Source organism: Ranitomeya variabilis, chromosome 3 (assembly GCF_051348905.1).
Source record: "Ranitomeya variabilis isolate aRanVar5 chromosome 3, aRanVar5.hap1, whole genome shotgun sequence".
Classification (NCBI taxonomy): domain Eukaryota; kingdom Metazoa; phylum Chordata; class Amphibia; order Anura; family Dendrobatidae; genus Ranitomeya; species Ranitomeya variabilis.
Window position 1 is genome coordinate 81325401 of NC_135234.1, and position 72089 is coordinate 81397489.

Here is a 72089-nt window from a genome sequence, read left to right on the forward strand (position 1 = left end):
TATGAATATCTCATTCACTTCAATGTCATCTGAGCTGAAGGACCAAAGAACGACCATTACACTGTTTATGGAGCTGTGAAGTTCTTGCTCCCTACACTATGGATTTCTTCTGGTTGTGGCACCAAGTATCAGCTGAGCAGTGGGACAGCTGGGTGTGGGACTCCCAATTGTGTAGTCATACAGGTCATCAATTCATCAATATCTAAATCCCAGACTACTTAAGTGATATTTTTCTACTTCTTCATTTAGAAAACCAATACAGGGTATGATGTAGTATCTTAAAAAAATGTTGGACTTTTAAATTTAGATTTCAAGAAAGAATTGTTTGCCCAATATGACATATTTCAAAACAAAGTAGACCATTTTCTAGTTTGTCAAGCTTTTGTAAATTTACAGGGGTGAATGGCATGGAAATTATTCTAGATGCCAGAAATCTTAGCATTTCTCAGTGACTTAAAAGCCTCGCCCAAAGCCATTAAATGAAGAAGCAACAGGTTTGTCCTTACTCAACAATGCTGAAGCTTTCTCTTGAGAGGTGTTTTATATTTACTCAGGGCCCATAAAACAGTGTAGACCTTGACCTGTAACTTCTCAGTCATTGACCCTGACTTCAATAAAGAACTTAAAAAGAACAAGATCAGAACCAAGAACAGAAACATTCTCACTTCTCAGCCATACGGAGGTTCTCCAGGATCATCACCCACAACGTAAGAGATTTTTGGAGCTTAGACAAAAAATCAGGTAGAAGTTGGCATCCAATTTTTAGGAAAGATAGTTTAGGGTGTATATTTACTTGGGATTTGTGGATTCTAGTTGGAGATGTATTTAGTAAAATGAAAACCACTCTGACCCTGTGGAGTAGTTTATGTAGGTTGTTCTGGTTAGGCTGACCTTACAATAGATGTCTAGAGTCAAGTCAAGTCTGAAGGACACTCTTGACCATCTCAAATGAGTAGTCTATAGATGTAATATTTGGCAAAGATTTGACCAGCCTTTTTCCATCTGAAATCTTGTTAAATGGGAAACAAACAGAAAAATTGTATAGTTTTTGCTCTGATAAAAGGAGCAGTTTTTCTATTATAGCATGATAAACCTCAAAATGATCCTTCACAATTACCGTATATTCTGAAACTACAACTAGAGTATAGAATTGTATAGATCAAAAGAAAGACTATATGGTAGGTTTTCAAGATCTCCAGTAATTATTACTCTCAGGTTTTATACAAAAAATACTAACAGCATTTTTTCTACTCAGTGATATTTTTTTCAGATCATTAATTTATATTCTTCCTTTAGCTTGTTTCCCATTAAAACTTTTTACCTTTTTGTCAGACTTTTTTTAAGCTTGTAAAAGATCTAAAAATTCGGACAGCAATGTTCGTTTTGATGTTTACACAACCAGGACAATGAACCTAGATGAAGGCAAATGGCTAATTTATTATTTTTTTAAGTTCTTGTTTTAAATGTCAATGATTCTTTTTGCTTAGAGTTTTAGCCCATCTTTTTAAAGGGAATATGTCAGCAGGTTTTTGCTATGTAATCTGAGAGCAGCATGATGTAGGAATTGAGACCATGATTCCAGAGATGAGTCACTTGGTGGTCTGTGTGCTGTCATTTTGATACAATCACTATTTTCAATGCTGTTGACTAGGAGGCACAAGGCAGCTAGTCCTGTAATGATTATATCATGCTGATACAACATTGTTTTTTATTAAAACAACAACACACAGCTCAGTAAGTGACACATCATTGGAATTAGACTCTCTGCCTCTGTATCATGCTGCTCTCAGGTCACATGACAAAAAACGGCTGACAGATTCCCTTTAAAAGTTTGTATGCTGTGGAGATAGTTTTCTATTGTTTTAAACCTGTTCATAGTAACCTACAATATTCCTGGAAGCTTCAGCAGCAGTCACAATCACCCTTCTCTCCATATCTTATCAGATTATGAGGATTGAGATAGTCGGATAGCGATGCTTTTGACTTTTTTTTTATTTACATAACAGTAGCAAGAATAATGTAGATTCCATATAGATTTCTTGATATATGATGAAAATTGCTTACATGTTCTAATTTACATACATATCCACTTATACCAGTCCCCCACGCTGCTCACAATCTCTTCTCTCCTGCAGACATATACACACAAAGGTAATTTCATTCAAATGCAATAAAGAATTGCTGACTTTTCTTTTTGTCGCTCCTAGCTCTGAGTAAGAATGAAGAAACCCCTAATCATATTAGCTGTACTTATGTCTCTTTTACATAAAATTACAGGTGAGTAGCAGCCCAAAAATTATGCAATATAATGAACATATAAATGTATAGTATATAATGTCCTAGGCAAAACCATATAATAATATTTGTGTACCTCACCATGGAATTTAATGGTGTTATGAAATAAATAATACACGCAAAGCTGGCACCAGAACTTGGCAAGATGAGGTCTTCTGGAAGGGGGGCCGTTTGCTGCTCTCTCCTCTCTTTCCTATGTAGTGTCTCTACAAAATATACTGCTGTTTTCCTATATTTTGTGTAGCTTCTCTTATACAGAACACGGTCTCAAATATACAGCACCCAAATTTCCATTAGTAAAATAATTAAATTGCAAAGTTTCTGTCATACAACTATGTCCATTTTTTTTCCCCCAGATTTCATTGTGAGGTGTTTTTTTTTATTTTTTAGGTAGGAATGAAAAAAAAAAAAAATGTATGTAATAAAAAAAATTATAAAAAAAAAATCAGAAAAAAATATGACAGCGGTAACTCGCATGCCCCTCCAGCGCCCCTCTACTCACCTTTTGGTTTCTCCTCGTGTAAGGCCATTCCGTTAATCTGCTCTCCGGTCAAATGCTGCAGTGTCAGGGATTGGCCTGGCGCATTACCTGGCGACTACCTACAACCAAGCCTAACCTCACCACCAGAGGCTCTAGTGAAGACCCGGTACTTACCTGACTCCATGGTAAGCCCGGCCCGTGGCGTAGTAGGTCCACACTCACCGGTGTTAGGGTATGTGTCCACGTTCAGGATTGCGTCAGGATTTGGTCAGGATTTTTCATCAGTTTTTGTAAGCCAAAACCAGGAGTGGAACAGTTAGAGGAAAAGTATAACAGAAACATATGCTCCACTTCTGTATTTATCACCCACTCCTGGTTTTGGCTTACAAATACTGATGAAAAATCCTGACCAAATCCTGATGCAATCCTGAACGTGGACACATACCCTAACGGTAACAAATACATCCTTGGTAACATTATTGGTTTGTAGTATATTTGAGGGATGAAAGTCCTTTCGACAAATGGAAACATAATCCTGAAGCCAGCCCCCAATATAAGTCAGGTGTGACTGGGATCCATCATAATAAAAATTAGGGGTTTACATTAAATATTATGTTGCCCATTAAAGTGTTATTATAGTCTCTTTAAGAGACCAGCTAGGGCTGCACATAAGCCCCATAAGAAATTATCAGAAGAAGTCACTGTTAATATTGTTGGCTTGGCTGCTAAGCTAATGTGGCCATTGTTTTTGGCTGAAGACTGTGTATCGTTAATATATCAAAAAGAAGTAGTGAAGAGATGGCACTTTGCGATCTGGTAAAAAATGTTATTTATTTCATAAAGATTAAAAGCATGGATGCGGGGGAGCCGGTTCTGTAGGGGATGACGACTGCCGTTTTGCGCACTTCTTACGTTTCAGCTGTTCCAGGTGTAATAATAATAAGCAATAATGGCTTTTAATGTTCTCAGTTTGTACACAATTTACTTGGCTGTGGATTGGTGAAGTCCAAACTCTTTATGGATGATTTTGTAAAATTTCTAGCCAGATGAGCATCAGCCTCTCTTCTTCTGAGGTCCTCAGAAATCTCCTTTGTTCATGGCATTATACACTTCCATGATCAGACTTTGTTCTTTCAATAAAACAGGTCCCTCACACTTGATTGTCATCCCGTTGTATGAAAACACCAGACTTTAATTTAAAATGAAAATGATTTGCTATTTCTAAAGGTTCACATACTTTTACCACTCACAGAAATGTGATCTTGGAACATTTTAAAAAATGGCAAAGTCCAATATTTTTTACTCATTTATTTGATTTTATTATCTTTATCTGCTTTTAGGATTTGCATGAAAATCTTATGTACTTTTAGGTCAAATTTATGCAGAAATATGGAAAATTCTCAAACTTTCAAGCATTGCTCTTTTCCGGTGCATGTTAGACACTGGGTGGCATGTAGTGACTAATCTCTGGTGCCCAAAGTGGTTTTATGTAAAGTGCCTACTCATCAGTGGTCAGTAATGTGTCCAGCACCTGATGAGCAGTGGTAATCTTAGTTTCTCGTTTCCAAATGAGGTTATTACACAGGTCAGAGAGTGCAGTTTTCACAAGGATATCTCAGATAGGACCAGAAACAGAGATGACAATGAAAAAAAATAAAAAAAATGTAATGTCTTTCTGTATGCACCTTTTCTGTAGTTAAAAATCTCGTCTATCTGATCCATGATTCCCCAGACATTCACCCTCTATAGATGTTCCATTATAGCGAAGAGCTACCAAAAAATCTCTGCGGTCTATGGCCATGTTCACATGTCCAGTATTTGGTCGGTATTTTACCTCAGTATTTATAAGCCAAAACCAGGAGTGGAACAATCAGAGGAAAAGTATAACAGAAACATATGCACCACTTCTGTATTTTTCACCCACTCCTGGTTTTGGCTTACAAATACTGAGGTAAAATACTGACCAAATACTGAGTGTGTGAACGTGGCTATGGGTAACATTAGTGTCTGGAGCACTGCTGAGCTGTTTTAGTGGCGTCACCCTAGTTAATGTGTAATCTGAATATTTTATGATAAATGTTCTGTTACCGTGGAGACATTACTTTCACCATTAGAAATATGTAGAATTCATGCCTTATAATGACTGTCATGCTAAAAATAATCTAGGGAATTTTCACTGTTGTGTAAATGTAAAAATTCTTTAATACTATAGTCTTCAACCGCTAAACACTCCTCTTCCTCTGTAATGTCGCTATATTCCCACTATATCTGGACCTACTCTTATTCGTAGTAGGAATGAAGAAAGAAATCTGAACCGGGATATAGTTTGTGTTTTAGACTGCAGCTCCATAAAGATATGGCAAGTGACGGAAATAAAAGAGGAGAGTCCCATATCAAGGATTACAATGGTCCTCCATTCTGACGGCTGCTTCCACCCTGCAGAACAAATTCCATTTATTTCCATCTTGATTCCTATTTCTGTGATCCATGGGGTCATTTCTCATTTGCTAACCATTCAATTGTACAGATTCCCGACGCTCAGTATTAAAGGTTGTTCTCTGCCCGAGGGCTTTGGTCTATCTTTATGGTGTGTACATGATGTTGCTACTTAGTCAAAGTAAAACTGTGGCATAATCAGAATGTTCGTTAAGGCGGCCTTAAAGTTTGACCACGGTGAAGTTTTTTTTAAATTGTCAAGAGTTTGCCTTTAACGTTTTCCCTATGGGGAACATTGATGTCCCATAGCAGGAGCAGCTATCTTGCAATTTTAGAATGACTTATCAGCTTCATTCATATAAGTAAATTTTGGGCAGTCTGTCTCTGCCACTCAGTAAGGGCTAATCCAGGTGTCCATGAAAATTGGTCTGAGGGTGAACCGCTAAAGCCCGAACTGACAGCGGCTCTCCCGACCAGAGCATATATATTTCTATGAGGCTGTTACGCTGAGGTTAGGAAACCCGCGTCCAGTCCGTGCATTGCGGTCCGGTCTTTGACTGATCTGAAGTGATACTTGAATGAGCCCTAATGGTGGATTCATACATGGTGTACTTTTACGCTATAGATTTATTCACAGTGAATTTTTACAAAATTCTCATGTGTTGTGGGAGGATTTTGCAGATCTGCACTGGCTCATTATGAAAATATGAAGCATAAACTCACTAGATAGTTTGGTAGCTTCAGATTCTAGTTTTATTAATGATATTATTTTGGTTCCCTGCAGCCTTGAAACTCTTGCTGAACAATGCCACCTATGACAATCGACACAATGCCAATCTCAGTGAGCCAGCAATTCTCCGCTGTGAAGTTGTTAACAACATTGACGACGAGAGCTTGATCTGGTACCGAGGGACCGATCAAGTGGATATTAAGTCTGAGAACAGTGTGAACGTCAGTAGTATATGCATCCCGGAGCTGACCATCGAAGACAATGGAGTGAGCTTCACCTGCCTATTGAAGCAGAACACCTCCATGAAGCTGTCCCTACAGATGAATGTCCTGTGTGAGTCCCACAATTATTCTGATCTAGCAGAATCTTCTGCAGCATTTTATTATTTTACACTGTGATACCTAATAGGAAAAAAATGTGTGAATGCAATGAATATCGGAAACACAGATATATGGATGTTCTTTTGGATTTTACATTTTTGTACTTCTGTTAAATAGTAACCACAGTTTTATTTCATAAATCAATAGCACACATGAAAATAAGAAACTTGGGAATATATCTTATTAATGAAATCCAACTTTTGCTCCTCCTGGACTGATCATTGATTCTTAATATTTTTCAGGGAACAGATTTTCCCATTAGTTAGATAGGAAATAGCATTGGTGCTCAAAATTCTATGTAGTACTGTATCTGTTGCTTTAGTAGAACTTACAATGGAACATCTGTCTGTTTCTGCTTCTAGCTCCTCCTCCTCTATAGAATTTTAAAACCACCAATTGCGATCTCTTATTGCAGTAATGGGAAATCTGTCACCAGTGAATACAGATTTCTATGGTTTGAAGGATGAGTCCAGGAGGAGAAAAAAAGCAGATTTCTCTTATAAGATACAGCGGGTAAAAAAAAAAAAGTATTGAACACATCACCAATTTTATATGTAAATATATTTCTAAAGGTTCTAATGACATGAAATTCTCACCATATGTCCGTGACAACACATCCAATCCACACATGCAAAGAATTCAAACCATAGATGGCCATAAATTAAGTTGTGTGTAATAATGAGAAATGACAGAGGTAAAAAGTAGTAAACACGTGAAGAAAGAGGTGCAAAAAGCCATGGAAAGTCATGACACCAGCTCAAACTCTATCAATAATTAGAAAGCAATCATGCCATGTAGTGAAAAGTAATATCAGCTGGTTGAACTGATAGCCTCTAAAAAGGTGTCTCATTACCAAGGTGCCACGCAATGATGGGTAAAACCAGTGAGCTGTCTCAAGACCTTCATAACCTTATTGTTGCAAAACATACTGATGGCGTTGGTTGTAGAACATTGTCTAACCTACTGAAGACTGCACATAGCACCTCTCTCAGCAGAGACTGTAATCACCCCCTGCTCTGCCCCTTTCTCTGAAAGCTCTTGGAGGGAATAAGTTCATTTTCTCCCAGTAAAGGTACCTTCACACTAAACAACTTTCCAACGAGAATGACAACGATCCGTGACGTTGCAGCGTCCTGCATAGCGATCTCGTTGAGTTTGACACGCTGCAGCGATCTGGATCCCGCTGTTATATCGCTGGTCGGAGCTAGAAGTCTGGAACTTTATTTGGTCGCTAGATCAGCGTGTATCGTCATGTTTGACAGCCAAAGCAACGATGTCAGCAATGTTTTTACATGGAGAGTGAACGATAAGTGAGTCGCCGTTACGTCACTGGATCGCTCCTGCATCGTTCTGGAGCTGCTGTGTTTGACGTCTCTACAGCGACCTCACAGCGACGCTCCAGCGATCTAGTTTTAGGTCGGATCGTTGTCTATATCGCTGGAGCGTCGCTTAGTGTAACGGTACCTTAACTGCACTTTCAGTAAGGTGGCCCGGTGGAATGCTATTTCCCTGCAGATTAACCCTATATCCACATAGTGTTTTACAGGGATCCCTTTGAGACTGATAAAGGACAATATAAGCTTGGTTTACCTATACAGGTTTATTATGAGATGCTGCACTTAATAGAAGAGGCTCTCGAACTTGGCATTAACTAAAGCAGAGAGCCACTAAGGTAGAACATCTCTCACATGTAAGGAAATTCAATACTGACAATTATACACTGCTCAAAAAAATAATGGGTACATTTAAACAACAGAATATAACTCCAAGTAAATCAAATTTCTGTGAAATCAAACTGTCCACTTAGGAAACAACACTGATTGACAATCAATTTCACATGCTGTTGTGCAAATGCAATAGACAAAAGATGGAAATTATTGGCAATTATCAAGACACCCTCAATAAAGGAGTGGTTCTGCAGGTGGGGACCACAGACCACATCTCAGTAGCAATGCTTTCTGGCTAATGTTTTGGTCACTTTTGAATGTTGGTTATGCTTTCACACTTGTGGTAGCATGAGACGGATTCTACAACCCACACAGGTGGCTCAGGTAGTGCAGCTCATCCAGGATGGCACATTATTGCGAGCTGTGGCAAGAAGGTTTGCTGTGTCTGTCAGTGTAGTGTCCAGAGGCTGGAGGCCCTACCAGGAGACCGGCCACTACACCAGGAGATGTGGAGGGGGCCGTAGGAGGGCAACAACCCAGCAGCAGGACCGCTACATCAGCCTCTGTGCCAGAAGGAACAGGAGGAGCACTGTCAGAGCCCTGTAAAATGACCTCCAGCAGGCCACAAATGTGCATGTGTCTGCACAAACAGTTAGAAACTGACTCCATGAGGATGGTCTGAGTGTCCGAAGTCCACAGATGGGGGTTGTGCTCACAGCCCAACACCATGCAGGACGCTTGGCATTTGCCACAGAACACTAGGATTGGCAAATTCGCCACTTGCGCCCTGTGCTCTTCACAGATGAAAGCAGGTTCACACTGAGCCCATGTGACAGACATGACAGAGTCTGGAGACGCCATGGAGAGCGATCTGCTGCCTGCAACATCCTTCAGCATGACCGGTTTGGCAGTGGGTCAGTAATGGTGTGGGGTGGCATTTCTTTGGAGGGTCGCACAGCACTCCATGTGCTCGCCAGAGGTAGCCTGACTGCCTTTAGGTACCGAGATGATATGATATCATATGCTGGTGTGGTTGGCCCTGGTGTAATAATTATAGGGGATAACTCAGGAGACTCTTTGCGTAGAACAAGACAACTACAGGACACAGTTTTATAAGTGGTAAAATCTATATTATCACACGATGATTCAAACAGGTGCAGAGAGAAACTCAAGTCCACAACACTTGGAGTAAATATTAAATGCAGCTTAGCAGTCTATAGTAAACTTCAGAGGAAAATGCAATCACACAGAACGTCTATGAAGCACAATTATTCTTGAGGATACTTGACACGAATAAGTCCTTGCTTAGTCCAAAACACAGATAGATATGCTTATAAGGCAGTTCAAATAATATCTTAGCTCAACCAGGGAGGCCTGGGTAATAGTCTCAGGTTCTTGCAGAGCAGCAACAGCTTACATGTCCAGCAAATGCAGATGGAAGTAAACACGAGCAGCAGATGAAGGAGGATTACTGGAACTGGTGTATGCAGCAGGAACTCAGAGCAGAGTAGCAGGATAACCCCGCAGGTTCACAGGAGCAGGTATATAGCTAGGGAGTCACCAGAGGTCAGGAGCTGGATGCAAGGAAGAATACTCTAGCACAGACAGAAGGCTGGGGTGGAGTTTTATAGCAGGAAGACACAGTGCACATGAGACCAAAGACACCATCTTGGAAAAGGGCAGTAATGCACAAAAGGTAATAAAAAATGTTCAGAGTCCTGACATTACTCCTTCCTTAGAAGTGGCCTCAGGACGATCCTGGACCTAGTTTCTCAGGGAATCTATGATGAAAATGAGAAATCTTCTGTTGGGCATTGATGTTTTCCACAGGTTCCCAAGAGTCTTCCTCAGGGGGACATCCCTGCCATCTTATCAGATATTGGAGCCGATTCCTGCGAATCCTGGAATCAACAATTTCCTCCACCACAAATTGTTCTTGCCCATCAATCACCACAGGCTGCGGAGGTGGCACAACACGTCCCTGGAAGGTATTAGGAGATACAGGCTTTAGTAAAGTTACATGAAAAACTGGGTGTACCTTCATAGTCCTAGGCAGCTTCAGCCGGTAGGCCACAGAGCTCACAATACCGTTGATCTTGAAAGGGCCAATGAATTTCTGTCCCAAGTTTTTGTGAAGGAACGTTTAACTTCAGATTCTTAGTTGCTAACCACACGGAATCTCCTACCTTGTACATGGGTGCAGGTTTACGGAATCAATCAGCCGATCTCTTATAACGTTCTTGCGCTGTGGTCAGGGATTCCTTCAGAACCTCCAGATTTTGCCTCATCGCAGTCAGCCTTTCCTCCACTGCCGGAACCGGAGAATTAATTGGAGACCTAGGTAAGATACACGGATGATAACCCAGATTGGCAAAGAGAGGTGTAAATTTAGTGGAGGCGCTCTGAGAATTGTTATATGAAAATTCGGCCAACGGCAGCAACTCCAACCAATCATCCTGGAGATGGCTGACATAGCATCTTAGATATTGTTCCAGCGTCTGGTTGTTACGCTCAGTCTGACCATTTGTCTGAGGATGGTAAGCGGAAGAGAGACAAACATTAATATTGAGTGCAGAGCAAAACCCCTTCCAGAATCTTGAAGTGAACTGCACTCCACGGTCAGAGATGATCTCATCCGGAACCCCATGCAACCGAAAGACATTCTGTATAACCAAGTTCACTGTATCTTTAGCTGAGGGGAGGCCGGTGCACGGAAGAAAATGAGCAGCTTTAGTCAGGCGATCAACTACCACCATGATTGTATTCATGCCCCCTGATGTAGGCAGCTCCACAATAAAGTCCATTGATATAGACCCCCAAGGGCGGGACGGAACAGGTAATGGTTGTAGAAGACCCGTAGGTGCCACATGAGGAGTCTTGTAATGAGCACATACCTCGCAAGAGAGAACTTAGTCCTTGGTATCCTTCAGGCAAGTTGGCCACCAGAAGAATCGGCTCAGGAACTCTTGTGTCTTCTGTACCCCCCCTGTGACCAGCCAACTTGGAGTCATGTACCAACTTGAGGATCTGCAGACAGACGACCTCAGGGACGTAGATACATCGATCTCTGAACAACATGCCACCCTTAAAGACAAGATTAATATCCACAGGTGGGTTGGCTAGAAATACATCACCGTCATAGGCCTCCCTGCACTCCTTCCACAATTCCTGATCGTGGATAACCGATGAAATTGGCATCAGATAGAATGGTCTTGGATGGGGCTCCAGGTACGGAATCCGCAGCATGGATTCAGGATAAAGCATCAGCCTTCCCATTACGAGAACCTGGACGGTACGAGATAACAAAGTTAAATTGATTTAAAAATAAGTTCCAACGAGCCTGACGAGGAGAAAGACATCTAGCGGATCTAAGGAACTCTAAATTGCGATGTCAGTTAGCACTCTGATCTGTTGTGCAGCTCCTTGCAGATGATGCAGGGGTGGACCTACCGCCGGTTCAACCGGTGCAGCCGCACCGGGGCCCGGAGGTGGAGGGGGGCCCTTGCAGGCAGGGGCATACAGGGGCCCGGCTTTCTGCTGCTGCAGTAGATCGGTGCAGGCCCCGCACTGTATTAGCAGTGTACAAGTGCCGGCCGGCATCCTCCTATTGCAGACACAGCAGGAGCCTGTGTGTCTGCTGATCTGACGTCACCTGCGCGCCGGAGAGGACTCGGAGAGATGAAGTTAGTAGAAAGCCATGGGGTCCCGGGCAGGAGGTATGTGATGGGCTTCATCTCACTCCTGCTTTCTTATCTGCTTTCTGTAGAGGATCTCTCTGTACTGTGAGATTTATTGCACCACCTTAAGTTTACATACAGATAAGGTCCCGGCTCCAGCGTCACCCGATCTGCATGTAAGCTGAAGCTGCAGCAATAAAGGTACCTTCACACTAAACGATATCGCTAGCGATCCGTGACGTTGCAGCGTCCTGGCTAGCGATATCGTTTAGTTTGACACGCAGCAGCGATCAGGATCCTGCTGTGATATCGCTGGTCGTTGAATAAAGTTCAGAACTTTATTTGGTCGTCAGACCGGCGTTTATCGTCAGGTTTGACACCAAAAGCAACGATACCAGCGATGTTTTACGCTGGTAACCAGGGTAAATATCGGGTTACTAAGCGCAGGGCCGCGCTTAGTAACCCGATGTTTACCCTGGTTACCAGCGTAAAAGTAAAAAAAACAAACAGTACATACTCACCTGCGCATCCCCCGCCGTCCGCTTCCTGCTCTGACTGAGCGCCGGCCCTAAAGTGAAAGTAAAAGCACAGCGGTGACGTCACCGCTCTGCTGTTAGGGCCGGCGCTCACACAGTGCAGGGAAGCGGACGCCGGGGGACGCGCAGGTGAGTATGTACTGTTTGTTTTTGTTACTTTTACGATGGTAACCAGGGTAAACATCGGGTTACTAAGCGCGGCCCTGCGCTTAGCAACCCGATGTTTACCCTGGTTACCCGGGGACCTTGGCATCGTTGGTCGCTGGAGAGCGGTCTGTGTGACAGCTCTCCAGCGATCAAACAGCGACGCTGCAGCGATCGGCATCGTTGTCGCTATCGCTGCAGCGTCGCTTAATGTGAAGGTACCTTAAGTCACAGTGATCCTCACCCTGCACTGTGTGACCCTGAGCCCGGCTCCAGGACATCCCACATTATATATCAGATATATATTTGTACTATGTGCACATATATAGTGTTATATGCACTGAGCACTGACCAGGCTGCAGGAACTCACATTATAATATAGTATATTATAATGTGAGTTCCTGCAGCCTGGTCAGTGCTGAGTGCACATAACACTATATATGTGCACATAGTACAGTGCACAGTATATACAGTATGGAGCATCATGTGCGGTCATTATACAGTATGGAGCATCATGTGCGGTCATTATACAGTATGGAGCATCATGTGCGGTCAATATACAGTATGGAGCATCATGTGCGGTCAATATACAGTATGGAGCATCATGTGCGGTCATTATACAGTATGGAGCGTCATGTGCGGTCATTATACAGCATGGAGCATCATGTGCGGTCATTATACAGTATGGAGCATCATGTGCGGTCAATATACAGTATGGAGCATCATGTGCGGTCAATATACAGTATGGAGCATCATGTGCGGTCATTATACAGTATGGAGCGTCATGTGCGGTCATTATACAGCATGGAGCGTCATGTGCGGTCATTATACAGTATGGAGCGTCATGTGCGGTCATTATACAGCATGGAGCATCATGTGCGGTCATTATACAGTATGGAGCATCATGTGCGGTCATTATACAGTATGGAGCGTCATGTGCGGTCAATATACAGTATGGAGCGTCATGTGCGGTCATTATACAGTATGGAGCATTATCTGCGGTCATTATACAGTATGGAGCATCATGTGCGGTCATTATACAGTATGGAGCATCATGTGTGGCCATTATACAGTATTGACCATCATATGGGGCCATTATACAGTATGGAGCACTGTGTGGCCATATTTTTTTGTTTATAATTATTCTTTATGAAAGTGTGATCAGCAGTGCTAAATGGGTGTGGTTGGGACGTGCATATGGGTGTGACTAGTTATGAATGGGTGTGGCCAGAGGCGTGGCCTAAAATTTGCCGCGCGCGCAAGCTTTACCCCTTTTTCCCATCTTCAAAATTTGGGAGGTATGATGCTGGGCAGGGAGGGGGGCCCAGACACATTTCTTGCACAGGGACCCAAAGCTGTCAGTGTCCGCCACTGAGATGATGCCTCCATTCTTTGAAAGCCGCAATAATAGCCAGCAACTCCTTGTCTCCCACATCATAATTCTTCTCTGCTGAGGTTAGTCTACGGGAAAAGAAAGCACAAGGATGTAGCAGACCCTTCTCTCCAGTTCTTTGGGAGAGAATAGCCCCCAAAGCATTATCAGAAGCGTCCACCTCCACAATGAAAGAAAGTGTTGGATCTGGGTGTATCAACAGCGGTGCTGATGTGAAAAAGATCTTATGCCGATCAAAAGCTTCTTGAGCCTGTGATGACCACTTAAAGGGCTTTTCCTTCTTTGTCAAGGAAGTAATGGGACGGACAATATCAGAAAAATTTTGAATGAAGCGTTTGTAGAAATTTGCAAAACCAATAAAACGTTGGACCTTAACCTTAACGTTCTTGGGTACCGGCCAGTCATGGATAGCCTGAATCTTACCAGATTCCATGTTCAGCCCCTGGGGAGAGATGATATAACCTAAGAACTGTATCTCAGAACGATGGAACTCGCATTTTTCCGGCTTAATATACAGATGGTTCTCTTTCAGACGTCTTAAAACAGTTTTGACGTGCTCTTCATGTTCCTGTAGAGAGTCAGAAAAGATTAGTATATCGTCCAAATAGATCACTACAAACTGGTCCAACAAACCTCTGAAAATGTCATTTGCAAGGTGTTGAAACATTGCAGGGGCGTTACAAAGCCCGAAGGGCATCACAAGAGATTCAAAATGTCCATACCGGCATCTGAATGCTGTCTTCCACTCATCCCCTGGACGAATACGCACCAAATTATAAGCCCCACGAAGATCCAGTTTAGAGAACACCTTAGCATGGCGGACTCTTTCCAGTAATTCAGGAATCAGAGGCAAAGGGTAACGGTTTCGTACGGTTACCTTATTGAGTTCCCGATAGTCAACATAGGGTCTCAGGGTCCCATCCTTCTTTTTTACAAAAAATATAGGTGCCCCTGCTGGTGAGGAAGAAGGACGTATGAAGCCTTTGGCCTTATTTTCATCAATATACTCCTTTAAGGCTTGAAGCTCAGGTGCCGCCAAAGGGTATACGTTACCAAAAGGAATAGCTGCCCCAGGAAGCAACTCAATGGGACAGTCATAATGCCTGTGTGGAGGAAGTGGATCTGCATTCTTCTTGTCACAGATGTCAGAGAACTCTTTATATGCTGGAAGTAAAGAAAATACCTGTACATGTGGTTCCGTAGCCGTGGACTCAGGGACATCTTCTGTTAACGCTGAGTTGCTCATTGTTGGAAAGATAATCTCCTTGGTTTCCCAGTTGATAATTGGGTTCTGAGAACGCAACCAAGGGATGCCTAAAATCACAGGAACATGAGGAGAAGAAATTATCAAGAGAGAAAGTTGCTCCTGATGATTAGGATCCAACAAAATCTCAATTGGTACGGTCTCCTGATCCACAGGCCCAGAGATTAAAGGTGACCCATCCACTGTTTCCATGGTAATTGGAGAGGGTCTTTGCTGAATTTCAATACCATGTTCCTTGGCAAATGCAATATCCATGAAATTGCCACCTGCACCAGAGTCAATCATAGCTGCACTGGAAATTCACTGTCCTGAACACAGGATCTTAATAGGGAGAGAACAGTGAGAGTTCTTTTCCTTAAGCTCTTTGGGGGGTGAAGTCATAGAAAGTGAATGGAATACAGCGTTTAAAGGCAGGCTACATTCACAGAGATGTCAGATTCATCATCACAGTTGTCATACTCCCCTACTGCTGCTAGCACCTTGTTAGGCCGTCTAGGACACTTAGGACAATTGATCAAGAAGTGGTCAGACTGGCCGCAGTAGAAACATAGACTTTCACGAAGGCGATGCTCCCGGCGCTCATTGATCTCGCGCCTCTGAACGGAATCAATTTGCATGGGTACCTCCTCCACCTCCTGAGATGTTTTACCTGCAGGCTCTTTGGAAGGATGGGAAAAGTTAGAAATACGGTTATATGCAGCAAACTTCTCCTGCCTACGCTCAGTAAGGCGAATGTCAATGCGCACACAATGCTGTATAAATGTCTCTAGCTCTTGTGGTGACTCAGAGCGAGCTAGTTCATCTTTTACAATACTAGACAGACCCCTTTTAAAAACAGGCAATTGTGCATAACTGTCCCAATTGGTATCTACCGCTAATCTCCTGAATTCAGTAGCATACTCAATAAAAGAACGTTTTGCCTGGCGTAAAGACAATAAAGCAGATTCAGCGGTTGCACAGCGATTAGGGTCATCAAACATTAATGCCATAGCAGCCAAGAAATCATGCAAGTCATTTAACCGTGGGTCACGAGACTCAATCATCGTATTCGCCCAGGCGAGCGCTCGTGCGGTCAGCAGCATTATTACACACAATACTTTGGATCTATCATTAGGAAAACGGTCAACATGCACATCAAAATATAGCATACATTGATTCGCAAAGCCACGATATTTGTCGCGATCACCATTAAATCTGAATGGGGGCAACTTAGGTGGGCTAGCTGGTGGCGGTTGCCCAGAGGGAAAAGTCGCTTGTGCAGCTATTTGCGTGCTTATGTCCTGAAAAGCCCGTCCATACTGGGACTCTATGCCAGCAAGTTTGTTTTCCTGGGCTGCCATGCGGGTGCTTAAGTCCTGCAAAGTCCGTCCAAACACTTGTTGATTGTGTTCAAAGCTTCCAAACTTCTTTTACAGACCTTCCACATCTTTCTGCAGTGATCTAATTATGGAAAACACCTGCTCTAGTCTGCTTTCTGCAGTCATTGTTCCAGCAGTCTCCTTTTTTTTAGGTTAGAGTATCCTGTAATAATTATAGGAGATAACTCGGGAGACTCTTTGCGTGGAACAAGACAACTTCAGGACACAGTTTTATAAGTGGTAAAGTCTATATTATCACACGATGATTCAAACAGGTGCAGAGAGAAACTCAAGTCCACAACACTTGGAGTAAATATTAAATGCAGCTTAGCAGTCTATAGGAAACTTCAGAGGAAAATGCAATCACGCAGAAAGTCTATGAAGCACAATTATTCTTGAGGATACTTGACACGAATAAGTCCTTGCTTAGTCCAAAACACAGATAGAAATTCTTATAAGGCAGTTCAAATAATATCTTAGCTCAACCAGGGAGGCCTGGGTAATAGTCTCAGGTTCTTGCAGAGCAGCAACAGCTTACATGTCCAGCAAATGCAGATGGAAGTAAACACGAGCAGCAGATGAAGGAGGATTACTGGAACTGGTGTATGCAGCAGGAACTCAGAGCAGAGTAGCAGGATAACCCCGCAGGTTCACAGGAGCAGGTATATAGCCAGGGAGTCACCAGAGGTCAGGAGCTGGATGCAAGGCAGAATACTCTAGCACAGACTGAAGGCTGGGGTGGAGTTTTATAGCAGGAAGACACAGTGCACATGAGACCAAAGACGCCATCTTTTAAAAGGGCAATGCACAAAAGGTAATAAAAAATGTTCAGAGTCCTGACACCTGGGTTCCTCCTAATGCAGGACAATACCAGACCTCATTTGGCTGGAGTGTGTCAGCAGTTCCTGTAAGATGAAGGCATTGAAGCTATGGACTGGCCTGCCCGTTCCCCAGACCTGAATCCGATTGAACACATCTGGCACATCATGTCTCACACCATCCACCAACATCACGTTGCACCACCGACTGTCCAGAAGTTGGTGGATGCTTTAGTCCAGGTCTGAGCGGAGATCCCTCAGGAGACCATCCACCGCCTCATCAGGAGCATGCCCAGGCATTGTAGGGAGGTCATACAGGCACGTGGAGGCCACACACACTACTGAGCATCATTTCCTTTTCTTGAGGCATTACCACTGAAGTTGGATCAGCCTGTAACTTCATTTTCCACTTTGATTTTGAGCATCATTCCAACTCCAGACATCTGTGGGTTATTAGTTGTAATTATTTTTAGGTTTTATTGTTCTCAACACATTCCACTATGTAATGAATAAAGATTTACAACTGGAATATTTTAGTGGGATTTTAGTGTTCCCTTTATTTTTTTGAGCAGTGTACATAATATTGCTTCTTCCTTGACAAGCGCCCCAACATCAAGGTCTTGCTGGGCCGGAGTGAGGAATGTTCACATCCACTGATCTACAAATACAGAATTTAGTGCCCAATCAGATCAATATAAGTTGTTGGACCTTAATCATGAAGATTATAATGGAGATTACATGATGATTTTTTTGTATATTGATGGCCCATATTGTCTAACTTGGGTCGCTCTGTGGTAAGCATTGTTGCCTTGAAACACTATGGTCCTGGGTTTGAGTTTGACCAAATTTTGGATTCCTCTTAAATGCCAAAAATTTAATGAGGAGATAGTTGGCTAACTATAAAAATGACCATTGTGTTTCTAAATATGTAAGGTATTGTAACACACTCTTATGGATGGTGACGATCTTGATATAACACTTCAGAATAAGTTGGCATTCTGTAAGCAATGGGTAATAACGGTGGTATAATCATCACTGGGTGAAATGTGTGTAAAACTAAGCAATGCTGTCCATTACATTTATGTTGGCATATTCTACTAAATTGGTAGAAACCAACTGTTGTGCAACATTAGTTTTGGAATTGGCCATATTGGTTTTGTAACTGATATTTTTTGTGTTGGTTAAGACTCTAAGAAATGCCCAGTAGTGGCTTTTCTTCCAAAATGATTGTGCATGTCTATGGGAAATTCTGTGAAGGATAGTTTGTGTATTACACAGCCGTAACACTGATTTAATCATTTATCTTTATAGTTCCTCCTAAGCTTTCTGGAGAAACAAAGATCCTTGCAGAAGAGGGTAAAACTGTTGAAATCACATGTGGCTTCATGGCCAACCCGGCAGCCGCAATGTTTTGGAGACAAAATAACAGCCTCTTCACATTACCTTCCCGCTACAAGCAGTACATGACCACGGAGACTCTGCAGCTCACAATTGAAAAGGCGACTAAGGCAGATAGCGCCAATTACACATGTGTAGCTTTATCCAAGGGAAATGAGACCATCAGAGTGATCGAGCTGATAGTTGGAGGTAAGACTAACAGTCAACACTAGTTTCCAAGCTTCTTCCTGACATGTATAACCTTTTTTTCTGCCTCCCGGTGGTTTAGCTTCTTATAGTTTATAATTGGCCTTGTGTTGTGGAAGGATTTTTCTAGCGCAGCGGTGAGCAATTAATTTTCACGAGGGGCCACATGAGAGACTGAGTCTGTGACTGTTGTTGGGGACTGCACCAATAGGCTGAAATTAATTCTGCTCAATATTAATATTAATATATTCATACTAATTTATATTAATATTGTATCACTTAACATTGAGGAGAATAAAAGTGAATCTGTCACCTCAAAAATGGCATATAAACTAAGGGTACCGTCACACAGTACCATTTTGATCGCTACGACGGTACGATTCGTGACGTTCTAGCGATATCGTTACGATATCGCAGTGTCTGACACGCAGCAGCGATCAGGGATCCTGCTGAGAATCGTACGTCGTAGCAGATCGTATGGAACTTTCTTTCGTCGCTTGATCACCCGCTGACATCGCTGGATCGTTGTGTGTGACACCGATCCAGCGATGTGTTCGCTTGTAACCAGGGTAAACATCGGGTAACTAAGCGCAGGGCCGCGCTTAGTAACCCGATGTTTACCGTGGTTACCAGCGTAAACGTAAAAAAACCAAACAGTACATACTTACATTCCGGTGTCTGTCCCCGGCGTCTCAGCTTCTCTCCACTGTGTGAGCGTCTGCCAGCCGGAAAGCGAGCACAGCGGTGACGTCTGACGTCACCGCTGTGCTTTCCGGCTATGGCGCTTACACAGTGGAGAGAAGCAGAACGCCGGGGACAGACACCGGAATGTAAGTATGTACTGTTTGTTTTTTTTACGTTTACGCTGGTAACCAGGGTAAACATCGGGTTACTAAGCGCGGCCCTGCGCTTAGTTACCCGATGTTTACCCTAGTTACCGGGGACTTCGGCATCGCTCCAGCGCCGTGATTGCAACGTGTGACCGCAGTCTACGACGCTGGAGCGATAATCATACGATCGCTGCGACGTCACGGATCGTGCCGTCGTAGCGATTAAAATGGTACTGTGTGACGGTACCCTAAGGCCACCGGCATCAGGGGCTTATCTACAGCATTCTGTAATGCTGTAGATAAGCCCCCATTGTATCCTGAAAGATAAGAAAAACAGGTACTGCAGTGCGCAGGCGCCAGGAAAGGTCAGAGAGGCCCATCGGACCGGACCGCAGCGGCAGGGCCGGCGTCAGCACCCGGCATAACTGGGCAAGTGCCAGGGCCCTGGTGAGACGGGGGGCCCATTGAGGGCCGGCGTTAGGGGCAGGCAGCTGCCAGGGAGGGGGAGCTGTGCTGTATACTACATGTCTGTGCTATATACTACATGGCTGTTCTATATACTACATGGCTGTGCTATATACTACATGGCTGTGCTATATACTACGTGGGCCGTGTTATATACTACGTGGGCCGTGTTATATACTACGTGGGCCGTGCTATATACTACGTGGGCCGTGCTATATACTACATGGGCCGTGCTATATACTACGTGGGCCGTGTGATATACTACGTGGGCCGTGCTATATACTACGTGGGCCGTGTTATATACTACGTGGGCCGTGTTATATACTACGTGGGCTGTGCTATATACTACATGGCTGTTCTATATACTACGTGGGCTGTGTTACATAATATGTGGCTGTGCTATATACTATATGGGCTGTTATATGCTATGTGGGATGTGCTATATACTACATGGCTGTTCTATAAACTACGTGGGCCGTGTTATATACTATGTGGCTGTGCTATATACTATATGGGCTGTTATATGCTACGTGGGCTGTTATATACTACGTGGCTGTGTTATATGCTACGTGGGCTGTTATATACTACATGGCTGTGTTATATGCTACGTGGCTGTGCTATATACTACATGGGCTGTGTTATATACTACATGGCTGTGTTATATGCGATCATGAACCATGGTATGTGTTAAAGGGGGGGCCCACTGAGACTCTTTCGCCCGGGGCCCTCAAAAACCTGGAGCCGGCCCTGCGCAGTGGGACCGCCCCTGGGTGAGTATAATATAACCTGTTTTTCTTATCTTTCAGGTTTCATCGGGGGGCTTATATACAGTATTACAGAATGCTGTAGATAAGCCCCTGATGCCGGTGGTCTTAGTTTATAGGCCATTTTTGGGGTGACAGATTCCCTTTAAGTATGCTGACATCTCTCTATATACCGTATGAGCCTGCACACAACCCCTTAAATAGTGTGAGCCCCACATAGCCTCCTATATACATTATGAAATCCCACATAGCCTCCAATTTACAGTATGAGCCCCACAGCCTCCTATATACATTATGAACCCCCACAGTCTCATATGTACGAGATAGTCTCCAATTTACAGTATGAACTCCCCACATAGCCATCTCTGTGTGTAAATATATATATATATATACTGTGCACTGTGTGTGCGTGTGTGTGTATATATATATATATATATATATATACACACACACACACACACACACACACACACACACGCACAGTGTGAGCCCCACATAGTCTCCTATATACAGTATGAGCCCCCATAGCCTCCTATAAACATTATGAGCCCTCCACCGTCTCCTATATACATATGAACCTTCATGTAGCCTCCATTATACAGTATGAGCTCCCCACATAGCTCCTACATACAGTATTAGCCTCCACATGTACATACAAATATCCCATACACATGCATTGAACCTGTGCCCAGACTTTATAGAAGACCTACCATCAGATCAAGACTGAGATTTTACTAATTTTTCCGGTCTTTATCTTTGCCAAGGAGGAGTGGCTTACAGGATTTCCTGGGGACGTGTATTTAAGCTGCTCTGCATTATAATCCTGTGTGCTCCTCCCTCATGGTAAAGGTCCTAAGAATGAGCTCTAAATTAAAAGGCCCAAAGCTCTGGAGCAGTATGGTGGATTTAAAAAAAAAAATCAAAACAGAGAGCAGAATACTAAGGGGAGCAGCAGGAATAAATAAAATAAGAGCAAAGACTGCCCTCTTGATCTGATGACAGGTCCTCTTTAAAGCAAGAGAGAGGACAGAAGATTAATTTTAGACTAACGGGATCATACTGGAATTCATGATCATGAAATTGTCTAGCTTGAATCAGGATGAATCAGATTCTTCAAGACCAGCAATCGTCGTGCTCGTGTTGATAGGGGGGCTTCGAATAAGTGTCTGACAAGTGACGTTGACCTCAAATCTTACTCTAGTCAGAGATTGGAGTTAGATTTCTGAAGTAAAGAACTCTACAGATTGTCATGAGTTAGAGAATCTGTGGTGTCATACCCCCATAACACCCCCATTCCACCCTAGCTCTGCCCATTTTGACGGCGCTGGGAGAGACTGGCATGAAAATACAAAAGTTTTAAAAATTTTGAACAACTCAATCATTTTGTGCCTTTTCAAATCGATATACACCAGAATTCTGGCCTAATGGCTGTGTTGAAACAGGGCCATTGTGTAGTATCTGTGTACCAGGGCCGGACTGGGACTAAAATTCAGCCCTGGCATTTGAAGTTACATAGGCCCACTTGTCGCATGGTGACTGTATAATATCTTTGTACACTTGTAGGTTACAAGAAGTGAGGGGAGTGTAACACGACTATATAACATATAATCACAGCTGTATCCAGCATTACAGCTCAGTCCTATTTATTGCTTTTAGTTGCAGTACCAAGAAAAGCCGCTACTTTACCTACATAACTGGATCTCGTAGATAATGAAGGGATTGAGACGACCAAAGGCTATGGAACCTCATTCTGAGGCTCCTTATACTTTGCCTACAGCCACTTTTGGTTCCGCTGCGCATCGCGAGACCCGGCGACTCTGAAGAGCACTGACATCAGTAACGTCACCGCTCTTCAGATATTCCGGGTCTTGCGCTGAGCTCGGCGACTGTGAAGAGTGGTACTGTTACTACCGTCACCGCTCTTCAGAGTCGCTGGGTCTCGCCAGGTCTGGGCTAGTAGTGGGGGTGTCTGATAGACACCTCTCCATTACTTACACCAGGGATTAATAGCAGCGGACATTACGCAGCTGACATCAACCCTATAAATCATGACACATACCAGAATTAAATGCTTTGGCGGCTGGGAAAAGCAGTAGAGTTAGCTCTATTCCCAGGCGCCGGGTGCTAACTACAGCTGTCATCATCCTTGCCTCATCTCCCTGTGAAGCATTTCTGTTGTATTTACATGCGTTGATCTCAGGCCACTGAACGAGTGTGATCGACAATACTGAAGTCGTTCGCTTGTTTCCCGGTCTCTTTACACCAACTGAGAAAGAATGAAGGGAACAGAACAATCACAATTAGATCAATCTGTCCCCATACAGTATCATGTTATCAGCAGTATATCTGCAGTTTACACCAGCAATGTGCTCCTGAGAACAAGGATTTCTGTTCCCACATAAACAATCGAATCACTCGATGAATAGGCAGCATTTTGCTTGTTTAGTATAATACACCCCATAGTCCTCCATATATTATAATGTGCACCTCAGTCCTCCATATAGTATAATACACTCCTCAGTCCTCCATATAGTATAATACACTCCTCAGTCCTCCATATAGTATAATACACTACTCAGTCCTCCATATAGTATAATACACTCCTCCTAGTCCTCCATATATTAACCCCTTCACCCCCGGAGCTTTTTCCGTTTTTTCGTTTTCGTTTTTCGCTCCCCTCCTTCCCAGAGCCATAACTTTTTTATTTTTCTGTCAATATGGCCATGTGAGGGCTTATTTTTTGCAAGACGAGATGTACTTTTGAACGATACCATTGGTTTTACCATGCCGTGTAACGGAAAATGGGAAAAAAATTCCAAGTGTAATGAAATTGCAAAAAAAGTGCAATCTCGCACTTGTTTTTTGTTTGGCTTTTTTGCTAGGTACACTAAATGCTAAAACTAACCTGCCATTATGATTCTGCAGGTCATTACGAGTTCATAGACACCTAACATGTCTAGGTTATTTTTTATCTAAGTGGTGAAAAAAAATTCCAAAATTTGCTAAAAAAAAAAGAAAAAAAAATTACGCGATTTTCCGATACCCGTAGCGTCTCCAATTTTCGTGATCTGGGGTCAGGTGAGGTCTTATTTTTTGCTTGCCAAGCTGACGTTTTAATGATACCATTTTGGTGTAGATACGTTCTTTTGATCGCCCGTTATTGCATTTTAATGCAATGTCGCGGCGACAAAAAAAACGTAATTTTGGCGTTTTGATTTTTTTTCTCGCTACGCCATTTAGCGGTCAGGTTAATCCTTTGTTTTTATTGATAGATCGGGCGATTCTGAACGCGGCGATACCAAATATGTGTATGTTTGATTTTTTTTAATGGTTTTATTTTGATTGGGGCGAAAGGGGGGTGATTTGAACTTTTATATATTTTTTATTTTTTTTTATATTTTTGAACACTTTTTTTAAAAAAATTTGGCATGCTTCAATAGTCTCCATAGGAGGCTAGAAGCATGCACAACTCGATCGCCTCTGCTACATAGAGGTGAAGTACAGATCACCTCTATGTAGCAGAAATCCAGGTGTGTACTTTGAGCGCCGACCACAGGGTGGCGCTCAAAGCAATCGGCCATCAACAACCATAGAGGTCTCAAGGAGACCTGGTTGTTATGTGACGGGGGTCAGCGGTGTGAGCAGTTCCGGCCGCGCGGCCGGGAGCGCTAGTTAAATGCCACTATCAGCGCTTGACAGCGGCATTTAACTAGTTAATGGGCGCGGGCGGATCGCGATTCCGCTCGCACTCATTGCGCGCACATGTCAGCTGTACAAAACAGCTGACATGTCGCGGCTTTGAGGTGGGTTCACCGCCGGAGCCCACCTCAAAGCAGGGGATCTGCCAGCTGACGTACTATTCCGTCAGCTGGCAGAAAGGGGTTAAAATACACTGCTCAGTCCTCCAAATAGTATAATACACTCCTCATAGTGCTCAATATAGTATAATGCACCGCCATAGTCATCCATGTAGTACAATTCACTTCCCATAGTATAATGCACCCCATAGTTCTTCATATAGTATAATGTATTCCCCATAGTCCTCGATGCAGTATAATGCAGCCCACATATAGTATAATGATGCCACCCCAGAGTATAATGCAGCCACCCCACAGAATATATTGTAGCCCCGAGTATAATGTAACCCCCAGAGAATATAATGCAGCCCCCTCATATAGTATAATGCAGCTCCCCATAGAATATAATGTAGCCCCCTCAAAGTATGATGCAATCACCTATCATAGAATATAATAAATTTAACACATAGAATACATTTAATATAGAATATAATACGGCCAACCTCTCCATAGAATATAATGTAGCCCCATAAAAGAGTATGATGCAATCCTCCCTCATAGAATGTAATATAGCCCCCATAGAATATAATACAACCCCCCATAGAATGTAATACAGCCCCCCATAGAATGTAATACAGCCCCACCATAGAATGTAATACAGCCCCACCATAGAATGTAATACAGCCCCCATAGAATGTAATACAGCCCCCCATAGAATGTATTGTAGCGCCCCACAATCCAGTTATCACTCATTGATATATTAAAAAAAAAACAAACATACAATCCTCACCTCTCCTTGTGCCCCGCGCTGGTCCTGGCTCCAGTCTCAGCGGCTGCAGTCTGCCCGGCACACAGCAGGTGCGCGATGATATGACATCATCGCGCACCTGCAGTGTCAGAGGCAGAGCGGGGAATGATGGGAGAGGGAGCAACAGCAGACGCTCTCTCCTCCATCATTGCATTCAACTGTACCGGTGTCATAGACGCCGGTATAGTTGAATGCGGTGGTGCTGGCGGGGGGGAGTCGGCCCAGTGGCAGAGCGTGCAGGGATCAAGCGGCCCACTACTGACACCGGCCCTTCTGGCATTTGCCAGAAGTGCCCAATGGCCAGTCCGGTCCTGCTGTGTACTGATAGTTTTACACTACATTAGATAGAAATGAGCTACTTTCCTTAATCTAAAAGATAAAACATGATGTAATACTCGGCACAGGACCGTCAGAGATCACACACTTATTTATAGGCAGCGCTCCTACCTGGTTTATGATGTGATCTGTAAAACATTGCAATGTTCTGTTCTGTGGTGGAATGTGGAACCTGTGCTGCTCAGATTTACTGCAGATCAGTCACCTTGCTGTTAAGGTACCGTCACATTAAGCGACGCTGCAGCGATACAGACAACGATGCCGATCGCTGCAGCGTCGCTGTTTAGTCGTTGTGTGGTCGCTGGAGAGCTGTCACACAGACAGCTCTCCAGCGACCAACAATGCCGAAGTCCCCGGGTAACAAGGTAAACATCGGGTTACTAAGCGCAGGGCCGTGCTTAGTAACCCGATGTTTACCCTGGTTACCATTGTAAAAGTAAAAAAAAACAAAACATACATTCTGGTGCCCGGCGTCCGCTTCCCTGCACTCCTCCTGCATCCTGTGTCAGCGCCGAACATCTCCGGCATCTCCCACAGAGCGGTGACGTCACCGCTCTGCTTTACGGCCGGCACTTACACAGGATGCAGGAGGAGTGCAGGGAAGCGGACGCCGGGCACCGGAATGTGAGTATGTGTTTTTTTTTTTACTTTTACAATGGTAACCAGGGTAAACATCGGGTTACTAAGCGCGGCCCTGCGCTTAGTAACCTGATGTTTACCCTGGTTACCAGTGAAGACATCGCTGGATCGGTGTCACACACACCGATTCAGTGATGTCAGCGGGAGATCCAGCGATGAAATAAAGTTCTGGACTCTCAGCAACGACCAGCGATCTCACAGTGGGATCCTGATCGCTGCTGCGTGTCAAACACAACGATATCGCTATCCAGGACGCTGCAACGTCACGGATCGCTATCGTTATCGTTGTAAAGTCGTTTAAGGTACAGTCACACTAAGCGACGCTGCAGCGATACAGACAACGATGCCGATCGCTGCAGCGTCACTGTTTGATCGCTGGAGAGCTGTCACACAGACCGCTCTCCAGCGACCAACGATGCCGAGGTCCCTGGGTAACCAGGGTAAACATCGGGTTGCTAAGCGCAGGGCCGCGCTTAGTAATCCGATGTTTACCCTGGTTACCAGTGTAAAATGTAAAAAAACAAACACTACATACTCACCTTCGCGTCCCCCGGCGTCCGCTTCCTGCACTGACTGAGTGCCGGCCCTAACAGCAGAGCGGTGAAGTCACCGCTGTGCTGTGCTTTCACTTTACGGAAAGTCAGTGCAGGAAGCGGACGGCGGGGGACGCGAAGGTGAGTATGTACTGTTTGTTTTTTTACATTTTACACTGGTAACCAGGGTAAACATCGGGTTACTAAGCGCAGCCCTGCGCTTAGTAACCCGATATTTACCCTGGTTACCATTGTAAAACATCGCTGGTATCGTTGCTTTTGCTGTCAAACACGGCGATCTGACGACCAAATAAAGTTCTGAACTTTAATCAACGACCAGCGATATCACAGCAGGATCCTGATCGCTGCTGCCTGTCACACTCAACGATATCGCTAGCCAGGACGCTGCAATGTCACGGATCGCTAGCGATATCGTTTAGTGTGAAGGTACCTTTATTGCTGCATCTATGCCGAATAGCTATTTCAGAAGTGTGAACACCCAGTCTACCATTACCACCATGTTTTAAATGTGTGATTGTCATTAAGTAAAGCTTTAAAAGACAATCTTCCACCACAAATAACACATGGCCAAGCTACTCTAATGGCTGTATAGGGGAAAATATGTGGATTTTGAATCTGTAAATTTTATCTTTGTCATCAGCTACATTACCCCACAGAAAGTCAGAAACAGACTGTGCCCTACATGCTACTGCACACTCCGGACTCCCAAGCTCAGATAAACTATGAGCCAATACTCCTAACTGCTTTATTACCATTCAGCGCAGTCTGTTCACAGACTTACTGCAAAGCAATGAGGAGTATATAGCAGTTTGGGATATGTGTCGGTAGGGACAGATCACCCTTAATGCTGGGTGCCAATTAATCCCAATTCATTAAGTCTGAAGTTGTACAAACCAGTCTTAATGAAGGGGAGTAATGGGTTTGGATGCACCTAATTCATTGAGGGTTGTATGTCACTTACTGAAATATATGCATCTTACAAGTGCTGTGCACTTCCGCCAGGAATGTTCTCTAGTCAGGGATTGGAGTACACTTTTGGCGTAAGTTAGACCAATAAACTAACTTTTCAGGAATTAGAGCAGGAGATGTTGCCACGACGCATCCTGACAATTTGACAAAAGTGGTTGGCGGTGTAAGAACGGCAAAAATCACAAATATTTTTTTCAACTTCCAAGTTCCATTTTTTAAGGTGTTTATGCCATAATTCTGGTGTAAACATCTTAATGAATAGGGTCCAATATTCCTGTCAATACAGTGAAGTGGATGCAAAGAATAAAAACTATTCTCAGTGTGGCATGGAACGTGATAAAATTTATAATAGTTGTCATCATTTTAGGCTAGATAGATCAAAAATGGAATTTATATTTAATCAGTGTTTCCATCTTATAAAGTAATAGCATAAAGCTGCATCCACACATAATTGACCCATAAATCCCCATATTTGCAGTTTAGCTCTTAATATATTTCTCTAAAAAAAGATTTGCCATGTATATTGTCATCACTGATCCTTAGGCACTTTGGCCTCGATTTATTATTTTGGTGTGCATTCCAGGATTCTGTCCTAAAACACATTAAATCACAATATTTTTTTCACAACTTGGAAATTGCCCCAAAATAATGTGGGGGTGATTAATCAAGACTGGCGATTCTCTCGCTGGTCTTGAGGAGGGAGCATTTTTGAGTAGACCCTATTGATTTATTAAGCGGCTCATGCCTCTTAACGAATCAGGTGAGACTCGTAGTAGCGTGTGATGCCATGTACGCCTCGACACATCTTACTCTAGTCCCTGTTGGGGTAAGCTTTGTGGCATAGTGAACACCGCCACTCATCGTGAATTTGACGAGAGGGGGTCACAATGTCCTGCCCTGCCTTGCTGCGCCCACTTTGTCGAGGCTCGGGTGAGATGGGCATGAACTTGCCAAATCACATTTTTGCACAACCTCTTTTGAAAACTTTTTCTGGCAAAAAAAGCTTTGGTAAATCACAGCCCCTCCTGTGACTTTTGGCATTTACGCTCCAGTCCTGGTCAGCTACATCAATATGGGACTAGCTATTCATGCCATACAAATTCATGAAAATTGATGCCACTTTATGGTGTAACTTATTCTAGAAATCTTTGGATGGAGATTTCTGGCGGTGGCGCATGACAGTTTAGAGAAGCACTTAGCACATTGAATAATGCGCGCCTCTTAATGAATTATGCACGTTCTCTAGCAAACCTGTTAATTGAGACTGGAGTGCACAATACTAGTCCTAATTAATTGGTATTTTTGTGTGCAGCCATATATAGTAAGGGCACAAATCAGGATGGATTCCATAATATGGATTCATATAGCATAAATCTATAACATAATTGTAAGTGTAAGCTCTATTTCTGTTCCTGTTACAAATTTGGTACCATGCAAAGTCAACAACATTGTCATGCTAATAACATTTTCGCTAAAAGTCATTCGACCACTCAATGCTCGTATTCATGATGGATTGTATTACTCACAAAAACCAAGAACCATCCAATAACTTTGGGTTTACGAGGGCAGTATCGATGTACTTGGGATTATAGGGTTTGTCAATGTGGTCAAAATAATATGTAGTGTCTCTTTCACAGATCGGCAGCCCGGTCTTCCAGTGGAAGCGATCGCGGCAGCAGTGGTGGTAGGAGCGCTTATAATCGCGTTTGGAATGTTTGCAAGAAGAGACCAAGTATTTAAAGCGGTGAGTATTAAAATACTATGAAAAAAATAGGATTTATCATAAATTGAATGAGATGAATAGAATTTGTATTTATGTATATATACAGTCATGAGAAAAACTAAGTACACCACAAATTTCAATTCTATGTTATTTTTACATATCAAGACACAATTATAAAAAATGGTCCTAAACTAGGTAAATACAACCTCAAATACTCACATAACAAATTACACTCTGCCACTATCTAGTTAACAAAATGTAGACCAAACTGCAGAAGCAGTGTGTGAAAAATTAAGTAAGTAGAGTGTAAGTAGCGGCTAAGTGTGGCTTATCAAATGACCTTAAGTGTTCATCAGCAAGTATGACCACCTCTTTCTTTAAAAGCAGAAGTTTTTGTAGTTTGCTAATCTGAAGCAATCAGGTATGTGTTAACACAGTGCAAAGGAGGAAATACATAAGCAGTTATCTAGAAGAAGCATTTGTTGCTGCCAATAAATCTGGAAAGTGTTATAAGGTAATTTTCAAACAATTCAGGGTCAATTATTGTTAAAGATTATTCACAATCAGTGATAAAGATTATTCACAAGGGGAAATCATTCAAATCATTAGCAATACTCCAAGGAGTAAAACATCCCAGCAAATTCCCTTCTTGCTCAGACCACGCAATGGTCAGGGAAGTTGCAAAAAAAAAAAAAAAGAAGCTAAAATAAGACTCTAAAGGCCTCAGTGTGTTAAATGTTCAAGTTCATGACAATTAAAAAAAACTGGACAAGTATAGAATGTTAGGAAGAGTTGCAAGGAGAAAGCCTCTTCTTCCTAAAAAGAACACAACGGCACAAATGAAGTTTGTATCTGAACAAATCACAAGACTTCTGGAATATATGTCTTTTGGACAGACAAAACCAAAGTGGAGATGTTTGGCCATAATGAAATGTAACACTTTTGGCTAAAACCAAGCACAACATATCAGCACAACCACAACATATCAGCACAACCACAACATCACAACTGTCTGGTGGTGGAGGGGTGATGATTTGGTCGTGTTTGCAGCCACAGGAACTGGGGGGCTTGCAGCCATTTAGTATACAATGAACTCTTCTGTATAACAAATTATTTTAGAGTCAAATATGAGGCTATACTTCCAAAAGATAAAGCCAGACCAAAACTGGGTAATGCGATGGGGAAATGATCACCAGCACACCAGCAAATCTATAATCAGAATGTCTGAAAATGAAAAGTATCAAGGTGTCGTAATGACCCTTTCAAAGTCCAGAATTCAGCCCGAAGTGGCCGGGTCTTAGGAGAGCGGGGCATAAAAGAAGGCCAACAAACCCCAATAAACTTAAAGGGAACCTGTCACCACGTTTTTGGAAGATGGGATAAAAATAGCGTTAAATAGGGGCAGAGGTGGGCGTTACATTAGTGTGTGTGTTATGCGTTTATTACCCACCTAAGTTGCCGAAATAACTTTGCAAAGTCTCCGTTTTCGCCTGTCAATCAGGCTGGTCAGGTCGCATGGGCGTTGTCTTCCCCCAGATTTGGCGTAGTTTTCCGTTGGTGGCGTAGTGGTGTGCGCATGCCCAAAGTCCGGAATCCTCTTCCAGGGGATTTAAAATAGCGCGGTGTTCGTTATTGCATTGGTGATCGGTGGGCGCGGCCATCTTCCTTTGGCCGCGCGTGCGCAGAAGCGGCGCTCTGCTGGCCGCGGCTTCAGGAAAATGGCCGCCGCGATATCCATCTGCGCACGCGCGGCATCCCGCGGCCATTTTCCTGAAGCCGCGGCCAGCAGAGCGCCGCTTCTGCGCACGCGCGGCCAAAGGAAGATGGCCGCGCCCACCGATCACCAATGCAATAACGAACACCGCGCTATTTTAAATCCCCTGGAAGAGGATTCCGGACTTTGGGCATGCGCACACCACTACGCCACCAACGGAAAACTACGCCAAATCTGGGTGAAGACACCACGCCCATGTGACCTGACCAGCCTGATTGACAGGCGAAAACGGAGACTTTGCAAAGTTATTTCGGCAACTTAGGTGGGTAATAAACGCATAACACACACACTAATGTAACGCCCACCTCTGCCCCTATTTAACGCTATTTTTATCCCATCTTCCAAAAACGTGGTGACAGGTTCCCTTTAATGTTGTAAAGAAGAGTTATCTAAATTCCTCCAGAATGACATGAGAGACCGATTCATACAGAAAATGATTGCTTCAAGGTTTTTCTGTTAACAGTGGTTCTTCAAGCTATTGATTCATGGTGGTGTACTTAATTTTCTCATACTATTTCTGCTTTTTGGCTTAGTTTTTTTAATAAGAAAAAAAAAAAGACAGTGCATTTTTCATATGTCATTCTTCAGCTATATTTTAAGACTTTCTAGGGACCAGAATTTTTTTATTTATTATATTCTTATATGTAAAAATATAGAATTTAGAGGGTGTACTTAGTTTTTTTCAGGACTGTACTTACAATGCTCAAACAAAATTGAGAAAAGGCTTAAATCAAACATTATATTTTGATCAATGAAAGATCCAAATAAAAAAAATCTGATATAAATTGTATAATTTGTTGGCAACAAAATGACGTATCAGTGGTTAGTGGAAATCAAAATCATCACCCGATTGAGGGCTGGATTCCAAATTCCATGAAGATTAAAGTAAAAAATTGTAAATAAAAAATGGATTTTATTTGCTTGAAATTACACCATGGAAACTCATAATTTGAGTCAATAATGTTTATGGCACACACATGCCTGTATGCACTCCTGACAACATCTGGTCAAGATACTGATGATATGACAGATCTCCAAGTTCTGGATCAGGGGGATCAGTGAGCTAGTGGATAGTCTGTGGCACTATTTGGCAGTGTTACATAATGTCCCAGCGGTTCTCAATTGGATTCATGTCGGGGGAACATGAGGGCCAGTCAATGGCATAAATGTCTTCATCATCCATCAACTACGCATGAGGCTGCGCAAAGTCCTGCACAACGACTAATCCATGGCCCCCACTGCACCAGCGTAAGGGTTGACAATGGCTCTGAGGATTTCATCCCAATATCTAACTACTGTCATGGTAGCATTGGCTGTCACGTGGAGGATTTCATCCCAATGTCTAGCTGCTCTCAGGGTACCATTGGCTGTCGCATGGAGGATTTCATCCCAATGTCTAGCTGCTCTCAGGGTACCATTGGCTGTCGCCTGGAGGATTTCATCCCAATGTCTAGCTGCTCTCAGGGTACCATTGGCTGTCACGTGGAGGATTTCATCCCAATGTCTAGCTGCTCTCAGGGTACCATTGGCTGTCGCCTGGAGGATTTCATCCCAATGTCTAGCTGCTCTCAGGGTACCATTGGCTGTCGCGTGGTGGATTTCATCCCAATGTCTAGCAATTCTCAGGGTACCATTGGCTGTCGCGTGGTGGATTTCATCCCAATGTCTAGCAATTCTCAGGGTACCATTGGCTGTCGCGTGGAGGTTTGATCATGCAATGTGGTCATGCTGGATGAGGTTGCAGGCGGCATATCGTTCACCACAACATCTCCAAACTAGTTCATGTCTGTCACATGTTATGTCAAGAGAACTGAGAGCCAATGGTAGATTGCCAATTTTGGTGTTCTACGGTGAATTACAGCCGAGCTGCACAATGCTCGGATGTGAATAGAGCTCCCACTACAGAATGTTTCGTCCCACCTGCCACCCTCCTGGATTCTGTTAATGTCAACTTGGTAAAAAATAAGCAGATCAGTAAGTCGCTGAACAGCATTTTGTAGGACTCCGGCGGTGCTCCTTGTGTTCCTCCAGACACAAAGGAGTAGATGCCAGTCCTGCTGCTGGGCTGATGCCCTTTTACTGCCCTGTCTAACTCTCCTCATGTAATGGCCCATGTTCTGATATATGCTCCTTGCTCTTGAGTATGTTATAGAAGTCACAGCAAATCTTGAGAGGACAAGTATGGATGTGCCATCCTGTAGAAAGGAGCTGAACAACCCATGCAACCTGAAAGGGTTGCTAGTACCACCTAATGCTACCAGTAGTGACAGCGACACTGGCAAAATGCAAAACTAGAGAAAAATCAGTTAGGAAGGATAAGGAGAGAGCAATTGTCTGTTGTGGGGGGGGGGGGTCTTACTGTTGTCTCTCTAGTGCAGCAGAGCAAGTAACATTGATTCACAATGGTTTCTGCTTCCCACCTGGACAGATTGATAGCCATTGTCTACAATTCACTTGTGGTTATACTATGATGCTTCCGTGTTCTCATCATAATTCTGAGAAGTGTAGATGTAAAAAGCACAGGCAAAAATAATTTTTTATGCAGTATAATCTTTTATCGAGGTGGTAAAACCACTATTATTGAGCTTTGAGAAGATGGTAATTATTCAAAAATATGCTTCATAGTTTAATATAATCAATTTAGACCCATCTAAAAAAAAAAGTGATCTGGGAATTACTATCACATATGGAAGTAAGAGGCGTATATTATAGTGTAGTTAGCCCTGCATCTGACGTACTATTGCCTAACCTCATATTATTCTAAGAACTTCCAGCCATTTCTGGGTGCTCACACTTCTTTAAACTGAGCAGAGCATTGTCTCAAGTAGAAATTAACCCGGATCAAATTTACCAGTGAAGTAACAGAATATTCTCCATAACTGAACATGATGCGTTCGCAATTCTTTGGTCAATCTGTTGTATGGAGATTTCCCTTGTAATATTAGTGGCATTTTGTTCTAACATGTGACATCTAATAGCTCGCATTCCCAGAATATTCAGTTGTCCTACAAAAAGTCGCTTTCACAACTGCAGGATTGCTTCTTCACAAGCGCACATAGGGCCTGGTTCATAGACTGGCATTGTACTCGCCAGTCTTAATAAATGGGTGGTTTGTAGTCAGATACATATAATTGATTAGGAGAGTAACCCCTTAGTTAATTCTTTGCATCTTAACTGTGGCATGCCCCCAGGGTTGGACTGGGGTGTCTGGGGCCCACTGGGGGAATGGATTCCAGGGGCCCACCCTACAGCTATACGCAAATACCTGTTAGCTGTTATCATTGTTATAGTGGAGCGTCGACTGTAAAACACAGACAGCTCCTGCACATCTACTGTGCGCCACCATAACTGGGATGTACAATTACGGTAGTTTGCATTAAAGGGTTCTTTGATTAAAACAAGTTGTCACCAATCCACAGGTCAGGTAGGTGATAACTTATTGATCATTGGAATCCAACCATTGGAAACCATACCGATCGAAAGAATGGGGAACTTTTGTCCTTGACAGGGCACTTTTATCCCCATTTTAAAATGGAGCGGCAGATGGGATGTCTGACCGCAGCTCCAGTCATCCTCTTTCAGGGCTTCCAGAAAAAGCCAAGTGCAGCCACTTAGGGAATGAATGGATCAGTGGTCGAGTTGTACATGCCGCGCCATGCTAATGGGGATAACAGTTGCACATTCTGCAGATCGGTGCAGGTCCCAGCAGTCGGACCCCCACCAATCAATAACTTATCACTTATCTCTTGGCCACTTTCACACATTCAGTATTTGGTCAGTATTTTGCATCAGTATTTGTAAGCCAAAACTAGGAGTGGAAAAATCAGCAAAAGAGTATAATAGAAACATATGCACCACTTCTGTATTTCTCATCCACTCCTGGTTTTGGATTACAAATACTGAGGCAAAATACTGACCAAATACTGAATGTATGAACATGGCCTTAGGATAAGTGATTAGTTGTTTACACCTTAGGACCACTGTAAGTGCATATCTGCTACTGTGTAATAGTCACAGGACAGGAAGGGGTTAAACAGCTAAGTATTTAATCTCTATTGGAAATCAAGAATCTTCCCCTTATTCATATCAGAGAGAACAAGTAACCTCCATAAACAACACAATCCACTTTACCAAGACCAATAATACCACATACAAGGAACAATTACCGCCACACTGTTACCAGACTACATATTATCACCACACAGTGACCAAATAATACCACATACAGTGGATAAATACCGCAACACCATGACCAGACCACATATTACCACCATATAGTGGCCGAATAATGCCACTTACAGGGGATAAATACTGCTACGCCGTGTTCAGACCAGACATTACCATCACATAGTGACCAAATAATATCACATACAAGGTATAAATACCACTACAGCATGACCAAGTCACATATTACCACCACACAGTGACCAAATAATACCACATACAGTGGATAAATACCGCAACACCATGACCAGACCACATATTACTACCATATAGTGGCCGAATAATACCACTTACAGGGGATAAATACTGCTACGCCGTGTTCAGACCAGACATTACCATCACATAGTGACCAAATAATATGACATACAAGGTATAAATACCACCACAGCATAACCAAGTCACATATTATCAGCACACAGTGACCAAATAATACCACATACAGGGGATTAATAAAGTCACACCATGACCAGACCACATATTACCACCGCATAGTGACTGAATAATACAAAATACAGGAGAGAAATACCACCATACCATGACCAGATCACATATTACCCTCACATAGTGACTGAATACTACAATACTAATCCTTAATAAAAAAACAAAACACAATACTGATAACAGAGATCACCAGTGACATTATACACAGGAGCTCTATTTATAGTATCTGTGTATAGGTAATACAGTCATGATCACCAGTGATTTTACAGTATATTCCTAGTTCCTGTGTATATAGTATACAGGTAATACAGTGCCTATCAGTGCTATCATGCACAGGAGCTCTGTATATAGTGTACAGATAATACAGTGACCACCGGTGATATTATACACAGGAGCTCTGAATATAGTATATAGTGTCAGGGTACAGGAAACACGCTGACTCACCAGTGATGTCTAGAGTTGAAGTCATTCATCTTCACTTTCTTCTTCATCATGTGCAGACTGCCATCACTTCTTCACTCCCAGACTCGTCTATGCAGAAAATAAGACACCATTATCTACAGCTGATTGCTTCCAGAGCACATTCCCCACTTTTGTACACAACTTCTACACTATGTCAGGTGAAGAAAAAAAGCGACAAAGTGCTGCCCTGCACAGTAACAGGACCCCCTTTTTGTCCCCCTCCTCCCATGGAAGGCAGTATCCTTGAAAGAACATTAAATTACAGCGGTAATAATGTCCCCTGATTGGCCCCTACAATAATTATGTCACCACTTGCCACCATAAACCAATAATGTATGTTCCTCATACTGACCCCCATATACTAGGTATGTCACCCCTTTAATAAGGTCCCAGATCCTGGGCCCCTTTATTTAATGTCCCCGTCCTAGGCCCATGTTGCAGTCATCCTGGACCCCTTTGTGCACTTTAACCCCTTTACAGCCTATGATGTACATATACAGGCGCTTGACCTATCAAAGCAGAGCGCCCTGTCACAGCTGCAATCAGCGTTCATCTTGACTCCAAAAATATAATGCTACATAGAGTATAATGAGCCCCATATAACGCTCCATACAATATAATGGGCCCCATATAGTGCTCCAGACATCATAATGGGCCCCATATAGTGCTCCAGACAGCATAATGGGCCCCATATATTGCTCCATATAGTATAATGGGCCCCATATAATTCTCCATAAAATATAATGGGCACCATATATGGCTCCACACAGTATAATGGGCCCCATATAATGCACCATACAGTATATGGCTCCATACAGTACTGACTACATATAATGCATTATACAGTATAATGCACACTTTATATAATACCATAGAGTATAATGGCCCCATATCTTGCTCCATACAGTATAATTGCTCCTTACAGTATATAATGACCTCCATACAGTACATAATGGTCCCTATATAATGCTCCATACAGTATAATGGGACCCATATAATGCTGCATACATAAAAAAAAAAAATCAAATACTCACCTTTCCCATTCCCTTCAGGTCCATTCTCCTCAGCATTTTCTGACTCTCTGTACTGGTTGGCACAGAGTGCGCTGTAGTGACATCATTGCCCCCTCTGCCCTGAGACCTGACAGAGTCAGAAGACGCTGAAGATACTGCTGGAGCTGTGGGGAATGAGGAGAGGTGAGCATTTATGGGGTGCCCACGCTGGCATCGGACTCCCCTGACAGGGGCTTCATAGCATGCTGGTGTCCCCGATGGCACGTGGGCCCACCTGTTCACCCAAGGTCTTGGTGCTTGCCTGTGTGCGCTTGGTTGGTGACGCTGGCCCTGGTCGTCGTGGCGGGTCAGGTATGCGTGCTTGCGCCTCTGCCTGCATTTTAAAGGTCCCTTCTCCCTCCTTTTTTTTGCAATCCAGTTCACAGAACTGTCTTGGTAACATTAAAACTTTCGGCAAATATGTTCTTGTGTGAGAATAGATATGTACAGCAATGCTCATAAACTAGATTTGCTCCAATCTGACGTAATGCCTTTCATTTAAAATAAGTGTGAGGCAGATTCTCAGGGAGATCTATGTTCAGCCCATAGATCTTAACAGCTTATTTACATACTAGAAAAATGTGGATTTCTCTAGATTAATACATTGGATCGCAGATATCAAGTTGTAATTTTGTTCAACGTCCTATGATCTACTGTACATGCCCATATAGACGGCTTAGGAAGGTTGTTGATCTTACTGAGAGATTCCCTTTAAAACATGCCAATGACTGAGCTGCACAGGAGACTAGTTGGACAGGTAGGTCCCCAATGACTTGTCCCCACCTGCTATCCTGGAGTGACCGATTTATCTCTATGTGCGTATATGGAAATATCTGTCACTCCTGGGGAACAAGCGGGGAGAGGCCGCTGGAGACCCACCTGTCCAACTAGTCTCCCATGCGACTATTCTGAGTAGTAGACAACCTTTTGGAAGTCCATTTACACTGGAAGATAATCAGTAATGAGTGTTCATTGGACCACTGGCTTCCTACCAGCCAGTTTAAATAGGTTACCCAAAACGCTCTTTCGTCAGGTAAAATAACTTTTAAAGGGGTTGTCCAGCACTATGAGATGCGCATGCTGTCACCATTCCCCTGTATTTTTCAGTTGGGATTTTTCACTCAGCTTTTCAATTTGTAAAGAATAGAGAGAAGCCAGAGAAGACTAGTTGGTATGTGACCACAGGCAAGCAAATCTCACACATGCCATCATGTGACAACCCTCCCACATGGGGAATTGAGGTAGCATGCACAGAGCATGCAGGATTTGGCAGTGTGAAATCACATATAACACCTACAGACTTTTTTTCTGAGACTGGATAACTCCTTTTAGCTTACTTAAAGGGAACCTGACAGCTGATACATACTGATTGATCCACAGGCTGCATGTTTCAGACACCAGCTGTAAGATTTCAGCCAGATCTATCTGGTGCTCCTGCGTTTTAGAGATGTTGCCCTGGAGTAACATGGCTCTCACAAGAAGTGCATGCAGGAAGATACCTGTCAATCCAGGGCAGCGGGCCGGGAGATGCCACCAAGTACCCGCCTGTCTGACTAGTCGGGAGTGCTATTAAGGTGTGTTTTACTCTGAAACTGGTCTTTTCTCAACTAGTTTTTGTGACCCTGCGCTATTTGCAACAAAGCTTTTGATAGTTCTGCGATTGTGCCCCAATATCTTAGCAATTTCAAGAGTGCTGCTCCCTCTGCTCCATGGCACCCACCAGCCCCAATAGGGTCACGATCTTCACAGCTCCTTGCGCTAGTTCCATGGTACCCACCAGCCCCCAACAGGGTCACGATCCTCACCGCTCCTTGCGCTAGTTCTATGGCACTCACCAGCCCCCAACAGGGTCACGATCCTCACCGCTCCTTGCGCTAGTACCATGGCACCCACCAGCCCCAATAGGGTCACGATCCTCACCGCTCCTTGCGCTAGTTCTATGGCACTCACCAGCCCCCAACAGGGTCACGATCCTCACCGCTCCTTGCGCTAGTTCTATGGCACTCACCAGCCCCCAACAGGGTCACGATCCTCACCGCTCCTTGCGCTAGTACCATGGCACCCACCAGCCCCAATAGGGTCACGATCCTCACCGCTCCTTGCGCTAGTTCCATGGCACCCACCAGCCCCAATAGGGTCACAATCCTCACCGCTCCTTACGCTAGTTCCATGGCACTCACCAGCCCCAATAGAGTCAAGATCCTCACAGCTCCTTGCGCTAGTTCCATGGTACCCACCAGCCCCAATAGGGTCATGATCCTCACAGTTCCTTGCGCTAGTTCTATGGCACTCACCAGCCCCCAACAGGGTCACGATCCTCACTGCTCCTTGCGCTAGTTCTATGGCACTCACCAGCCTCCAACAGGGTCACGATCCTCACCGCTCCTTGCGCTAGTACCATGGCACCCGCCAGCCCCAATAGGGTCACGATCCTCACCGCTCCTTGCGCTAGTTCCATGGCACTCACCAGCCCCAATAGAGTCAAGATCCTCACAGCTCCTTGCGCTAGTTCCATGATGCCCACCAGCCCCCAACAGGGTCACGATCCTCACAGCTCCTTGCGCTAGTTGTATGGCACTCACCAGCCCCAATAGGGTCACGATCCAGAGAATATGGACGATAACACAAAAACTTTTTCTCCACTCATGGTTAGTGGTTGGGTGAAGCCATTTATTATCAAGCGACTGGACTGTGTTTTCGCTTTTAAATCATAATGACAACCCAAAACATCCAAATGACCCATATTCACATGAAGTGTAAATACTATTGTTTTTTTTCTGATGCAGAAAGTCTGTTGCTTATAACAGTTTAATCAATGTCCATATGATCTCATGAACACTCAGGTCTGTTGTGAGGAATTTTTTTTTTTTTAGCATTTTTCATTCCATTTTTTTTTATCAATTGAACTCGGTAGTGCTGCTCCCTCTGTACAATTTTTTTTTTTACTATTCAGTCAGTTAAAAAGTTTTTTACCCATTTTGCCTAAATGGAAAAAGGAAAGCAAGTTGCCTAAAAATTCTGCACATCTTGTTAAAGGGTGTTGTAGGGCTTATTCCCCCCATTACATAAATACCCATCACCTGATCTGCTTCATCCAATAAGCATTCAAGGTTACACAGCGCGGAGTTGGAAAATCTGCATACAAATGATATGGTCGAAATCATCACTGCTTAATAATTCTGCACACAGTGTTATATATGGACCATGATGTACCTACGTCCATATGCGTTTACGCACTTGCGGTATCACTCAGAAAAACAAAAAATTATTTCTCTGTCCCATGTACACCACGTTATAGGAATATTTCTATAGACGTCTTCAATGAAGACATCCCAGAGTGACACATGGGGACTTGACGTGCCACCACTCAAGCTCCATACACATGATCCAGGATGAGCTTGCTTATGGTTGTATTTCATTAGTTTCAACAAGTCTTGCTAAGCTGGAACGAATAATTTTCATGTGACCAAAAAAAAAACAAAACAGCCAAAGGTATGTGCTCTAATGGATTAACGTCAGATCTAATGATAACAGCCGTCCGGTGTCCATGTGAAGATTGGTTGCCCTAGTTAAGGTTCATAGTCACGATGTGAACTCATCCCCTTGGCTCAGGATCCTTGTACTTCTCAGCTTGACTTGCTGTGTCTTGCTGGGAATGTTCTGTGGCTTCTCTCCTACTCAGTGCAAACTAAATTATGACGCATGACAATTAATTATATAAGTGGAAGGTTGAAAATAGGTCACGATCCTCACAGCTGCTTGCACTAGCTCTATGGCACCCACCAGGGTCACGATCCTCACAGCTGCTTGCACTAATCTTGTGCATCCACCAGCCCCAATAGGGTCACGATCCTCACAGCTGCTCGTACTAGCACTATGGCACCCACCAGCCCCAACAGGGTCACATTCCTCACAGCTCCTTGCGCTAGTTCCATGGCACCCACCAGCTCTAATAGGGTCACGATCCTCACAGCTCCTTGCGCTAGTTCTATGGCACTCACCAGCCCCATTAGGGTCACGATCCTCACAGCTCCTTGCGCTAGTTCCATGGCACTCACCAGCCCCAATAGGGTTACTGTTATGAACTGGTGGCCTAGGAGCAGCATGGACGAGCTCTGGAGTAGGTGGCCTCTATGCTGACCGCAGACCCTGAACTTAACACATCAACTATAAGTAGCCGTGGGATGTTCCTGTCACTCCCTAGACACCTCGTCACGGCCGGAGGACTAATTACACCTAAAGAAAGAAACATGAATACTATCTTGCCTCAGAGAAAATTCCCAAAGGAAAGGCAGCCCCCCACAAATATTGACTGTGAGAGGAGAGGGAAATTACAAACGCAGACTGAAAACAGAATTTAGCAAAGGAGGCCACGCTACCTAGAAAGAAAAGACAGGAAAGAGTACTGTGCGGTCAGTATAAAAAAATACTACAAAATCCACCACAGAGAATACAAAAATCTCCACACCTAACTAAAGGCATGGAGGGTAACTCTGTGACTCCAGAGCTTCCAACTTGGCTGAGTAAATCTTAACACAGACCAAGCTGGACAGGAAAAAAAATAGCAATTCACAGAACTATTAAGTCCACCGCATGTGGACTGCAAAAACAGAGCCAGGACTTATCTTTGATGATTTGGACAATCCAGAAGGAGAAACCAAGCAGAGATGTGGATCCCTAGAAAACAATGGACAACTGGCACTCACTAAAGGAAGGAGCCAGACTAAATAGCCCCGTCCAAAGTAGAAGCAGCTGATGACTGTTGTGAAGGACAAACAGCAGCACTACCACTTATAACCACCGGAGGGAGCCTAAGAGCAGAACCCACAACAGAATTCACAACAGGTTACGATCCTCACAGCTGCTCGTACTAGTTCTATGGCACCCGCCAGCCCCAACAGGGTCACGATCCTCCCAGCTCCTTGCGCTAGTTTCATGGCACTCACCAGCCCCAAAAGGGTCACGATCCTCACAGATGCTTGTACTAGTTCTATGGCACCCACCAGCCCCAATAGGGTCACGATCCTCACAGCTCCTTGCGCTAGTTCTATGGCACTCACCAGCCCCAATAGGGTCATGATCCTCACAGCTGCTCGTACTAGTTCTATGGCACCCACCAGTCCCAATAGGGTTACGATCCTCACAGCTGCTCATACTAGTTCTATGGCATCCACCAGCCCCAATAGGGTCATGATCCTCACAGGTCCTTGTGCTAGTTCCATGGCACTCACCAGCCCCAATAGGGTCACGATCCTCACAGCTGCTCGTACTAGTTCTATGGCACCCACCAGCCCCAATAGGGTCACGATCCTCACAGCTCCTTGCGCTAGTTCTATGGTACTCAGCAGCCCCAATAGGGTCACGATCCTCACAGCTGCTCGTACTAGTTCTATGGCACCAACCAGCCCCAATAGGGTCAAGCCCCCAATAGGGTCACGATCCTCACAGCTGCTTGTGCTAGTTCCATGACACCCACCAGTCCCAATGCTGCACGCATGGGCTCACATAGAGCCAATTGGCAGCTGTTATTATATTATTTTTTCCCATGCCAGAAAGGTTTTAATTGCCACAAATTTTAATGAATACCTTACACCTGAAACTTCACCCTTCTGTTTGGTCTTGCAATGTATGTATTAATATGGTGGGTGTAACTACAATAAAAGTCCATGTACAGCAACGTTATTTCATCCTTATTATGGAACATATTTACTGTACATTACATTCATGATATTTCATACAACAGGTTAAATGTACAATTGTGCTCAAAAGTTTACATACCCTGGCAGAATTTTTGCTTTTTTGGACATTTTTCAGAGAATATGGATGATAACACAAACTTTTTCTCCACTCATGGTTAGTGGTTGGGTGAAGCCATTTATTGTCAAGCGACAGTGTTTTCTCTTTTAAATCATAATGACAACCCAAAACATCCAAATTACCCATATTCACATGTAGTGTAAATACTGTTGTTTTTTCTGATGCAGAAAGTCTGTTGCTTATAACAGTTTAATCAATGTCCATATGATCTCGTGAACACTCAGGTCTGTTGTGGGGATTTTTTTTTTTTTTTTTTTTTTAGCATTTTTCATTCCATTTTTTTTTTTATCAATTGAACTCGGTAGGGAGCCTGAAAAGCAGCATATAAAATCACTATCGTTTTTCAGCCCAGAATAGCAGAGATTCTGCATAAAAAAAAAAATACTGCTTAAAATCTATAAATAAAGCAGATTGCTATTGTGTATGTTGGATTGGACACCTGCGGAAAACATGCACAAGAAGTTCAGCATGAAAAAAAAAATGAGGCAGTGAAAATTAATTTTTTCACCGACCAAATATGTGTAAAAAAAAATTTGCAGCATGAAAATCATATGAGACTTGTCCATTCAAGTCTATGTGTGCAAGAAATAAAATAATTGGATTTCATACAGAGACGATTTTTACAGACACATTGCAATTGTAACTGGACACTGTAAATGGTCATGTAAATGATCAATTGCTGCTCCTGTAAAAAATTTGATTGCACACATTGTTGTGGGGAAAAAAAAAAAAAAAAGAAGTCTCACTTTTGTGTATGAAACTCTGGATGATTTTCATACTGTCATGTGAACATATCGCTGGGATAGGCCATTAATACCGGATTGGTGGGTGTTTGTCTCAGCTACTGAAAGAGGCCACTTTTCTCATGCGAAAGTTGCAGCTGCTTCGATGTTTACTCCAGCCTTTCAAGTGGTTGGGACTTTCGCCACTTTTTTTTTTTTTTTAAATAACTGAGTGTTTATTGAATTTTAGAATAAGAATTACATGGTAAAAATACAGAAATACAAAATATAAAGCAGGGCTCTGGAGTCAGAATCAGTAGAAAATGGAGTAATAAACTTGGTACACTAGTACCATGCAGGTTGTGATGTAAATGTTTTCATAATTTGGGAAGTTATGAAATGTCCTATAAATGTCTGTTCTGTTCCTGATCTAAGGATCTCCGTTTTTAGTTGAGATGAATCTGTGCTGCACTTTATGTACATGCTCAGTAGTGACCAGTGCTGTGGAGATGAATCTGTGCTGCACTTTATGTACATGCTCAGTACTGACCAGGGCTTGGGTACCAGAGGATTGGCTTACCTAATCCAGAGCCCTGCTTTCCACATATTCTGTAGTACTGAACAATGAGACAACCATCAGTGGACACTGGGAATAAAGATGAGGACCAGACAGCCATTTTCTAAAATGAATCTGTGCTGCACTTTATGTACATGCGCAGTAGTGAGGCAGGGCTGTGGAGTCAGAAATCAGGGAAATTGAGGCGTCAGATTCAGAGTCAGTGGTTTGGCTTACCAACTTGACAGCCGTGATATAAAGTAACATTTGTAACTTTCGAAACAGAAAGCTACCATAAGAAAAGGTGAATCCGGGACCCGAACATCAGCAGCCCAAGTTCAAACTAAGGGAAACATACTGGGAGAAAGGGGAAGGGATATAGCCGCTCAACGTACACTCTGAAATCCACCCTGCAAACCATATTTATTAACAATCCCTCTGAACCCAGTCTGTCTCCCAACGGTTCCAGATGCCTCAAAATGAGTGTTATCTAATAAAGCTGTAAGATATACAAGATCTATGAAGCATAGAATAACAGGAATGCAACTGTCTTACAGTGGTTGGGCCAATCTCCATTTGGATGTTAATAAACATCTTGCAGTAGGAGCTATTAGGACCTATGGTCAATCTGGACCGCCACCATTTTTTTTTTAATGGGAGTATTGCAACTGTGTTACACCTAAATGGGAAAAGACTGAAATACCTTACATTGCCAGTAAGAATAGTACATCTCCTATGTATGTAAAAAAAAATAATCTTACGACCACATTCAAAATTATTATTATTATATGGCGTTTAGAACCATTTTTATATAAGATACTGGTAACATGAAACATTGAAGGAAATTTCACACATTCCACAATTGGTAACCGCTTGTTTCTTTTTGCAGTGCAAGAAAGGTCATCATGAGACCGCGATGTAGACAAACCTCTGATGTTGCACTGATGCATTACAACATTCTGCCTTCGACTGCTGGATTTATAGAAAGAGAAGCCAATGATTTCCATAAGGATTCCATGTCTATATTCATTAATGCAACTCCTTTTGTAAGAAACTTTATGCCAGTAACATCTGTTCTGAACTTACCCTTTAAACTAGACCAGATGAAAGACAGGGTCACCACCCCGCTGGTTTACAGGAATTGGTTTACAATGCACCCTTAGATGGGGGGCTGAGCCAGGATGGGCAGTGAACTTCTCAGTAAGTACATTGCCATTAAACTCATTCGCAGCATGACTCATGGACATTACAAAACCATCTATTCTCTAATTATTATTGATGTCACATTGTGAATTGCAGTAATTGCGACAGATACTCTCCATAAAATACCGCTCTATTGCCTTCCCAGTATGGGTTTAAGGTTGACCTATTTGCCGATTTGGCAGAGGTGGATTTATGGGGACTTTTTTTTCAGCAACTTCTTGATACATTTCCAAATTATTATAAATCCAAACTTACTATTACAAAACAATGGCTTTGATGAAATATTAGTAATAATAATATCCACTCTAGAGGATAATATATTGGGAAGCAAGAAGTACATTTACCTGGAACTTTAATCCGGTTGCAGATGAGACCCAGATTCAACATCCACACAACAAACGTAGAACCAATCAGAGCCTTGGATTATAACCAATTTCTTTGAAGTTTATAGAAAACTTTTGGTTCAGAACTAAATGGCCCTTTAGCTTGTAACTTGGATATCTCAAGCTTTCTCAGCTAATGCATAGGAAGTACTAATGAGTGAACGTGCTGAAATAAGGTGTTATCTGAGTATGCTTGTGTGCTTGAAATATATGTTCGAGTCCCTGCAGCTGTTCGACAGCCACAAACATGCAGGGATCGCCGTTTGATAGGCAATCCCTGCATGTGTTGCAGCTGTCTAACAGCCACGGGGACTCAAACATATTTTTTAAGCACGTTGAAGTCACTCGGTTAGCACACGAGCATGCTCAGATAACACCTTATACGAGCTTGTTCGCTTATTAGTAATAGGAAGTAATATATCTACCGCACACAGGTGCATTATTTTCTTAATTAAGTCTATAGAAGTGCTGTAATCATTAGCCAAGAGATCTGGAGATTTCCATGCCATCATCCATAAAGGAAAATTGATAATTCATTTTCAAAATTGCCAAATCTGGGGTAAAATCTGTATTCTGTGATGACAGATTGTTACATTACTGAGATTGCTACTGATAAGATCCTACTACCATACTTTATGTAGTCGGTAGAGGGAGGAGTGAGCGGATAGAGACAGCACCTCCTCCTCCTCCCGTCTACATAGAATCTTATCAGTAGCGGCTCTCATCTATCTCAGTAATGGGAAAGTCTCTCTTCACTAAATACAGATATTACCTTAGAACTGAGAATTTTGAAAATGACTGGTCAATCCTGTCCGAGAAAGAAGTAGATTTCTCTGATATTACAAAGTTTCTTATTTTCACGTGTTATTGATTTATTGAATAAAAATTAAAACGACGGTTACTTTAAGTGCTCATTTTAGCAATTAGAAGCCTCTCACCCAGCCAGGTCAAACCTCCGGCTTTGGACTGATGAGGGGCGCACACTCTGAGGCTGAGAAAGACAAACGGACAGACACCGCCTACCGGAACTCACAAAGCATGAGAGAGAGAGACAAAAGAAGAGGGTGTAAAATAGGAACCAATATCTCTATACGATAGTAAGTAAACGTGAATGATGAACATGAATTATTGTATTATGGATAAAGTGAACAGACAAGTATAAAAGATTTGAAAAGAACAAAAAAAAAATAACTTGGTCTCCACAAAATAATATGTAGAATCTCTAACAGACCAATACTAAGCTAACAATGTCACAATAGACGGGCAACCAAAAATGCAAGATTAAAAAAAGGAAGAAAGAAAGCAACATGATGGCTGTAGTGAACCAATAGATCACATAGGTAAGAAATAAGCATATATAGAGATAATACAAATTACAGATTCAATAGGGCAGGAGATCTAATGGTGCTACCTAGATTGGATAGGGTATGACCCCACACGTTGCGCCAACAAATGTGGCTTCATCAGGGGTATCCCTCGGTCATCTTCTTTTGTCTCTCGGGCACACATCCTGAAACATGTCTGCAAATGAAGTGTCTGGTTTGGCTTCTTATCCCAACTCCTATAGCAAGGCTTGTTAAAGGGTCGATACAGACTTAAGGATTGCTACATCCAATAGGTGGCGCTCGAGTTCAAGTCTTCTTTCTTTCTGAAGAGTCCTCGCTTTTGGACTCATACTATGGCACAAGCTAAGTTGTTAAAGCTAGGGATACACTTTATGAATTCTCCATCACCTAACAATACTTGGATTACAGGTAGCTGTGTGCTCAGGAAAGGTTCTTCATCCCATAGAAAGGTGTTATCTAATATAAGAATCTAATATTCTGTGTTTAGGCAATGGGTTTTGTCTTCATTCAAAGACCGCTCAATCAAGATTTACACACTCTGCTTTTCTGGATGTAGACAGAATAGCCAAAGAGTTTACTGTCCTGGACCTGGTGGAATTATATTATAAACTCATTTTATGAATGGAAAATAAACACTAGATGAGTGAACAAAGTGTACATAAGAGCTTTAGGCTCAGATTCATCATTTGCATTTTTTAAGTCACTTTTTTTTTGGTCTTGTGGTTTTCATTGACAAATTCTTTAAACTTATGCACATGCATCTTGAATTTTGAACAAAATACAAAATATTTATTTTTGTCTTCGACCCGCTTTAGAACTTTTTAAAAACAAAAACTTGCATATTTTTCAAAATGGTGCAAAAATTGCCACTTGGGAGGAGAGAGGGGTAATGGAGGGGTAAAAGGCACAAATCGCTTGATGAATTTGTTGCAAATCAAAAAGACGCTAATAGAAAGGCATTCACACCAAAAATCAATGACAGTGCAATAATAAATTGGGCCCCTAGTTCCTTGTTTTTGCATTTTTGCAATATTCTAGCTAATGTCATTTTATAATCCCATTCTGTAGTTCCTGTGGCGATGGAGACTATAGGAACAGAGAAACTGTTCCTATAGTCTCCATCGCCACAGGAACTACAGAATGGGATTATAAAATGACATTAGCTAGAATATTTGCCTAAAGGGATACTTTGAAAATAGTTAAGACATTTTTGACACATTCACACAGTGTTTTTTTTTGTGGATGTTAAAGCAGATCCATTACAAAATTCACATCAAAGACTATTTCGTGTTTTTTTTTTTTCCATGCAAGATGTTCACTTTTCTCCAGCAGATGGCAGACAACATTACATGCAGACAGGGAAAAGCTGCACAGCGCCATGCTCCTCTCCTCACTGCTGATGGGACTGACCGGTCCTGATCACCAGCTCCTTTTGTGGAATAAATCCCATACTGACAGCTTTCATGGCCCCCACAGTACATTCCTCCACACACAGTATGCTGCCCACTCAACGCCCACATACAGCTACACATTCCCCCCAGTATAATGTCACCACAGGACCATTCCCCCCCACCCCACAAACAGTATGACATCCCAAGAGCTCCCCACACACAATACATGCTTATTCCTACATATATGCCCACACAGCAAGATGCCCCCAAGCCCTACACACAGTATGATGCCCGCATAGTATGATGTCTCCTCAATATATTCCCTTGCACACATCATGATTTCCTCACAGTAGGATTCCTCCACAAACCCCGACTCAGTATGATGCCCTCAGCGTACATTCACACACGGTTTTGCTACATCAACATATACATTTACACAGCTCTGCTTTATAAACACACATACAACTACACAGCTTTATTACACCAATACATGTACAGTTATCCTAAATCACCATTCATACAGTCCCCCCCCAAAAAAAAAGTTGTCATAGAAGCAAGAAGAACTGGCCCAGAGACCAAAACAAATTTGCCAAGGGAGCATGAAGATATTGTCCAAGGAGCAAAGAATATTTCACTAGGGAGAAAATGAATTTGCTCAATGAAAAAAAAAATTTGCCGGGAGAGTTTTTTTTTTTTAAATTTGGGAGAAAAAAAAATAAAGAAAATTGTTATTAAAATGGGTCCACATCCCGTACTTCCAACCTTGCATACAGAGCAAATTCGGCAAGCCTCCCAACCAGTAGCAGAGCTCCCAGGGTGGTGGGGGCAGAAGGGGCAGTCACCCTGGACCCCTCACTCAGAGAGGCCCACCTGGTGCAACCACCACAACTGTATCAGTGTATACAGTACGCCGAAACACAAACTGTGGTAAAGCATGGAGACACTGTATTCCTGCACTACTGCTGTCTTTTCTGTAGGCCACAGCTCAGGATAAGGGTGCAGGCCCGCGGCCTACAAAACGACAGGCTACTACACTGGATGAGTCCTAGGTGGAGGAGCAGCGATATGGTGACATCATCATGCAAAGACTCCCAACATCCTGTGCGTGACCCAGCACGATGACATCATGTTGGTCCACCCACGTCTTGCCACTGTTTGCTAGCTGAATAGGCAGGATTGGGGGTTTGACGAGTATATGTTTAATTATTGTTTAAAAAGTACTTGTAGGAGGACTGTGGGGGCACCATGCCGTGTGTGAGGTCTTATACTGTGTATAAGGAAGCACCCTGCTCTGTATAGGGGCGTTACACGGTGTAAGGAGTACTTTGGGGAACATTATACCGTGAGGACTAACTACTGTGGGGGCACCATACAGTACAGGGGAGCATTAGAGTGTGTATAGGGTGCTATGGGCATTATACCATGTATAGGGGCTGTAGTAGTATGTGTAGAAGTGATTCAGAGGCATTTTACTGTGTGAGGACTACACTGTGTTCCAAATTTTTATGCAAATTGGATTTAGGTGTGATAAAGATTTAATTGTTTTGTTTTTCAAATAAACTCGTGGATGGTTTTGTGTCTCAGGGATCAATGGATCACTGAAATCAATCTTAAACACATGTGATAATTGGTTTTCCAGGTGATTCTAATTAAAGGAAAACTACTTAAAAATGATGTTCCACATTATTAAGCAGGTCACAGTTTTCAAGTAACATGGAAAAAGGATCTCTGTGCTGCTGAAAAGCATCAAATAGTGCAATGCCTTGGTGAAGGGATGAAAACATTACAAATTTCCCGAAAACTTAAGCGTGATCATCGTACTGTTAAGAGATTTGTGGCTGTATCTGAGCACAGATGTGTTTGTGCTGATAAAAGCATAATGATTAAGATTTCTGCCAGGCAAGTTCATCGGATTAAGAGAGCAGCTGCTAAAATACCATTACAAAGCAGCAAACAGTTATTTGAAGCTGCTGGTGCTTCTGGAGTCCCTCGAACCTCAAGGTGTAGGCTCCTTCGAAGGCTTGCTGTGGTGCATAAACCTACTATTTGGCCACCCTTAAACAGTGTTCACAAGCAGAAATGGTTGTATTGGGCCCAGACATACATGAAGACTAATTTGAAAGCAGTTTTGTTTACTGATAAGTGTTCAGCAACCCCGGATGGTCCAGATAGATGGAGTAGTGGATGATTGGTGGATGGCCACCATGTCCCAACAAGGCTGCAACGTCAGCAAGGAGGTGGAGGAGTCATGTTTTGGGCCAGAATCATGGGGGAACAGCTGGTAGGGCCCTTTAAGGTTCCTGAAGGTGTGAAAATGACCTCTGCAAAGTATATAGAGTTTTTGACTGACAACTTTCCTCCATGGTATAAAAAGCAGAAATGTGCCTTCAGGAGAAAAATCATCTTCATGCTGACAATGCACCATCTCATGCTGCAAAGAATACCTCTGAGTCATTGGCTGCTATGGGCATAAAAGGAGATAAACTCATGGTGTGGCCACCATCTTCCCCTGACCTCAACCCTACAGAGAACCTTTAGAGGATCATCAAGCAAAAGATCTATGAGGGTGGGAGGCCGTTCACATCAAAACAGCAGCTCTGGGAGGCTATTCTGACTTCATGCAAATAAATACAAGCAGAAACTGTCCAAAAACTCACAAGTTCAATGGATGCAAGAATTGTGAAGGTGATATCAATGAAGGGCTCCTATGTTAACATGTAACTTGGCCTGTTAGGATGTTTTGGAGTTAAATAGCTTTTTTGTTCAGTGAATGTGACCTCCTAATGCTGCAAATTCCACAAATGAGCATTTTCAGCTCTTTAAAACAAATCAAATATTTAGAAATTCTACTGTGCCTAATAATTTGGAACAGTGCATTTTGAGTTTTTATTAATTTTGGAGATTATACTGTTATCATTGGGAGGTTTCTCCAATAAAATTCAATGTATAATCTAACGGGTGATGACTTTTATTAGACTGACTGTCATTTGCTCCGACCATTTAGGAAAATCCGATAAAAATGTAATTTGCATAATAATTTGGAACATAGTGTAGTGTGGGTGGCTATAATACAGTGTATAAGAAGCTGTGGGAGGCATTATGTTGGTGTAGGGGGTCCTTGAAGGCATCATACTATGTATTGGACTTTTAGGGCATTACAGTGCATATACGAAGTTATGGGAACATGGGGGAGCTATTGGGTCATCACACAACACGGGTACACTGTGTATAGGGTGTTATATGGGCATTATACTGTGTATAAGGAGCATAGCAGTGAGTAAAGGAGAGCTTTGGGAGCATCATAATGTGTGAGGAATAGTGTGGGTGGCTATCTTACAGTATGGGTAAGCTTTATACCATGTATAGGGTAGCTGTGGGACCATTATACTGTGGATATTGCAGTGGTGGGGGCATTAAATGGTGTATAAGGGAGCTGTGGATAAATTATACTGTGTATCGGGGATCTGTAGAGATATCCTACTGTAAATAGGGGTGTCGTGGGAGCATCACACTGTATAGTATAGACTTCATACCATGTATAGGGGGAGCTGTTGGGACATCACACTGTATATAGGGAAGCTGTCCATGGGGACAGACATTATTGGAGGGATTCAAGTGACGTTATTACTGCATAGAGGATTCAGGGTACCCTATTACTGTAAATAGCGGGCCTCAGGTGACTATTAAATGTTAAGTGAAATTATTGTTATTGGGGCACTCAAGGTATTTTAACTGTCAAAGGGGCACACAGGGGCCATTATTACTTTCTAGGACACTTGCATAAAGCATTAAAAATTTCTAGTGGGCATTTTTTCTATTTAGTTGGCAAAAAGGAGACATTTTACGTTGTAGGAGGGAATAGTGATGGGTATTATGTGGGGCATTAGGAGGAGCACTGTTATGTTACCTGTTACCACACAGCAGGTGCAGTAATGGTGACACATACAACAGAAGGCTCAGAATTGGGGTGACAGCAGGATGAGAAGTTTGTGAAGGTTGGGAATAGATGGGGATGGTGCTGGAAATGTTAAACTCTGCATAAGAGTCAGGAAGAAGTTATGTTGGTCTAGCCTAGATGGAATTAGTGAACAATGCCAACAGAAAAAAAGGTCACCTGTAAATCACTATCTGTAATTTCTTAGTATGTTCTGTAAGCCATAATCATCAACATTAACAGAAATAAACACTTGAAATAGATCACTCGGTTTGTAATGACTTTATATAATATACGAGTTTCATTCTTTGCACTGAAGAACTGAAATAAATTAACTTTTTAATGATATTCTAATTTTCTGAGAAGCACATATACACACACACATTATATATATATATATATATATATATATATATATATATATATATATATATATATATATATATACGCACACGCACACATATATGCATACATATATACATACACACACACACATATATATATATATATATATACACATACATATATATATATATATATATATATATATATATATATATATCTACTATATAATTGTCTAAGGGTCACTTCCGTCTTTCTGTAACGGAAATCCCAAGTCGCTGATTGGTCGCGGCAAAACAGCCACGACCAATCAGCGACGGGCACAGTCCGGCGGCAAAATGGCCGCTCCTTACTCCAGCAGTCAGTGCCCGCTCCATACTCCCCTCCAGTCAGCGCTCACACAGGGTTAATGGCAGCGTCAACGGACCGCGTTATGCCGCGGTGTAGCGCACTCTGTTAACGTTGCTATTAACCCTGTGTGACCAACTTTTTACTATTGATGCTGCCTATGCAGCATCAATAGTAAAAAGATCTAATGTTAAAAACAATTAAAAAAATAAAAAAACATTATATACTCACCTTCCGGATCCAGCCCAGGCCTTTCCCGCTGCTCGCGACGCTCTGGTGACCGGTCCATGCGAGATGATGAAGTAGCGGTCTCGCGAGACCGCACGTTAACATCTCGCGAGACCGCAATGCACTCTTGGGAGCGACGGGCACAGTCCGGCCGCTTCCTACTCCCCTGCAGTCAGTGCCCCCTCTATACTACCCCCCCAGTCAGCGCCCGCCACCCACATAGCATAGTAGCCCATTAAACAGACGACGTTACACCGCGGCATAACGCAGTCTGTTAACGCTGCTATTAACCCTATGTGACGAACTTTTTACTATTGATGCTGCCTATGCAGCATCAATAGTAAAAAGATATGTTAAAAAGAATAATAAAAAAATAAAAAATTGTGATATTCTCACCTTCCGTCGCCTCCGCAGCAGCTTTTCCTGCAGCTCACGATGCTCCGGTCCCACCACTTCGCTGATTGGTCGTGACCAATCAGCGACTTTGCCGCGGGATTTAAATCCCGCTTTGCTGATTGGTCGCGCCCAATCTGCGACATTGGCGTGGGATTTAAATTACGCTTCGCTGATTGCTCACGCCCAGCCGGCACGACCAATCAGCGACATTGGCGCGGGATCTAATGTTAAAAATAATTAAAAAATCATTATATACTCACCTTCCGGATCCAGCCCAGGCCTTTCCCGCTCCGGAGACCGGTCCATGCATTGCGGTCTCGCGAGACCGCTACGTCATCATCTCGCGAGACCGCAATGCACTCTTGGGACCAGAGCGTCGGTAAACGCCTCGGCTGGATCCGGGGGTTGACGGAATGCGAGTATATAACTATTTTTTATTCTAATTCTTTTTTTAACAGAGATATGGTGCCCACATTGCTATATACTACGTGGACCGTGTTAGATACTGCGTGGGCTCTGTTACATACTACATATCTGTGCTATATACTATGTGGGCTGTGCTATATACTACGTGGCTGGGCAATATACGTCGCTGGGCAATATACTACGTGACTGGGCTATATACTACGTGGGCTATGCTATATACTACGTGGGCTAGGCAATATACTACGTGGCTGGGCAATATACTACATGTCTGTGCTATTTACTACGTGGGCTGTGCTATATACTACGTGGCTGTTCTATATATACTACATGGGCTGTGTTATATACTACGTAGCTGTGCTATATGCTACGTGGCTGTGCTATATGCTACATGGGCTATGTGGTATGTGTTAAAGAGGGGGGCCCACTGAGACTCTTTCGCCCGGGGCCCTCAAAAACCTGGTGCCGACTCTGGCTTCACTGATTGTCGCTGATTGTTCGCGGCCAGGCGTGACCAGACGCAGTCCGCCCGCGAATTGGCGCGGAATTTGAACCATGCTTCGCTAATTGGTCGCGGCCAGCTGAATCCTGTGTATAAATTGCATTATTGTGAAATCTTCATAAACTACATACATATTCTAGAATACCCGATGCGTTAGAACCGGGCCACCATCTAGGATATATATATATATATATATATACAGTTAGGTCCATATATATTTGGACAGAGACATTTTTCTAATTTTGGTTATAGACATTACCACAATGAATTTTAAGTAAAACAGTTAAGATGCAGTTGAAGTTCAGACTTTCAGCTTTCATTTGAGGGTATCCACATTAAAATTGGATGAAAGGTTTAGGAGTTTCAGCTCTTTAACATGTGCCACCCTGTTTTTAAAGGGACCAAAAGTAATTGGACAATTGACTCCAAGGCTATTTCATGGACAGCTGTGGGCAGTCCCTTCGTTATGTAATTCTCAATTAAGCAGATAAAAGGCCTGGAGTTGATTTGAGGTGTGGTGCTTGCATTTGGAAGGTTTTGCTGTGAAGTAAACATGCGGTCAAAGGAGCTCTCCGTGCAGGTGAAACAAGCCATCCTTAAGCTGCGAAAACAGAAAAAACCCATCCGAGAAATTGCTACCATATTAGGATTGGCAAAATCTACAGTTTGGTACATCCTGAGAAAGAAAGAAAGCACTGGTGAACTCATCAATGCAAAAAGACCTGGGCGCCCACGGAAGACAACAGTGGTGGATGATCGCAGAATAATCTCCATGGTGAAGAGAAACCCCTTCACAACAGTCAACCAAGTGACCAACACTCTCCAGGAGGTCGGCGTATCAATATCCAAATCTACCATAAAGAGAAGACTGCATGAAAGTAAATACAGAGGGTTCACTGCACGGTGCAAGCCACTCATAAGCATCAAGAATAAAAAGGCTAGACTGGACTTTGCTAAAAAACATCTAAAAAAGCCAGCACAGTTCTGGAAGAACATTCTTTGGACAGATGAAACCAAGATCAACCTCTACCAGAATGATGGAGAGAGACAAGTATGGCGAAGGCTTGGTACAGCTCATGATCCAAAGCATACCACATCATCTGTAAAACACGGCGGAGGCAGTGTGATGGCTTGGGCATGCATGGCTGCCAGTGGCACTGGGTCACTAGTGTTTATTGATGATGTGACACAGGACAGAATCAGCCGAATGAATTCTGAGGTATTCAGAGCCATACTATGTGCTCAGATCCAGCCAAATGCAGCCAAACTGATTGGTCGTCGTTTCATACTACAGATGGACAATGACCCAAAACATAAAGCCAAAGCAACCCAGGAGTTTATTAAAGCAAAGAAGTGGAATATTCTTGAATGGCCAAGTCAGTCACCTGATCTCAACCCAATTGAGCATGCATTTCACTTGTTAAAGTCTAAACTTCAGACAGAAAGGCCCACAAACAAACAGCAACTGAAAACCACCGTAGTGAAGGCCTGGCAGAGAATCAAAAACGAGGAAACACAGCGTCTGGTGATGTCCATGAGTTCAAGACTTCCGGCAGTCATTGCCAACAATGGGTTTTCAACCAAGTACTAAAAATGAACATTTTATTTTTAATTATTGAATCTGTCCAATTACTTTTGGTCCCTTTAAAAACAGGGTGGCACATGTTAAGGAGCTGAAACTCCTAAAATCTTCATCCAATTTTAATGTGGATACCCTCAAATGAAAGCTGAAAGTCTGAACTTCAACTGCATCTGAATTGTTTTGTTTAAAATTCATTGTGGTAATGTCTATAACCAAAATGAGAAAAATGTTGTCTCTGTCCAAATATATATGGACCTAACGGTATATATATATATATATATATATATATATATATATATATATATATATATATATATATTTGTCTAAGGTCCATTTCCGTCTGTTTGTAACAGAAATCCCGCGTCGCTGATTGGTCGCAGCCGGCCGGGCACGACCAATCAGCAACAGGCTTTACTATTGATGCTGCCTATGCAGCATCAATAGTAAAAAGATATGTTAAAAATAATTAAAAAAAAAAAAATGCTATTCTCACCTTCCCCATGCTCGCGATGCTCTCGGCAGCTCCGTTCCCAGTAATGCTTTGCGAAATGACCCCAGATGACTTAGGATCATGTGAGACTGCTACGTCATCACGGGTTATTGCCGCAAAGCATCACTGGAAACTGACCTGGCGAGGGCATTGCTAACTCCTGGGCTGGATCCGGGGGGCGCCGGAGGGCGAGTATGTAACTTTTTTTTTATTATTATTTTTTTAACAGAGATATGGTGCCCACACTGCTATATACTACATGGGCTGTGCTATATACTACGTGGGCTGTTATATACTCCGTAGCTGTGCTATATGCTATGTGGCTGTGCTATACACTACGTGGATTGTGCTATATACTACGTGGGCTGTTATATACTACGTGGATTGTGCTATATACTACTTGGGCTGCTATATACTACGTGGCTGTTCTATACACTCCGTGGGCTGTGCTATATACTACGTGGCTGCTATATGCGGCTGTGCTATATACTATGTGGACTGTACTATACACTACATGGATTGTGCTATATACTACGTGGACTGTACTGTATACGACGTCGACTGCTATATACTACGTTGGCTGTTATATGCTATGTGGGCTGTGTTAGATACTACATGGCTGTGCTATATGCTACGTGGCTGTTATATGCTACGTGGGCTGTTATATGCTACATGGATGTGCTATATACTGCGTGGACTATTATATGCTATGTGGGCTGTTATATACTACGTGGCTGTGCTATATGCTACGTGGGCTGTTATATACTACGTGGCTGTGCTATATGCTATGTGGCTGTGCTATATACCACGTGGCTGTGCTATATAGTATGTGGGCTGTTATTTGCTATGTGGTTGTTATATGCTACGAAGCTGTGCTATATACTACATTGCTGTGCTATATGCTATGCGGGCTGTTATATGCTACGTGGCTGTTGTATACTACGTGGGCTGTTATATGCTACATGGCTGTTATATGCTACGTGGCTGTGCTATATGCTACATGGGCTGTTATATGCTACGTTTACTGAACAAGTTCTGTCATACATATTCTAGAATACACGATGCGTTAGAATTAGGCCACCATCTAGTATATACACATATATATATATATATATATATATATATATATATATATATATACACACACACACATTTATATGTATATAGGTACATACTGTATATAGGGGAACTGGTGTCATACTGCATACAAGGGAACTGTGTGAAGGCACATACTGTAATTAAAGGTGCTCTGTGGGTTCATACTGTACATAGGGGCTCTCACTGTATATAGGGTGCTGTGTGGAGACTCCTATATAGGGGATGTGTGGGGGTTCCTGTTGTAAATTCTTTCGGGAACCATGCTATTAGAAATGGAAAGGAAGAACAAATGCAATAAACTCTGAATGAAAATAGAGGCGTAAGAGACTAGAAACTAAAATGTGTCTATGCAAATGCACAGAGCATGGGAAACAAACAAGAATTAGAGCTGCTAACACAGGAAGAGAGATATGATGTTATAGGCATCACAAACTTCGTGGGATCATACACATGCTTGGAATACAAACCTTGAAGGCTACAACTTATTTGTAAGAAACAGAATTAACAAGAAGGGAGGAGGTATTGCGTTGTATGTTAGGTAATCGTATATGTCCTCAGAGATCCAAGCTTCAGACACTGGTAGCTCTGTAGAAACTGTTTAGGTAAGAATTCAAGGCGAGAAGAACAGAAATATCACTATTGTAGGGGTTTACTATAGGCCACCTGGACAGACTGAATATATAGATGAACTCTTTCTACATCAGAGGTCTCGGTTCTCAAAAAAGTATGACATTGGGAATCTCCCGCAAGCAAAATTAATGGGCCCAGAAAATTCTCATCTTCTCTCGCTGACAACTTTTATCTTTCAAAAGGTAGAAGAGAGAACAAAAGTTCTGCAATCTTGGACCTAATTCTTTCCAACAATATGGAAATGGTTGAGGAAGTATAAGTGGCAGCGATCATACCATCCTCAAATTTTGAATTACAAGAGGAGGAAGACCAGTGAGAACTCCGGCTAAGGCTGGACTTCAGAAAGGCAGATTTTAATGGACTCAAAGAGGGTAGAAAAGGTCCAATGGCTGGATGTTCTCAAGGACAGAAATGTCCAAGAAGGATGGATCTCCGATAGCTGCTACTGTGCAGGCGGCGCCATCTTGGAGGAATTATTTCTTCTCTAGCAAGATAGCGCCGCCTGCTACTGTGTGGGTGCCATTTTAATTTTTTTATACTCCTCAGGGTACCTCAAGCACATTTATTAACACAGTAAACATGCAATTATGCTGCAGTGCAGGTGCCACGGCCATATGCAGTATGTACATATATTCATTATGTAAACTAGGGGGCAGGTTACTGAGGGATCAGTGACCTGTCAGCAGTCTTCATTATGAATAGCTAAGCAGAGCACCACATGCAGACCTTCCCCACAGGCCACCCCGGAGCGCAAGCATATCATTAACTCAAAACTGAAAATAAAGATTAGAACTAAGAACCTCATGAACTAAACCAAGAACCTCATGTTCGGTTATATATAAATTTTTGCCTAGTGGCTTTAGATCAATATATGATTTTTGGAGGTGTGGTTTATGCTCTTTTTTGGTGTATAGCATGTTCTTTCCCCTTTCTTGGACCAGCACTCCTCCCATTTGGCACAGGTGATTTTAATTAGCAGGAGACTACAAAGGATCTAACCCATTTTTGCTCTCACTGAAGAGCTTAAGGCGAGTTTCAGTGCTCCTTTCATTTGGTGTGGGTGCTTTGTGGCGGCCATTGTAGCTGCGGTTTTGTGCTGGTGGGGAGGCGCGGTCTGGAGTCATGGGGACTCAGTCTTGCAGCATGGGCGCTGTGAGGTGCCAGGCCGTCTGCCCTGCCGTTGCAGTGCCGCTGTGGCGATGGTTGATGCGCGGCTCCGTTGGGGCAATATGGACTCCTTTCATTTGGTGTTGATGCTTTGTGGCGGCATGGTCTGGAGACACTGGGCCGTCTGCGCTGCCGATGCATTGCCGTTGTGGCGGTGGTCGGCGCACGGCTTTGCTCCATTAGGGCGATAGGGACCCACTAAGAGGTTCACCGTGAAATCGCAGTGGGCTTCATACAGTCTGATCAGAATGTTAAACTAAGAATCTCATGTTCAGTTATACATACATTTTTGCCTAGCAGCTTTGGATCAATGTACGACTTTTGGAGGTGCGGTTCATGCTCTTTTTTTGGATGAAAATAAAGATTAAACAACCACAAGATGGATTTCATCAAACAAGGTATAATTTTAATCAGTATAACGGCGCCGACCTGACACTGTAGGTTACAGTACACAATCCCGCTGACAGGTTCCCTTTAAGAAATTTCTTGGTAGAGAACAGATGTGGCAGTAATCAGGCCTGGCTGTGGATAGGGAATTTGCACTCAGCTTCCCAAAGCTGTGATAAATAACAGTTAACTCCTGTTTTAAGGTTTAGGGGGCAATCACTGTTTCCATACAGAACCCTGTAGGTTTGGATTTTTTTCCCTGAATAATAAAGACCTTCATTTAAAAAGTGCATTTTGGGTTTACTTGTGTTTTGTCTAATATTTAAGTTTGTTTGGTGATCTGAAACATTTAAGTGTGATAGACATGCAAAAGAATAGGAAGTCAGGAAGGAGGCAAACACTTTCACACCACTGTATATCTCCACAGCGGAGTAAAGAAAAAAAAAAATTTTATGTGCAGTCCTGCTTCTCCGTGCAGGAATGTACAGTTTATAAAGGCACAAATTGGTGAAAGCTCCTCTTTAAATAGGCTTTTTTATGTACAGCACTGAATGGTATACAGAATGTGTGCTAGTAGGCAGTTAGGGGTCACAGACTCCTGGAGCAGTGTAGTCACTTAATCAGCGCCCATTTTCTGTGCATTTTTAAAGGACATTCCAGGATGGCACAAAGCTTTGGATAAGGGCTCTTTCACACGGCGCTATGTCCAACATTCTTTGGTTCAGTTGGGGCTTATGTCAGAAACCCCCCCCCCAAAACAAGGGCCACTGACTGTAATGGTGCAGATGGAGTCAATGTGTGGTCTGTCATGCATCATTTTCGGGCGTATATGCCTATTGCAGGCAGACACCAAGACAGTCTACAACGTCTTGGTGTCCAACTTCATTAAGCGTCTGAACAAGATGCACAACAGAGCACAAAGTGATACCTTTGTAAGTAACTGACCCCGTCGGCAAATATGCCGAAATCCAATTTTGAGGGGGTGGGGGGAGTTTTGGTTCGGACTTAAGCCCTGACGGGACGTATGATCATGGAACACAGCACAGCGTGAAAGGGCCCTTATGATTAAGTTATGGAACATTTACCAGTAAAGCACTAAGGCTCAGTACCTCAAACATTATTTTTTTCACCTTCTATGTATAAAGATCTATGTTACAAAGATCTTACTGAATGTGACAACTTTAAAAGGATTTCTAAACTCCGTGTGATCTCACCATCTGGCAGGCTGCAATCTTCTGCCACACTATCCAACTCCAGAGTGTGGTGCATGGGTCTGCTGCCAATGTGTCATAAATACACAGGAAGGGGTCGATTCATTAAAACTTGGATTGCACATGCCAGTCTTAATGAAGGGCAAGCTGGAGTAGGAGGTGCAGAATTAAGAGGTGTACTAACTTAATGAATTCAACGCATCTTCTCTCTGCCATGCGCCTCACCAGAAGGTTTCTCCAGTCTGTTCTGATGCTTTTAATTAATGTGACCGGTGTGCATAGTCACTCCCAGTCCCTTGAAGTTTCACCCATTTTGGCGGAGTTGCTTCAAACTGACGTGAAAATGCAAAATGTTTCAATTTTTGCAATACTCTGTATTGTGCACAAATTTTATGACTTGTCGAAGCATTTTACGTTGATCATTGATGAATCTGCCCCATCGAGTATATATTAAAGCCAAACAAAGCGGACAATACTACTCGTACTTGCTCGTGGGACAGTAAGCTAGACCCAATGCTCGATTACATAAATCATGAGCTGATATGACTAGACATTGAAGGCCGCTACACTAAAGGTCCCACATACACTATACAAAGGCCGGCTGAAACCATAGATATGTGAGAGTAGCCGTCCATCTGATGTGTATGGTGTCTCCCTGACAAATTTTGGGGAGAGAAAGATCGACTAATGGGATTTTACTACTCGATTCTTTTCTTTTTAGTGAAGGTAGGCCACAGTCAGAGCTGTGTTTCTATGAGATTTTTTTCTCTATCCCTATTGAAAATGTAAAGCTCAACCATTTGAGGGAAATTTTAGAATGAACCAGTAAATGAAGCAATATGGCGGGACAGAAAATGGGGCCCTCTTCGTGTTCATCGGCAGATGAAAAAATTTTTTTTCTTCTTGTGTCTCACAGCTGAAAGAATGGTTGACAAATACAGCTATACATATGAGGGAGGGGAAAGAAAGCAGCACATAGAAGATTTTAGGTATTTTTGTTTATTCTGGTTTAATATTCACAATGTAAACAATAAATTTCCTCAACCACAGTATTTTCTGTAAAAGACAAAAGAACAGCGTTTGTACAAAAATGCCCTTAAAAAAACCCCAACATATTGTGTTTACATTTTACAAAAGAAAACTTGCCGAAGAGTGATCTGCTATCGAGAGTCTCTGAGAGCGGTCCTCTCCTAGCAGAGGCCAGACCAGGATACACGGACGCAGACAAGACATCCAATCAGATCCAAAACCCCCTACTCATCCACAAAACACAAACCTTGTCTCAACACATTCCCCTTCCTCTGGTGTATTAAGGGCGCTGCATCGGGAGCTCTACCAAATTGGAAATGTTGACCAGACTGTGAAAATAAATCCAACAGTAAAAAGTAGATCCATAATAGTTGGGGTAAACTGTGGTCATTTCCAAACAACTTGGCAGGCACATTCTGCCGCAGGGATAGATTGCTAATGTGTAAAGTAGGGAGGAAGTTTACAGACTATAGACAAACTTAACTCAAAGCCAGATACTAAGAGCCATAGTTCAAGAATAGCTGGAAAGCCAGAGTTTATCTCAGCCCATAGTAATCTGATCATACTTGGGAGGAACATCTCTGTCTCAAGGAGCAAAAACTCCCAGCATGGCTGGAGGGGCTGGGACGGAACTGGCATCTATTGTCAGAGGTTACAGAAGGCATTTAAAAGGCAACTAGACCTAAAAAGGCCAGTTCATCCAAGTCTAAAAATCAGGATTTTCATTTAGCAATTGTCGTCTTGTCCAGGCTATTACTCATGGCTGGGTTTTGGACGTCTACACTGCCCCGCAGTATAAAGACAACCTGCTTTCTAAACATGTTTTACCATCCTACAAAAAACAATTCTGGAGCATCCTTCCTCATACCACCTCCTTGTGCCATTCCCCGAGTTATTCTTCCTGGACATTCCTACCATCAACAGGCCATCTGGCTGCACATTACACATTAGACTCTGTAGGCATGTCCCCAATGGGAAAAAAAACAAAACACAAAAAGGTGTTAATGTATTTATGCATTTCCAGGAATAATAACAGAGGAGCAGCGCATTGCAGGACTCTTAAGAAAAGGTGCACTTGGATTAGTATTTTCTGGGGAAAGCAAGTATTTGCTAAAACAGTCATGCCAGAAGTGGTAGCAGGGCCTCTTTAAGGCACATCAATATAGTCGATCGTTCTGAAACATTGTGCCTATAAAGAGTAACAATGTTTTTCTATTATTATTATTATTGATCAGGCTTTGCAAAATTATGAATCTGTATAATATATTCCATTCTGTTTCCTGCTCTCAAACACCATGCTGAAAAGTGATGTTAACTGTCTAGTTCATGCTCCTTTAAAAGCCGCTTTGAACTGCTCCTCTAGCAACAATCCTTACTCAAACACTAGTTACTAACATTCTCTCTTCTCTGCTCCCATCCTGCATGCTCAGACAAGAAGAGTGTGTTTGAGAAGGGATCCTTGGTAGAGCTGCAGTTCAAAGCAGCTTCTAAGAGAGCATGAAGTAGGCAGTTGTAATAGCACTTTCAAGCATGGTATTTGAGCGAGAAGGAAGCAAAGTAAGGTAGTTGAGTATATTGCAAAAACTGATCAATAATTAAATAAAAAATATAAGTTTACTCTTTAAGGGATGCTCAAAATATTGCCTGCATAATGACAAGATTATGGCTTCTGGGGTTGTCTGCTTGAATGGATTGGCCGTCGCACATATTCACTGATACTCCATTCATTGCCTATGTTACTAACCATTTTTGTCAGTCCCATAAAGTTGCAATTGTGGTACAACCCCTTTAACTATATCCGGAAAAATTATCACATGATTGACAGACTAATATTCCATTATCTTCTTATGCCCATAGATCCAAGAACCAATAAATACAGCTCCAAAGTCAGCTTGTATCTCCATGCGTTTCAAATGCTTTTCTTTACCCTTCCTCTGCAATATGACCATAGCAGCAAATAAAAAACAACTGCTAAAAACGGAAATGATCAACGGTAAAACATTACTATATTGGAGTATTCCAGTTTGCAGCAAATCTTGCTATTAAAAACCCCAAACGTCAGTAAAAGTGTAATATAGAACACATATATTATATGTATGTATTTGTATGGATGTTGCGGGCATGTGTATAGATGCCCAAAAATACACCTATATAATATACTTTTATGTCTTCACACAAACTAATTAAAAAAAAAAGAAAAAAAAAAAAGAAGCAGAACACGGTTTCCAGGAAGGCCGAACCCTTTGTAGCTTTGCTTCGATATCACACACACACAAACACACTATGTAACATATACAGGTGGTTTTCGTACAGATAGGCAGCACTGAGAGTCACGAGAATTACAATGTGTGAAGTACAGCAGGGACGAGTGGATCAGTAGAAAGAGGTGAAAGGCAAAACAAGGAAAATGGCCATAAACTCTGACAGTTCACAGCATATTCAAGTAATGAAGGGTCAATCCCCATAGAGTAGACCAACGAGTAAGAGCACATTCCAACAAAGATTGTGATATTCTTCTCCCATTTACATTGCTATGATTTTCTAAGATGTAACACTACTTCATGAAGACCTTCTTGTAAAAGGAGAAGTGGCTATGTTCCGCAAGACAGGGCTGCGGCTTCTCTTGTCTAACAAGTACAAGCCGCTGCCTCATACTGCAACATTTAGGATGCTATGGGGACAATGTGGATGTCCAGCAAAGGCTCCCCCCTCCAAAAAAAAAAAAAATATATGTCAACACCTTACATGTTACTGTCCTAACAAGCCACGAAACAGGCATCGTCTTGCTTAAAGTAAGGTTCATAGTGATATGTAAAAGTCAACAGCCACATGGCACTCTGGATCCTACTTGCCGACAGCATCTGTAAATGCATGGCGGCACTGTCGACCCCAAAAGGCATTAGGTACAAAATTAAGGGATGGATTGGGACTTTTCTATAAGAAAAAAAAAAAGAGAAAGATAACGACCTCATTTAATGTAAGCTTTACATGCAGCCCACGGAGGTGACAACTTTAGAACATAGCGACACCAGTAATAAAACCTCGGACTATCCTAAAACTTTCACAGTTCGGTAAAAATTGAACGGTCATCTACCCTCAGATAAAGCTTCGATCTAAGGATTCGAAGAAGCAATTGAAAGTGCGCCTTGTTCCTACAACATTGACAGACACGTCAGTCGGACAACAGGGTCCGACGACCATATAGGAACAGTTACCTGCTTTTTACTAAGGATCTCGTAAAACGAATATTTGAGGTTTCAGAGTTAAAAAATAAAAAAACGAACATAAAATAAAAACACACAATTATATTTATATATGTACAATGACTTACATGTGTGCAGTCAGGAATTACTTACAAAGGGAAGGAGATGTAAGGGAACCCAATACCATACATGCATCAGGAACAATAAAAATGTCAAAATATATAAAATTAACTAATAAAGTGCACATTCCTCACATATTACACCTGCCCCTTTATAAGAATGAAAAAAAAAACCACTAAAAAGTTCCAGGATTACATGGTATTGTATAGTGGATTGGTTGTTCTTTTCTTCTCATTGGTCTTTTTAAGTCTTCTCAAAGGATGAGTTCTACCATGTTCGTGCTTGGGAGTGACAGTTATTAGTGGGACTGAGGGGTCTAGTACCACCGGTGGGTGAAGGTGCCCCTGGGAGACAGTTAATTCAGACTCAGGACTTGCTATACCCTGCTGAGTTGAACCAAACTCTTTGGCATACTGCACAAGAGGCTTATCTACTGGCTTGCTCTTTGCGACACACTCTGCAGTTTTGATCTGCTCTACAAAATGTTTTGTGGGTTCCCGTCCCGAGGAGGGCTGCACGGAGAGAATACAAAGCTTTTCAGGTGGATCTTCTGATTTTATATCCGAATCAGATTCATAATTTCCTGGCACGATCCTGAGAGAACTCTGAAGCATGTCAGGGTAAGTCTGATTATTTTCCGATGAGACAGAGTCTCTTTCTGACAAATCGTCTTTAGAGAGTTCTAAACAGCCCAGTTTGGCCAGAGACGCTGAACGTTTCATCAGGGACGGAGTGGTGAGACCAGCTTGCCGAATCCGTGCTTCAATTTCCTTAGCTCTTTGTTTGACAACGCCAGGATTGCTACTAAAGTCTTTGATGCTGTCACTACTTGAACTATGAGGAAGGCCAAAAGAGAAGGCGGAAACGTCCAACACTTCACGCAGTTCTCGTATGTTCTCAGTAAGCTTGTTGATTAAATTAAGATCTTCATGGCTCAGCTGGGACAAGGCACTGTCTGCTTCCCTTTGCATTAATTCGCCAAGGCCCATAAAAGTGGCACCTTGATACTTGTCTGGATGGTTCGACAGGTTGCCTAAACTCTCATCAGTACTGGTGCAATCTTCAGTGGCACCTTCTAAAACGATGGTGCAAGGGTGACACTGGTAATTTGGGCTAGGGACACTCGGACTGACACTCGCATCCTTTAAGTCAATTACAAGATTGTGCTCTTCCTGGGCACTGTCAGATGGAAAAGTTACATCCAGTGAACCAAATTTCAAAGGTAGACTTTCTATTTGTGCAGAGGACCTGCCCGATGCACTTGGACAGACATTTTCCAAAGGCAGTTCTAAAGATGGAGCCTTCGACTCTAGAACGTCTTCACTACTGACGCTGAATTCATGATGACCGAGGTTATTGTCATTGCTATCATAACATTGAAGTACAAGGTTATGTTCCAGATCTTCTACTTTCTTTGGACACTGTACTGAACCATCTTTCTCTAAAGGTTTGGTAATAAGTAGATGATTCTCGTTTCCTTGCACTTTAGCTTTTACTGCTAACTCTGAGTGATTTGTGTCTTGCTTCACTTGCACATATTGATAGTCAGACAACGGAGATGACTGTGACTCTGTAGATTGCTCAGATCTGAGAAGTTCTGAAGAGTCTAACCCTGTAACTTTTATTTTGACTTTTTTATCCTTTTCACCATCTTGAACATCAAGCAAAGAGTCTTCAAGTTTATTTTTTGGAGCTGAATCACAAAATGAGGAGTCATTCTTGGAATTTTTCCTTGTTGGCACAGCTGCGGTATGCTGCTGCTGTTCCTGCTCTTGCCGTAAACGTTCCTCAAATTCCAATGTGGCCCTTCTGACGGAGCCAGCACACCACTTGGGAGCCTGGCTTGGAACGTCCGGGTGGTCATTCGTCTCACTTGACGTTTCAGAATCTTCCTGAGAACTTTGTTTGCACTTCTGGTCATTAGACTTGTCATGTGGTGGCGATGTGCTGGCCTCACTTTGCTCCTTGCAGTTGCTTTCAGGCTCCCAAGCAGATTCAAGTGACAGATCGTGGATTGTATTTCTCTTTGGTGCTTGTACTTGGCTAGACAGATTGTCTGTTTTCTGTTGGCACTGGCCTACTCCCTGGTTGAAAGACTCGATTTCTGTGATTATTTCCTTCACAGATATTGCATTTTCGGAGTGGGATTTGGGGAGATGATCTTGAACACCTGGTTCAGAGACCTCCTACCAAAAAAAACCAAAAAACAACAGTTAGTACCATATACAATACCATTAGCTAAAATGCAAAATTAATGGGAATAAGGCTAATAAATATTTAAGGGGTTTTTCAGGAATTTTGTAGTGCCAAGGATGTAGGTTCCCACCAAACAAAAATGTTTGGTCTATCTGTAAAACCCTTAAGTAAACAAATTCACAGAAGAAATTTTCTGAAAGTCAAAAAATTGAAATTCTAAGATGCAAAAAAACATAAAACAGATTTCGGGTACCAGATACCTAGTGATCCAACCACATCAATTCTTCTATTTAAAAAGAACACACCTCAGTGCATACTCTCCCAAAGTATGTAGTATTAAACCTATAACCAGCATTACATATTACATGTATATTGGCTCAACCTGCCATTTTCTGTGGAGTTGCCCAACCAAATAAAATGTATGGGGCTTCCTAACTGCCCAATTCTTCTGTTCTTTGGGAAAATAAGGTACAATCAGAAGAGTGTCAGCAAACTAATATGGCCATACACAGATCAGTGCCATCTCTTCTTACTGCCTCTAACTAAGGTGTATGGAGCCTTTAATCCGCTCTGAACACATTTGGTCAAGTGTATTTATCTACAGGAGGAGTCCGGAGATAGTCATCGGCAGAGTGCTGGTCTGATGGCTACTGCTTGCCTTATAATGTAGCATTATAGCAGCACTGAACTTAGTAGGTTTGTAGGGTGCAATTACCTTTGGCTGCTCCTCATCTGTAGACGAGTCTTCTGAGGCCTGAGGGGTGCTAACATCTACATTTCCTCTCTGTTTATCCGCAAGACTCTCAAACATGGATGTTTCTGGCCAAGAACCCTTCAGAACACCATTCCTAATATTGCTGATCTGCTCATCTATTCGGGTGGTGGAGCACGTCCGAGGTCGATTCTCCTGAGATAATTCTACAAACTTCTCCAGTGCACTTAAGAAATCAATTCTGTCCCCACTCATGTCTTCAGATTGGGAGGTAAGAGAGGACTGATCAGGAGATTCTAGGAGATCACTAGTGTGTGATCCTAGATCCCTTAGTGGCAGGAGATGGCAGTTAACCTCATTCTTCAGTGCATCCTTCTCCATGTCTTCCAGCGTCAGGTCAGGTAGCTCGGAATGACCAGTTAAGCTTTCAGAAATTGGAGACAAGTCTTCCGTGTGCCGGTCAGTTCTACAATTGTCCAGGAAGACTGACGACTCCTCAGAGCAGCATCGCACTGAGCAGCCATTCACGGTGTTGAGATTTAGAATATCCTCTATTTGTCCAGTGTGATAGTTACAAGGTGTAAACTCATAGCGTGCTTGCGTTGTGTTGCACAAAGAGGTGCTGAGGGGGCAAGTTGGGTTACAGTTATCAGTTTGGGGTCCCAGTGTAAAGGAATGATGCATGTCCGAGAGCTGCTCAGCCGACGATGTAATTTCCTTTTTGCTCACGTCCATTCCGGTTTTCCCAATGGATTCATGGTGATCGGATAGGTCGCTGTCTGAGTGAGAACGCCACAGCTTGTTGTGCCTCTGTTTGCTGCAAAGTAAAGACGACAACGTTACCAAAACTACATAAGCAATTATGCAAACACACAACTTTGAGACGATAAATTATCGGTGCATAGGTAATGGCATCCATTGCCAAAAAGACTATCACGATGTCACTATGCAAAGCAATTTTGCCAGAATTAAGAAGTAAATTGCTTTTGAAAGCTTGCAAATATTTTGTGCAACTTGAGAGTTGTGCAAAAAACACCAAACTAGGTGCAGCTGAGGTGGGACGGGGGCTGAGTGGAGTCAGATTTGTGGCGAGGTGCACGAGGCTCGTCAGACACCCGATTCTTTAAGAGGTGAGCACCTTTAAGAATTGCTGGCCTTGATGACTTGGGGCCTATAAGTCTTATTATTAAGCTGCCGAAAATGAATGCAAACCAGTTAGGCCTCATTCACACGTCTGATTTTCTCACATACAAGAAAAAAAAAATGGACCGATTATTTTGGCCAGACTCTGATCAGAGTTTTTTCTCGTAAGTTTCTCCGCTTTGTCCATTCTGACGTACCATGTCATCAGAGATGGGTCGGAACTCTTCACAGACACAGACTTGCATTGCGAATTTTGATCCAACCCTCGGATCAAAATCAGACATGCCTCCGCAATCAACCAAGGACGTGTAAATGGTCCCATGAAGTATCACAGCTACAAGATGGGCTTCAGAAGGACGGCCTTGACTCTAGATGATGCACGCTTTTTTTTATTATTAATAAATGTAACCAGATTCTGGAGCTGGCACACTGCCGCAATCACTTGGCAGAGCTTTGGATTTCGCTATTGGTATAAACTAATGATATAAATGTGCCCGAAAAGTAGATATTGGCAGGAGCTTGTGTCCAGGACATGACAAGTCAGTATGACATGCAGAGAGGGATCACATGAGTAATACCCATGGACACCTGTTGTGTCTGTCATTGCACCAAACTTTTCCTGGAAGGAGAGAAGTACGCTGTGAACTTCAGATGTGCTGGTTCACATGGAAAAACAAGGGACTGAAGAGGCCGTTACCTTGAAACCTTACCCCATAGTCATATATGCTGCAATGTGGCTTCTGCTTGATGGACATAGGTTTATCGAATTCTCAGCAACTTTTTAAACTGAACGTCGCAAACTATCTTGATAAATATTTTAAAACAATGTAGAAACGCAGGAGGCACCTTGTGAGGTCACCAATTTCTCCACAATTATGTGCATTTACATCTCATCTATGCACTTGACATGAAATTTAAGGCTCACCTTGCTAGCAGAATGCCCTGATATTCCTCCAGTTGCTTCATGAAACTAGGGTTAGGTTTGGTAACGGTTCGCCTCTCCTTCACGTAGTCAAAAGCTCTATCCAGGTTCCAGCCGTACTCCTTCATAGCATAAGCGATCACAGTGGAAGCGGAGCGGCTGACTCCCATTTTACAGTGCACAAGACATTTAGCTCCATGTTTTCTGCAAGACACGAGGCATAATAGAGAGATATTATTACACTGCACGATGCTTAGACTGTAAAGACAGTAATTTTACCCAAGTATAGAAAAGCAGGACAAATAGAAATACCAAAGAAATCTAATAATGTTTGTAACAAACCCAAATGATAAAAAATTCTTTCAATAAAAATGATTTGATTTTGAAAAGGAAATACTGTGAAGCTGAACTGTTTCACCAGTAGAGGGCGATATTTGCCGAATAACGATCTACATCCAGACCGCGAGGCACCGATGTTGGCAGCGTGGCGGCTTCATGATAACGCAACACTCGGACACGTGTTTGGATGTTTATAAACCAGTGATAATATATCAGCTTGTGTTTCATCAACATTAACACGAGAGCTGGGCCTCCCGTTTCAGGACAACATGACACGGAAACACTTCCGGCAAAAACATCCCTTTGAAAATAATAATATTCAGTCCAGTAATATAACCAGTCTCTCTACGGAAAAGGGAAGCCAGACTCAAAAAGCAGGATATTACATGAAAACCCCCTAAACTTTTACAATTCAATGCTCTGAAGGATAAAAGTCATTACTTCCAAATCTAATCTTGTGTAAGACAAAAATATATTAAAAGGTGGCCATACATATTAGACAAAGTTTGTTTAAAGGGGTTGTCCACTACTTGGACACCGGAGTCTCAATCAGCATCTTTGCCAGCAGGGAAACAATAACCCTTAGGCCGGGGTCACACTTTCTTGAGCAATGCGAGAAACTCGCACGAGTCTCTCGCATCAATACCCGGCACTGCCGCTGGCACTCA

General features: G+C 42.7%; 2 protein-coding genes across 6 annotated transcripts in view; one reads left to right on the top strand and one right to left on the bottom strand.

The window, feature by feature from the left end:
- The first annotated feature begins 504 nt into the window (after positions 1–504).
- Positions 505–47183, top strand: TMIGD1 (transmembrane and immunoglobulin domain containing 1). 2 transcript variants are annotated; one of them, XM_077294270.1, is made up of 6 exons: positions 505–707; positions 2208–2277; positions 5997–6275; positions 18491–18766; positions 29563–29669; positions 45586–47183. In XM_077294270.1, the coding sequence occupies exons 2-6, from the start codon at positions 2220–2222 to the stop codon at positions 45616–45618; spliced, it is 753 nt and encodes a 250-aa protein (XP_077150385.1). In that variant the 5' UTR covers positions 505–707; positions 2208–2219; the 3' UTR covers positions 45619–47183. The 2 variants fall into 2 exon arrangements, with proteins under 2 accessions (XP_077150385.1, XP_077150386.1); XM_077294271.1 differs by having other exon boundaries at positions 646–741.
- Positions 47184–62741: 15558 nt separating this feature from the next.
- SSH2 (slingshot protein phosphatase 2) overlaps positions 62742–72089 on the bottom strand; it is a 231569-nt gene continuing 222221 nt past the window's right edge. For all 4 annotated transcript variants that reach the window (XM_077294281.1, XM_077294278.1, XM_077294280.1 and 1 more), the window contains 3 exons: positions 71086–71286; positions 69021–69834; positions 62742–68295 (listed from right to left, as the gene is read on the bottom strand). In XM_077294281.1, the coding sequence (XP_077150396.1) occupies positions 66301–68295; positions 69021–69834; positions 71086–71286 (3010 nt within the window). In that variant the 3' untranslated portion in view covers positions 62742–66300. The remainder of the gene's footprint in view (positions 68296–69020; positions 69835–71085; positions 71287–72089) is intronic.

Coding starts and splice junctions, on each gene's coding strand:
- TMIGD1 (XM_077294270.1), top strand. CDS start 2,220: ATGAAGAAACCCCTAATCATATTAGCTGTACTTATGTCTCTTTTACAT. Junction 18,767..29,562: donor GATCGAGCTGATAGTTGGAG/GTAAGACTAACA, acceptor TCTCTTTCACAG/ATCGGCAGCCCGGTCTTCCA. Junction 29,670..45,585: donor GAGACCAAGTATTTAAAGCG/GTGAGTATTAAA, acceptor TTCTTTTTGCAG/TGCAAGAAAGGTCATCATGA.